This window comes from Phodopus roborovskii, unplaced genomic scaffold (assembly GCF_943737965.1).
Source record: "Phodopus roborovskii unplaced genomic scaffold, PHOROB, whole genome shotgun sequence".
Classification (NCBI taxonomy): Eukaryota; Metazoa; Chordata; class Mammalia; order Rodentia; family Cricetidae; genus Phodopus; species Phodopus roborovskii.
This window is the reverse complement of record NW_026125059.1, coordinates 22,449,067-22,506,123: the sequence shown is the minus strand read 5'-3', so window position 1 is coordinate 22,506,123 and position 57,057 is coordinate 22,449,067. Positions and strand designations below refer to the sequence as shown.

At 46.1% G+C, this 57,057-nt stretch overlaps 1 protein-coding gene across 1 annotated transcript; it reads left to right on the top strand.

Annotated features, from left to right (window-relative positions):
- Window positions 1-27,890: 27,890 nt before the first annotated feature.
- LOC127225112 (iroquois-class homeodomain protein IRX-2-like) lies at window positions 27,891-33,305 on the top strand. Its single transcript, XM_051188375.1, is given in 6 exon segments — window positions 27,891-28,278; window positions 29,528-29,933; window positions 30,227-30,408; window positions 30,410-30,941; window positions 31,587-31,662; window positions 32,361-33,305. Coding segments are annotated over 5 exon segments (1,425 nt in total). The 5' UTR covers window positions 27,891-28,026; the 3' UTR covers window positions 31,640-31,662; window positions 32,361-33,305.
- The last annotated feature ends 23,752 nt before the right edge of the window (window positions 33,306-57,057 follow it).

Sequence of the window (57,057 nt, the reverse complement as noted above, 5' to 3'; positions counted from 1 at the left end):
CTCCTTGCTATATTAGAGTCTCCCCTCATGAGACCCGTTCCATCTGGTCTCTCTTGGAGCAGATTGACAGTTTAATGAACAGTGGCGTGTTGGTTATTTTTTTTCACGGTTGCATCACTCCCTTCTCTTTTCAGGCTCAGATGGTGAAATGTGGCCCTTGATCTGTCATGAGAACCTTGCTGAGGCACTGCAAAGCACTTAAGAAATCCCAGGAACCTACAAAGGAGAAGGAAGTAAGTCAGACAGTGGCTAGACCCCCATCACTGCCAGTGTCAGACAATGGCTAGATCCCCATCTTTGCCTGGGTACTGGCACTTTATGTTCCAACCCAGCTCCCTCTCTAACATATAAAGATTTGCACTATCAGTTTTCTTTGTTTTGTTCTCACAGGGCTGCACATTAGATCTGGGGCCTCGTGCAGTTCAGGTACCACTGAGCCATATACCTGGTCCTTTTTAAATGTTCTTTTAGGCCTGGGTGCATGCAAGACCCTTTTCACTCATGGGTGAATCCTCATCTTGGTCCCCATACCTGTGATTAATGTCCATGTGGATCTTGATAATCAGTTGGTGATTCCATGGCTTTTCCAGATAGAATGTCACACCCTGAGTGCAAGGGACAGAGCACACAGAACCCCAGAGTTTGGGCTGGCTGGCAGGAAATGCCGCCCCAGGAGGGCAAGAGTCTCCCTGGTGTTTATGGTTCTGCATACGTCTGGTTAGCCTTGCACAGTATCATGTATTTCTAGGCACATGTATTTCTGGGGTAACATAACTTTGAAACATAATGCAAAACTCTCTCCCAGAAGCCTAACTGATGTTCTCTTCAGAAAGGCTTGAGAAGTCCAGCTAGATCTCTTGGCATCAGAATCATTACCTTGGCCACAGTGAGGTCATTTTGTTCTCTGAACATGACTTTTCTCTGTGGAAATGGCTATCTCAGTTCGTGGCATTTGGTTAATTCACAGTGCAAAGTATCAACAAAGAAAGAGCTGGAGTGTTTGTCCTCAGAACCTACCCTCTTTGGCAGGAACTTGATGGGAAATGTCCTTTTGTATATGTGTCTCTCATATTGGTCGATGAATAAAACACTGATTGGCCAATGCCAGGCAGGAAGGATAAGGGGGGCTACCAGACCAGGGGGAAGGCTGGAGAGAAGGAGGGGAGAGAAGCCGAGATGCCATGTAGAGACCTGGGAGCTAGGATGTGCCAGGCATTCTCTGGTAAGATAAGGTCATGTAGAAATACATAGATTAGTAGTTATGGGTTAATAATTAAGAGAGAGGTAGCCAGTAAGAAGCCCTAGCCATTGGCCAATCATTTTATAATTAATGTAATGTCCGTGTGTTTATTTAGGACAAATAGGCTGAGGGACCATGAGGGACAGAAGCCTCCATCTTGGGGACCTTCATCAGTCCACTTAGCAGTTGGAACAAGACTTTTTATAAAAAGTTGTGGAGAAGTTCTTCCTCCTGATAGAAATCTTCACTTCCTGAACAACATGGAAGGTAGAACATGCATCTCAAAGCTGTGACAAGGTGTCACCATCCCCAGCTGAGGCCATCCATCAGATAAGAGCACGTCACCATGCCCCCTAGAGTATGGCCCTGAAACCCTGCCTGTTAGGAAATGGTCACTCAGCAACACCTTCCTTGTTGTCCATCCAGAAAGTGAACTTCTTACATTTCTCTGGTTGCTAAGAGATTGTACTTTAGGTTGGAAAAACTTCATCTTTACCAGATGTATTTTTTCTATGATAGCCAAGACCCATACCTGCCAATGGTACAAAAATATGACTTACAAGGAGAAATCTTACAGTGACCCTGTATGTATCCATTTTCTTTCCTGGGAACAATTCTGCCCAAATCTAGTCTTGTGAGCCTCAAACAGAGTGTGTGAAGGCACAGTTAGTGCCCCTTGCCAGTGACAATTATCCACTTGTATTTAGTAATTGAATAGTGAATTATACTTAACTGTGGAGTAGACAGAATCTTTCACTTATGTATTATTGGCTGCAACATAATACACATTGAAATTTCAGATCCTGGAAGATTATTGAACTAAAGCTTCATCTTAATCTTCCCATAACTTTAATGAGACTGGTCTTCAATCTAATGACACTTTAGATTGTGGGATGTGCAGGCTCCCTGTGCACAGTTCAAATCCCCTTGAGCTCTCTGCCTTCCGATGTGCGGATGTGGGGTTGGGGGGAGCACTAATGGCTGATGTGTGAATGTGCTCACAGGCACATTACAGACACAGAAGCTAGCCTTCCCACAGGAGTAGAGGACAGAGAACAGTGTTTGGCACCTCCTTGTGCTTGGCCTGTTTCTGATGTGGAGTTCTCCAAGAATCAGCATCAATAATAGTAGTAGTAGTAGTAGTAGTAGTAGTAGTAGTAGTAGTAGTAGTAACAATAAACCCTTTCTATTGGGCTGAGTTGTTTCTCAACCTGGACTTGGAGATTTGATTGAAACAGACAGTTTTCAGAAACAATGAGCAGTCTACTACCCAAACCAAGAAGCAATAACACATAGGACAGAATCAACCCAGGGTCTATATCATGGCTGCCACTGTGACCACTGGGCTTGGTGTATGCTCCTGGGAGACTTGAGGGAGCTGCATGCAGCAGTCCCAGCATGTCCATTCGAAGGGAGACTTGGGAGCACATACTCTGGCAATGGGGTGTTGATGAACATTGTTCTGACAGCCTTAGACCTTCCCTCTGGGCAGTAGGAGGCAGATACAACCTGGTGCTGCCTAACATGAGGATCTGTTCTTAGAAACGCGTCCATGAGTGTGCAGACTCTCCTTACATTGACCTAGATTCCACAGCCTGATGTGACTTCGGCTACATAATACATACATGTACAACAGCTTGTTTCCTCTGGGGGAAAACAGAGGGCAGAGAATGTTCCAACCCAAGACCTAGTCCATCTGGGAAGTGAGAGACTATTGTCAAAGCAGAGAGGCATGCTGTTACAGGAGGCTTTTCAGTTTTGTTTTGTTTTAAGTAGAAGTGTGAAACTTGACTTCAGCACTTTTATTTTTGTTGCTGGCTGTCACACCCAGGGCTTCGAGAGTACCATTTTGTGCTCCACCACAGAGCTACATCCCTAGCACAGAGAGGAAGAACATGCTCCAGAATAATGATAAACAGTGTCCAGTACGAGATACAAACCAGGAGTACAGTTTTGCTGTCCTAGCCAGGCATGATGTACCTAGGAGAACTATACACACTGCACTGCTCATAGGACTGGAAATGAATCATTTTACAAACACAAGCACAGGAAGAATGCATTGCAGTGGGATGCTAGGGAACAGTAACACACAAGGCCACAGTGCTTGGGGCTCCATTATAATTTTATAGGAGAACTGTTATGGCTCTAGCCTGTCCTTGGCCAAAAGTGACCCACTCTCTCATTTTTAAATGCTTTTCGATTTCCATTCTGGTCCAAGGGGCTTCAGGAGTCATAGATTTCTGCTGACTTGGCCAAGTCCCAAGTCCCAGGGCAAACATGACTAGTGTTGAAAATGTCACAGAAAAAGCATCAAGAAACATGGGTTACAAAAAGATGACTTTCTAAGAGGGCCAACCCCACATTCCTGAGGAACACATGCTTTGACAAGACTCAAAAAGAAGGGCCTGAAGAAGATTCAGCCAAATGATACAAAGGCCAGGGGTTCATACCAAGATGGATAAGGACCCCAACCATGGCTCTGATGACCTCCCTCATCACCCATTCCAAGCTTGGGAAGCAGATTCCGACTATACAGCCAAGAGTTGCAGACTCTGCCAACCAAAGGCCAAGGCTCAAACCAAAGCGGAGGCTGCAACTCCTGCCTGGCTCCAACTCCATCCCAGGCCCCTTACGAGGGTCTTGCGGTAAAAAGCATCTATTTACCCATGTGAAGACAGATGGACTGGTGTGATCACCCCTGCACACATGGCTAATGTGACTCTCCCATCCTGCTTGCACATGGCTGGTGTCCTCTCTTATTCCCACAGTAATAAACTTGATTCTGTTAACACACACACACACACACACACACACACACACACACACACACACACCTATATCTCATTACATACAATCGCCACTCAACCTAGAATCCAGATCATAATGTCATACTCCGTTGTCAAACTCAGTTTTCTGTGTTGAACTTCTCCCACTCAATGTTTAGTAAAGATCTACCTGAGAACCAACCAGAGCTTCTAGAGGCAAATGTGTCAGCATTTGAAATGGCCGCTCACTGCCCTGTGTGGACTTAGACTCCATGCCGGAGGGAAGAGTGCTGGGGGCAGGGGAGTGGGGTCCAGAGAGAACAAGTCAAGCAAGACCACACAGCCCAGATGACACTGGCTAAAGTGCAAAAGTGTGGGCAGCACTCTGGGAATTTCACACCTGAGCTCAAGTAGAGATGCTGTCAGTGGAGCGTTTGAAAACCCCGCTGGAAACGATATTTAAATTAAGGAGCACAAACACCTGTTGACCTGAAGGTTCCAGACTCCAGCAGGTAGAAATAAAATGAAGGAAGAGATGTGTGGCAGCTGGCGGGAAATGATATAGTGCCTCTAATCAGGGAAAATGGAGGAATAATTTTTCTCTGGCTTAGTTTCATTCTTCAGAATATAAAGCTACCATAGAAATTTAACAAAGGGAACCGTATGCTGCGGATGGACAGGCCAGGGACCTGCACTCCTCTCTCTCTCTCTCTCTCTCTCTCTCTCTCTCTCTCTCTCTCTCTCTCTCTCACACACACACACACACACACACACACACACACACACGTTTGTAACAACAATGAAAATAAGAAACCATAAATTTGAAAGAAAAAAAGGAGGGATAGATGAGGGATTAGAGGGAGGAAAGGGAAGTAATTTTAATCCATAAAAATTATTTTTAAATGCTTAAGTTTTTTCTTCAATTAGATGCCGAACTATGAGTACACAAATGAAAATAATCACCAAAGCTCCGCCATCAGCCCCCAGACACCTCCAGAGCAGCCAGGGTGGGTGGAAACGCCCCACACAGGAGCCAAAGATCACAGAGACTACAGACATCTTATAAGAAACATGAAAGCCAAAACAGTAAGAAAAATCTATAAAGTGCTGCAAGCGAGAAAGGCAGCCTGTAACTCTAGATCCAGGCAAATATTCTTTAAATAAGACAAAATAAAGATTTCCCCCCCAGGTATATAGTCTTAGTGAATCTGTTGCCAGTGGACAATACCACAAGAAAAGCTAGTAACAAAAGCCTTCCTACTGAAACAGAGTGACATCAGAGGGGAGCCTGGATCTACCAAAAAGAAACAAAGAGTTCCAGGGAGGGAAGCTGAGCATGTAAATAACACAGGCATTTTTGTCACATAAACTCTTAGGAGAGCAAGTGGCCATGGAAAGCAGAGCTGGCACAGCATACTGTGAGGCTTGTGTTCCTGCTCTACACCAAGGCAAGGGAGATGGAAATCACCATCTTAAACACATCCCAAGATGTGTTGTGCCTGTCGAGGTAAAAACATCCCAAGATGGATCCTATCAAGTTTAAGCCCAACTTCTAGGGATCCTAAAATAGTTTAGAGGATTTTTAACAAATATACTAATAATGGAGACAAATGGAATAGTAATAATTTTCACTTAGGGATTGGCCAGTAAATCTGAACATTATTAGTATGATTACTGACTACTTGTATTTATCCTCTGCTTATTTCATTAGCCCACTTATTGATTGAGTTGTTTGATTTCTTGTTGTTTATTGGGTTGTTGTTTGTTGTTGTTGTTGTGCATTCCAGATATGAATCCTCTGTCAGATATAAACTTTATAGGTTCCTTATTCCTGCCTCTTGTTTCATTTATTGTACAGAGGATTTATTTTCTAATTCCACGATTTCATTTGTTAATAATTGGCCTTATTTCCTAAATAAACTGGGCCCATGGGGGTTTCAAACTTAGTTTTCATTAACTTGACACAAACTAAAACATATTTGGAAAGAGAGAATCTCAACTGAGAAATCTCCTCTATCAGGCCTGGGGCCATGTCTATGGAGCATTTTCTTAACTGCTAATTGATATGGGAGAGTAAAGCCCACTGTGGGTGATGCCACCATTGGACAGGTGGGCTCAAAGAGTATGAGGAAGCAGGCTGAGAAGCCCATGGAGATCAAGACACTAAGCAATGCTCCTCCATGGTCCTTACTCAAGTTCCTGCTTGAGTACCTACTCAGGCTTCCCTCAGAAATAAACTGTGATCCAGGGAAAAACAAACAAAAACAAAAATCCTCCCCTCCCTCAAGTTGTTCTTGTCAGTGTTTTATCACACCAACAGAAGGCAAATCAAGAAAGAGATTGAGGGGGAAGATGTATAAACTTTGAAATATACTTACATTGAAACTTAATGAACCTTAATGGATGTAAGAATTTTAAATCTCAGTTTCTAAAGGGCACAAGAAAATAGGACAAGGGAAAGAAAATATTGAACAAATATCAATACAGTTGATTTAAACCAAGTGAATAAAATAGTTGCACTAAGTGTAAATGAGCTAAAAATCCCCAATTAAAATGGCAAAAGTTACTATATTTGGTAGAAAAACAGGAAGATACTATATCCTCTTCATAAAAATACACTTCGTATGCACATATGTATAGGTTAAAATAAGATGACACATGTAAGAGTCATGTCAGAATGTGGACAAAAGGATGACTTAAGGTGAAAAATGCCTTGGGGAGCTGTGAGAGTGGCTCCAGGAAAAATAAAGGCTGAGCGCCCTCCTCAGTGCACCCTGAATCTGTATATGGCCATCTCCCTTGCTTTGTGCTTTCTCAGATATAACCTAGTACATACCAGGCAATTATGTTTAAACTGGTCTGACTGGAGAAGATTCTTAGAAAGAGCTCTTCTGTTCATATCTAGTATGTGCTTGCTGGTGTTTATTTACATCTTTTACCAATCAGGTTTTTCCAAACTCAAACATCTTGGGTCATTGTGTTCTTTGTTACATTCATGTTATAAGATATTTGACCACCGGTGTAAAGATGCCTCACTGTGATTGGTTTGATAAAAAGCTAAATGGCCAATAGCTGGACAGGAGGCTTAGGTGGAACTTCTGAATATCATGAACTCTGCAAAGAAGACAGAGAGGAAGCAAGGTGGGGAGTTCACAGTAAAGGTAACCAAGCTGCATTTAAAAAATGTAGATTTAAAAATATGGGTTAATTCAAGTTATAAAAACTAGTTAAGAACAAGCCTAAACCAAGATTAAGCTTGTACAATTAATAGTAAGTCTCTGTGGGTTTTTTTTTTTTTTTTTTTTTTTTTTTTTTTTTTTTGTGAGCAAGTGGCCCAAAGAAAACTCTCCTTACAGTTTTGTGTATACAAGCACACCAACACTGAGGTAAAGTTGCCTGCAGCATTAGCCTGTAGATTGCCCCATTTTCTAAGTTCTTAACATGCCAGGTCTCACAAGCAGATCTGCAGAGGTTGACAAAAGTCAACAGGATCACAACACTTAAACTAACCATAAGAAAGAAGGGGTGACTGCCTCGGGATCAGAGTGACATTGTAGAGTCATGTCTGGATAAGAATGCTTGGAGAACCATGTGTATAAACACAATGTGAGAGAGGTGTGACCACTGAGAAGGTGTGACCAATCCAACACAGATGTTCACAGGGCAGGATGAAGCTGGGAACACAGCATCAGGAAGAAATGCACACAGGGGTGTGTGTGTGTGTGTGTGTGTGTGCTGAAACATATGCCTATGATCTACAAAGTCATTCACGTATGCTTCTGACCCTTGTGGGTCTAGAAGGTAGGCACAAGTGTGTAAGAATGTTCTACATGTCTATATGTGCATGAATATGTATGAAAAATACTTAGAATAAGTCTTAGACAATGTACAAGGGATGTGAGGAGGGGCAACAAGATCTACTTAGTGGTCCCTAATGGGTTGAAGATGTGTCACACTAGGAAATGTCCATGTCTAGTGCTAGTTAGATGGCTCAGCAAGGAAAAGCACTTACCTCACAAGCATAAAGCATAAAGACTTGAGTTCAAATCCCAAGAACCCATGTGCAAATCCAGACATAATTGTACATGATTACAAGTCTACAACTTGGGAGAGAGAGACAGAGAGACAGAGAGAGGAATGGGAGGGATTTGTGGAGCCCAGCTCCAGGCTCAGTAAGTCAGCAAGAGCCCCTGTCTCAAGGGAATAACATGGGTAATAATAGAGCAGAGCCCCTGAAGTTATCATCTGGCCTCCCAGAACTCATGGGCTATTGCACCTGCACACCACTTGCACATACACCACAGTCATATAAATAAAAAATATTAGAAGGAATGTCCGTGTCCTAAGCCTCAGAGCTGTGCATGACTTGGGGGTGTAACTGAGTTGACCATTTTGAGCTAAAGTCACCCTTGATTACCCGCATGGGCTGACAGTTAACTTCCCTCACAAAAGACAGAGGAGGAATCCAACCCAGAACACCAAGAAGTGGGAAGTGAGGGTTGAGCTCACAAAGCCAGCAGCAGAGGAGCTAAAGGCCCTGGGAGATGGGGAGGATTCTCCCTAGGTCCTCTAGAGGGCGCCAGACCCATCTGCACCCTGACCTGGCCTCCGTGCCAGAAAGAGGGTAGTTGGTTGCCTTGAGCCACAAGTTTGCGGTAAATTCTTACAAAAGCCGGGGGAATCTTAACTTGATCAATAATCTCGAAGTCATTTATGGGAACAGTATAATTATGTGTAATTTATGTAAACGAGTGTTTGATTCCTATCGCCAGCAACAACCCTGGTGAAAGGCCTTGTCCTATGGCCTCAATGCTCCCTCCTTCCCCCCCCCCTCCTGCTTCTTCCCTCTCCTCTCCTTTTCTCCCCTCACCTCTCCTTCTTCTTTATCTTTCTTCCTCCTTTCTCTCCTCTTCTCCTCCTCTCTTGCAGTCTGGAAAGCCCCCCCTTTTCTGAGTGAATGGGTCTCCATGTCAAGGATCCCTGGTTGCTTTGTCTCGAAGCGTCCTGGTGCCCAGCATGTGTCCACTGCCTTTGTGTCCTTTCTGCTTCAGGACTGTAGTCTCACACTCTTTTACCAAGCAGCTGTGTTCATTTTTGCTGATGTCCTCGAGTTCCCAAATTGCGTATTTCAGATTTGCTTCCTTATTTATTTCATGCTATAATAACCTCACTTATTTCTTGAAATTTTGGAATTCAGAAGTAATTTTGTAAGCTAAATAAGTATTGTCATTGTCTATAGTTTCCAGTGTACCTTATAAACAATTTCCTTATGAAAACACACACACACACACACACACACACACACACACACAGGGCCCAAGACACACTTGTACAGAACAGCTATCTTGGTCAGCACAAAACCTTTTTTAAAAAGATTTCATTCATACTACCTTTAACTATGTATATGCCTGTACGGAAGGGGTGCATATGTGTGCTGGTGCCAGCAGGGAACAGAGGGTGTTGGATCTTCCTGGCTCTGGAGCTATGGGTAACTGTGAGCCACTGATGTTGGTGGTAGGAACAAAGCAATGGCCTTATGGCCTTGTCAGAGCAGAAAATGTTCTTAATTGCCGACCCATCTCCACAGCGCACATATATATATATATGCATGCATGCACAGGGTCTCACCATGTAAACTAGGTTGATGTGAATTGACAAAGACCCACCTGTCTCTGCCTCCCAAGTGCTGGGATTAAAGGCCTGTGCCTTTTGTTCTCAAACCCTTCATTTTAAAAGAATTTAAGACTGGCAATTGAGGTGTTGGCACATATGTCTTCATTAAGACCTTGGTCTGTGATTGCCCTGCTCTTCGTAATTGGGGGAAATCTAGTTTTCTTCTTTCGATAGGAAGGAAAAAGCTAACTAGGGAGCCCCTCTGACAAGAGCAAAGCACTGTGGGAACATGACTGAAGGAAAGCAATGTGAAATACTTAATATGAAGGCTCTTTTTACCTTGGAGCAAGCCCCACCCACCCATCTTCCTGTACCTTCCACAAGTCAGCAAAGCTCAAGGGATCTCAGATAAGAACCACATAGCAGTTGGATAGAGAGCCAAACCAAAACCTCTGGGAACCAGATGCTCTCTACCTCCACCACCTGTCCACCTCTGCCCTGGACCTTGAGGCTTAAGGACTTAGGAATGGACACCAGTTCCACTAGGGTTGATCTCCGGGTGAGAAACAGGTTGGACTAGTTGTATTCATCTGCACCTCTCACCTGCCTCTGAGGTGTGGGGACAGCACCAGAGGGCACATTCCAGGAGTGTGGAGGCAGGGACAGGGTGAGCTGAGAGCAGCCAGGCCTTGCACAACAGGCTGAGGCAACCAAGCAGGCACATAAGCTCCAGCACCCTGGAAGACCTGGGCTAGCCTGGGCTAGTATGAAGGGAGATTTCTACAGATTGACACATACCCCTATAACCCTATGGAAGCCCTAACCTCACCCCCAAGGATGTGAGGATGCCAGATGCAGTCCTTAGGGACAATCCTAACTTAGGAGCTCTCCACATCTTCATAAAAGGAGACAGAGTTCATATTATCTTATGAGGTCACTGGAAACCAAGAGGCAGACTAAAGTCACCCTTCAGCCTCAGGAGACTCCAAACCAGCTAATACCCCAGCCTTGGTCCTACAGCTTCCACAGCTGATGTGAAAAAAAATACCCAGCCAGCCCTGAAGTCATCCAGTATGGGGCTGCTCTGGCATCCTTGACTGATCTGGCAGCCTTGATTGAGGCAGTATCAGCAATGTACTGTTAGACTGGACTAAAACTGGGTATTCTTTCTCCCCTTTCAGATAAGACCCTTGCTCTGGGACTAGTGAATGTGAGGGAAGATACAGAGACAAGTTTTTATCCAAGGCATAGGGAAGGGAGAAGGGGAGGGGGTGAGGCTGGAATTGGGTAACCCCTGAAAACCATAAGGATGAAAAGAGAACAGACTCCCCAGATGTCAGAAAAGGGACAGAAAAATGGGAGAAGCAAAAATGGCCTGCTGTGGCCATCTAGGCTAGAATCAAGACACCCTACTCCCAGGGGTCTCGCTAATCTGTTTATTGATGGCAGTGGCATCTTGCCTATCATGCATCCTGCTCCTCTTGGGTCCCTGAGTCTCCTGCTTGGGGTCAGCACCTAACGGCATATGCTAGCTGCATTCCTCCTAGAATATGGCTTTCAACTCTGGAGACTGAATCGTGCCTCCCAAAGTGACTAAACTGGTAGGGGGTTCCCCAAGAATCTGGCAATTTGTGAGCTGGGAGATGTAGGAAAGACCATGCCTTCAGGCCTCCAAACTTGGCTCTGTGGACACCTTCATTGTGGACTCCTGCTCTCTAAGACTGTATGTAGCTCAAATTCTTACGGTCTTAGTAAAAACCCCGAGTCAGATATTAGGAGATGAAAGCTAAATGATCAGAGAAGCAGAGCCTCTAAAGTTCTTACCTCCTACAAAATCCTCAGACCCGAAAGAGGGCTAAGCTCCTGTCTCCAGGAATCCTCAGACTGAATGGGTGAGAGATCCTGTCTCCACCAGCCTTGCGTTCCTATCTCCACCTCCCTAGTGCTGGGATCAAAGGCATGAGATCCCAAATGCTGGTATGAAAGCTATGAGCCACCACCACCCTGCTCTGTTTCTCTTTTAGACTCGTTTTATATCATGTAGCCCAGAGTGGCCTTGAACTCCTGATCTTTCTGCTTCCTCCTCCATGTTCTGTGATAAAGGAGTTTGCCACCCACTAACTAGCCTCTGTGGTTAACTAGTGGTTAGCTCCACCCTCTGATCTTCAGACAATTTTATGTGTTACAGCACAACTGTGGAAGATAAATTTTGCTATACTAAGCCAGCCATGTATGGCCATTTTACATCAGCCACAGAAGCTAACACCCCCTGACTTCTGTCCTGCAATTGGTTCCTCTTACCCCTGATCCCTTGCTTCCTGGGGAAACAATATAGGCAGGCACACAAACTAGGAAATCAGAGACCAGAGACCTTGCTCTGGACTCACAAACTAGGGTCCAAGTGGTACCCTGCAGACTCTCCATGGAGATGTTCAGTACAAAAGCATCCTGTTGAGTGATCTCAATCCAGTTGGGATGCTGCTGATCCTCCTTGGTCCTTATCTAATTACACTCACTCCTTCCTCAAGACCACACCTCATGGACTTAAGGCTTGCCATTAATCCCAGTCCACAGCACAAGCTTCAACACATAGTCTGGTCAAGAAGACAAGCCACAATTCTTTGATAAAACGTCATTACAGTAAACGGCCTGGAATGATACTAGTAAAAACAGAGGCCCACTTCCTTCCCCCAGAGGAAATAGATGTCATCCAAGGGATGTACTAGAAGAGATATAATGCCATTTCTAATAGTGGGAACCTGGAACACGCTACACGCCAGGAAGCAGGAAGGTAGGGTCCCTCGGTGAACACCGGCAACCAAGAGCAAGAACCAAGGTGAACTATGGCCAATAGGAAGCAGATGACAACTGAGCTTCTGTCTGGTGTTTTTATGAAGTTTATAGTCACTACAACAAAATTATATGAATATGACAGGAAGGTACCAAACATAAAATTTGGCAGGGTGGCATGCCTTTAATCCCAGAACTAGTGAAGCAGAAGCAGGAGTGGGGGGAAGTCTCTTATACATTCAAAGCCAGTCTGGTCTACACAGTGAGTTCCAGGCTACATGTATGTCACCATCCAGAGCTACACAGAGAGACCCTGCCCCAAAACAAACCAATCAAAACAAATAAAAACCCAAGAAAACAAAATGAAAAGCCTTTTAACTGATACTGAACACAAAATGTGAGGAAAGGTTTCAAATTCTAACTTTGGATTAGGATGGTCTTGCCTGGAAAAGACAGGGGAAGGGAATGGGTAACTGAACGTGTTCCCACAGAAGCATAGCAGCCAGTGGTCCCCACACAGGCATGATGACAGAGAACTGGGTTTGTAGCTCTGTACTGCAAGGCCCAGTGAGAAGCAAGGTCAGGGTAAGCACAAAGAAAATACATGCAGACATCACAGCTGATGACACCCAATGTGACAGCGTAGCAAATAAAGGGTGAAATGGTGACGCCCACCCCCCACCCACACCAGAGCTATTAGAGTCTGAACAGTACATTAGGAAGGCTAAGCACATCATAACCTAAAGTAACTGTTTGGACAGGAGCCTGGGGTAATCTAAATAGATAGATTTGGATTGTGAGTCCATATCCTGCCTAGAAGGAGGGACTTGTCAACCTTGGCCACATGTAACAGACATGGTGACATAAGAACCAAGCATCAGGGAAGCTGGAGAGGGTGCTTGAAGCTCAGCATGATCTCTGCCATTTTCTGTAAATCTGAAATTATTTCCAAATTTAAAGGTCTTTTTTTCCCCCTCAAACTCATGAGCATAATTGGAAAAAGAGAAAAAGAAAAAAGTAAGATTATAAGATTATAAATACTTGGGGATATTTAATATGCAGCAGTTTGATTTCAAGCAAGTAACTAAATGAAGTGAACAGGGATTTGGAGAAACTTGATTTCTGTTTAATAAATATTACCTCGTGTGACTGAAAGTTTAAATTTAAGATAAACAAAAATAGTAATTGGAAGACCCAATAGAGTAAAAAAAAAAAAAAAAAAAAAAAAACAAAGCACAGATGTTTTTAAGTTTTAAGTTTAAGTACTTGGAAAGAATTGTTTCTAGTCAAACAAAAAGTCATAGCCCATTTGGGGAAAAAAAAAAAATCAAGATTTCAAAAATCAAAAGTTCAAAGACCTTTTTATAAGATTATAATTTAATTATAACATTTTCCTTTCCCTTTCCTTATGCTAATTCCTTCCATATATCCCTCCCTGTTCATCTTCAATTCGATGGCCTCTTTTTTTTCTCTAATTGATATTTCATGTATATATTTTTTTCATGTGATGTATATTCCTAAATATTACCCATTTGGTGCATATAATGTATGTTTTCAGGGACAACTGGCACTGAACAACTAATTGATGTGTTCTTCCTAGGGAAGACTACCTCTCCTTCACACATTACTCAGTCACTTATAGTTCTCGACGTTTTAATGAAAGATAAAAATCCAAGAGGAGCATAGTTTTAGCTATGGATATCAAAGGTATAATAATATCAACTATGAAGGAGCTCTTCACGAAGACAGAAAGACAAAAACAGCAATGGCAAAATAGCAAAGGTCGTACCTTAGAGTTCCATTCAGACTTTGCTAAATGGAACACCACGACCAAAAAGTAAGTTGAGGAGGAGAGGGTTTATGTCAATTTACACTTTCAGAAGATAACCGTCCTTCACTGAGAGAAGTCGGTACAGAAACTCAAGCAGGGCAGGAACCTGGAGGCAGGAGCTGATGCAGAGGCCATGGAGGGGTTATATTTACTGGCTTGCTCAGCCTGCTTTCTTATAGAACCCAGTACCACCAGTCCAGCGATGGCACAACTCACAATGGGCTCGACTCTCCCACATTGGTTACTAATTAATAAAATGCTCTACAATGGATCTTATGGAGGCATTTTCTCAATTGAGGTTCCCTCCTTTCAGATAACTCCAGCTTGTATCAAGTTGACATAAAACTAGCCAGCACAGGCACCAAGGATTTCTTGTGAATGGAAAGAGGATAAATGTAAAATGATGCCCAGAACCTAGTATAATAAGAACGCAAGGGCTGGGGAAGTGGCTGAATGGTCAAGAGTAGTTGCTGCTCTTCCAGAGGTCCCAATTTCATTTCAACTGCCTTTCCAACTGCCTGAGATGCCAGCTCCAGGAAATCCAGTGACTTCTTCTGGCTCCCACAAGTACCTGCAGTTATGTGACATACACACAAACACATGCACACACACATACACACACACACCAGATACATACACACAGATGCATGCTCAGACATGTACATAGACATACTCACACACAGATACACACAGATATACACCCATATTGAGGCACACAAACATACACACAGAGAGACACACAGATACATACATACACAGAGACACAGATATGCATGGCATGCCCTCTCAAAGACACACTCACATACAGAGGAGACACATGTGCACACATGGACACAGACACACACTGATAAACTCACACACACAGAGACACAGGCACACTGAAATACACACACAGATACATATACACACAGAGACCAACATATTGGGGGATATTTGATCTCACTGTGTAATGATGTATGCTTGGTCTAATACAAAGTTAAATGGCCAATAACTAGGCAGGAGGTATGGGTGTGACTTCTGGACAAAGAGAGCTCTGGGAAGAAAAAGGTGGGGATGCCAGCCATCTGATACAGAGGAAGCAGGACATGCAGGAGGAGAGGCAAAAGCCAGGAGCCATGTGGCAGCACGTTGATAAACAGAAATGGGTTAGTTCAGTTATAAAAGTTAGTTAGGAACACATGCCTAAGCTAAGGCCGTGCTTCCATAATTAATAAGAAGTCTCCATGTTGTAATTTGGAAGCTGGCTGGTGGGACAGAGAAAGACTTATTACAGAGACACATCATAAACATATACTTAAAGGAAAACAAAAAAAAATTGATCCAAAAAAGTAGTTAGGCTAAAACCAGAATATTCCCCATCTATCATCAGATAAGCATTACTCAGAACAACTGCTTTGGCAAGAGTTTTAGACTCTGCCATGCAAATATGAATTCTTCATTCTTCGGTGAGTATTCAAATATTAATTCATCATTTCAGTAAAAACATAAGCAGTCTGCTTTGTTAATGGAGATGAAATTTAAACGTCATGTAAATCACAAACACTAAGTTTAATTTTTTTTAATGTTGTGACGCTGATTCTTATAAAATCCCTCCTTCATTTCCACCACCCCAGACTTCACATGACCTTCGTAACCCTGGACACTGCCTGTTGTGAAGCAAAGATACACAGGGAGGGACTCACACCACGCACATCCTTGTATCTGCCACTCACCCACTGCTTCCGAATTCATCTGCGCCGCTTACCATTCACACATCTCCAAACCTGCATGTCTGAATAGACCAAAATTCAGTGGTCCATTCATCTGCTGACACTCAGGGTGTCCAGGCTGAGGCTGAGGTTGCCACGAGCATGGGTCAAAAGGTATCTTTGGTGTGTGTTGGGGTGAACATCAGGAGCAGAACTTCTTAAATGATTGGTTAGTGAATTCTCCATGTTGTATTACGTGTCACAGTTACATGCACAGATAGGGCCTTGCCTTCACAGCTACCAATGGCACTCCACTGCCTCAATATCCCTTTCTCATTCACTTTCAATACTGGTATTTTAAATTTAGCCATTCTAGTGGCTTGTCATGTGCAAGTCAACAAGGTTCCGTTGTGGCTGCCGATGTTAAACATTTTCAAAATAATTAATAGCAAGTTTTATATCTTCTTTGAGAAGTATCCATTTGAGACATGAAATTTTTTATCTGATTATTTTACTGTGGTAGATGCATTTACAACTACAAATACCTCACTAAAGAATATACTATAATAATAATTAATAATGACATCTAATTTATACAAGGATTGGCTGTGATTTGCCTTTTCATTTTAAAATTCACTTATTTTATAGTCATATGCGGGTATGTGCATGTGAATGCAGGTGCCTGGAGAAGCCAGATAACAGCATCAGATCCCCTGCAGCTGGAGCTGAACCCCCTGGTGTGGATGGTAAGACCTAAACTCAAGTCCTCTGCAAGAGCAATATGAATTCTCAACCATTGAGCCACCTCTCCAGCCCTAGGTTGACTGTATTTTCCACTCAAAACAACTTTTCAACCAGAGTATGCTTTTTTTTTTTTTTTTTTTTTTTTTTTTTTGCTACAATAAACAACTTTGGTTGGATAGTAAGAAAAACTTCTTGAAGACCTATAACTTGTGAGATTTCAATCCCTCTTTTTTTCGCAAGATGTTTTGTACTTTGTTCCATGAGCAATTTCTAAATAATTCTGTAATGCCATGAGGTGAGAGGCATGGTTAATCTGCTTCTTTCACTGGGTGTATGCTTGTTCTAATGACAGAGCATCCATCTCAGAGTTAACAGGCCAGACCTGTGGAGCCTGCTGCTGTTCCTGTGTTTCCTGACAGCAAGGCAGGAAATGAAGTCACTAGCTCTTAGGCTGGTCCTCCTGTCTCACTTCAACATTATAAACTTCCATGATTCCATACCAACTTGAACATCAACGTTCCCATTGCAGAACAATGGATACTGGGACTTTGACTGACATTTCACTAACTCTGCACCCCACTCCAAGAAGAAGGAGTTTCTCATCAATGAGGCATCTCAAGCCATAGCTTTTGAATCTCATTGTATTTTAGTGCCTTGACTGACTTTCCATACTGTGCTGTGATTTTAAGTGTTGTGTTTGACTTCATTTATCCCTGCTGTTTTAATATTTTGATAATACCATGAGTGACATGTAAAAAAAGTAAACATACTTACTGGTTTTTACTATAATTCAGAAATATAAATACATATTTTGGGGGGGGAACCAAGAATTTTGTACTAGTTATTTTTATTGCTGTGATAAAATACCATGACCAAAAAGCACTTGTAGAAGAAAAGTTTATTTTTGTTTCTGGTTTCAGAGTGATGAAAGGCCACAATGGCAGAATGGCATGCCAGCAGGCAGTCAAAATAGCCAGCCTGGGCAGACAGCTGAGAGACCACATTTCAGTGCCCACATACCAAAAGCAGTATGAACTAGAAATGAGGCAAGACTATAAACTCTCAAACTCCTCTCCCATCTTTCTGACATACTTCCTCCACCCAAAGTTCCAAGCCTCCCCAAACAGTGCTACCAAGGGGACTGAGTGTTCGGAGACATAAGCCCTGTGGGGGATAGTACTCATTCCAGTCACTGAGTTTTTAATCCTGTGGCCTCTTTAAACTCTCATGTGGAGATAAGGAACATTATGAAGACAGCTGAGGGGGGGGTTGTAGACACTTTCCAAGTGTGTCTCTTTTCTGTCTATGTGTATGTATGACTGCCTTATCAAACTGAGGTCCGTAGTACAATGATGAGTAGAAAGGGGATACACCTTTCTTTCTCCTCAGCTTCAGCACACTTGTGTTTCTCACCCACAATAGATCGCTTTAATGTCAATTCAGCAGGGTAAAGACTCTGTCTCACCTGCATTCTCCTGGATGATCTTGATTCAGGAGCTGCTTTTGTTGCTGTTGCTGTTTGGGGTTTTGTTGTTTGATTATTTTGCAGTTCTGGGGATGGTACTACAGTTTTGACCATGCCGGGGAAGCACTCCACAGCAGAGCTACAACCTCAAAACCAAGAAGCTGTAAATGTTGAAATAGTCTGTAGCTGGTGTTTCTTATCCCACCATGTCTACAGCTGATTTGCCCCAAATAAACACTCAGATGCTATATTAACTATAAAACTGTTGGCCAATGACTAGGGCTTCTTATTGGCTAGTTCTGTCTTAATTATTAACCCATTCCTATTAATCTATGTATTTCCACATAGTCTTGACTTACCAGAGAATGCCTGGACCTGTTACTCCTTTGTGGTCTATATGGAGTCTCTCTTAGCCTCTCTCTGCCCTCTCCTGCCTTCTCCTGGTCTGGCAGCTCCACCTATCCTTCCCGCATGGTTATAGGCCAAACACTGTTTTATTCATCAACCAATAAGATAAACATATATACAGAAAGACATCCCCCACCAATAGTTCCGTGTGGTTTTCCCTAATATATTAAGTTCCTGCAGAGAAGATGTCTGTGCTGCCCATTGGTATGAAGCTTTGTTCTCGAACATGCTTGATGATTTGGGTTCCTATGCTCATGAGAGACTTGGCCTGTAAAATGGTCAAGTCCAGTGGGTGGGCCTCAATAATGCAATCTGAGTTCAACTTTTGAAAATCAAGTAGTGAAACACATATTGATAGATTGAAATGGAATTCTTTTTTTTCATTAATATGGAAAAGTAGTTCCAGAAAGTTCAACTGCTATTCACAAAAGCCCTTATTTGGCTTAAGGGTGACAGAAAACCAAAGTCACAGCCAAATCTGCTGCTGAATGAAGTGCCAAGAAGCTGACCTCTCCCAGGACAAGGATGAGGCAGGGCTTCCTCCAGACTACCCACCCAATACTAGGGTAGCCAAAACAAAAGAGGTCATTGGTGAAAATAAACTTTGGGCATGGACATAATGAGGCCTTAGTCAAGCCATAAAGGGAGAACAAAATCATGTCATTCACAGGAAAGTAGATGGGACTCAGGATTATCCTTCATGTTAAGTATAATAAGCTAGATTCGGACAAAAAATATCGCATTTGCTCTCACATGAGGAATCTACAGGTAATGATGAGAGTAGAAGGGAGGCCTTCACAGAGTAGAAGAGGATTAGGGGAGAAGAGGTGGGTCAGAGGTAGGAACAGGTGTTGTGGGATACTTTGATCCCACTCTCTCACTCCCCAGACTGTTTACCTTGAATCAAGGGGGAGCTAGCTACTAGCTGACCAGAAGTAGTCATAGAGGTTTTGGAGGACCCAGGACATATAAAGAGACACAGGAAGTAGTAGGTAAGCACTTAGAAAGATATCTGGGCCCCCTTTTAAATTGAGGAAGGAAGGAGAGAAGAGGTCACTGGTTGCTTCTCAGCTGCTCTTTTTCAATCAGGTTTTTACTTCAATGACTGACTCCTGAATTTCACTCAATAATGGAACAATATAAGTAATCACTTTACAAGAGGAAGTAGGCATGATCAGAGTACTTTATATACAGGTATGAAAATGCCATAATGAAGCCCACAGTATTTCATACAATTAATATTGTATAACTAATGAAAAAGAAGGCAAGTAAATCAGAAAGAAAGACATAAAATTTTGGTGGACATCCAACAGAGAATGTTTTTTAATTTACAAAAAGCTAATGTAATTAACTGCCAGGTGCTAGGAAGGTTGAAAAACATAAAGTCAGTATACAAAACTCACTTTTATGTCTCTAAAATTGTCATTAAATTTTTTTGCATTTTACATTTGCTTTTCAATAGCAAATAAATAAAACATTGTGGAATATTGTTACATAAGTACAGTCAAAGTTTGCATGCTAAAAGCCATATAGCAATCCCAAGAAAACAATTTAGGAGTCTTACTAAGGGGAAAAATTGTAATATTTGCACATTGAGTGAGGCAATACGCTTTTAAGAAAGCAATCTCCACAGATTGATCTCCTTTGCCAATTGAAACCCAGTCAAAACTCAGCAGGCTCTTTGTAGACATTGCAAAGCTAATTCAGAATTTCGTGGGAGTCCCCAAGAAGACCTTTATCAACGCAGAAGTAACTGGTGTTGCAGCAGGGTGGAGGGACACAAATCTGAGACTTTGCTATTGTTTGCCTGCAATGTGCCAAAGTGAAGCAGACTGGAGCTACAAGTGCAAGTGAGGTTCTTCTGACTTCAGATTAGACAAACACAGGCTCATCTAAAAGCCTCCAGGTGGGGCTGGGAGTGAACGCCTCAAAGAAATGCCTACACCATGTTTTCCTCCACATCCAACCCGACCGATCCTAATGCCTTCCAGAAATGACCAGCTAAGAGCCAGGTATTTGTTGCTTGTGTATGTATTCATTTCATTGATCCTTATCTAGTTTGTACACTGGATAGCATAGAGATGGGTATGAAATAGAGAGGCATGAAGCAAGCAGCTATGTTGACTAAAACATTACCCCTGGAAACTCTTGTAAAATGGAAGGCTTTACTGGGGGAAAGTGGCCAGAAGAAGAACCCCTGCTGTGGACAGGAGGGACAAACAGAAGAGGCAGTATCTATCCCAAGGCTGCATTCTTATCAGGTTCAAACCACAGAACAAAGGAAAAGAAAGCCTTGGAAATATATTGCCCTCCTCTCTGCCTCTGTAGCAGGTAAATACAGGAAGACCTTCCGTGTTAAAGAACTTCTCCCCCTGAGACTTAGGTTTGCAAATACCCATACCTCTAGATGCAGCAAGGACAAGGGGCCTTCAAGAAAGGCCCAGGTAGCCTGAGAGATGCAAGGGCGGTGGCAGTGCCTAACACTCCTTCTTCTCTGTCTCCTTCTCTTTGCCTTTCAGGTTTTATGCTCTTTTCCCAGGCTCTTCCCATCCCCTGGCATCCCCTCTCTAATTGTTATTTGAATTCTCTAAAAGACCTTCACTGTTCACTGTGGTATAATGAGAATTCTATGCAGGCAGGAGTCAAGCACTTCCCACAAAGGCATACAGGTGACCTGCCTGCATTATACCTCTTCTAGTAGGATCTATGCCTACCAGACTTCCCCTGTATACAGTCCAGAACAGAGCAGGTCCACATCCCAGATTTCCTGTGAGAAAAACACCCTGCCCAAGTCCCTGCCAAAAGTCAAACAGCACCCCCAAGCACACACACACAGACACAGAGAGAGAGAGATACTATTTGTTTTAAAGGTTAAACTGCAAACTCATACATCTTTTATTTATTTATTATGAAGAGAGAAGAGAGATGCAGAATAAAAATGTTTAAGTGATGTTTTAAAAATCAAACATTTCGCACAAGAAGCACATTGCATTTCCATGCCTAGGATGCTCCTTTGTAAGGCTAGTGCCTTTCAGAAACATAAATAACCCACATACAGTCACAAAAAGTGCACAGCAATATAGCCCCATGCAACTGTTCTTCCTGGTTAAGAATTGTTAGTGCCCTGAGTTGTTTACCTACCTCATCTCAGGAGTGTCTTTCAGGACAGAACCTTATTGACAGAGATGAGAGCCAGCCAGCCCGCCCCACATGAGTATCCATCCAGTGCCTGAAACAGAGTGCAGACTTTACTGCAAGATCCCCCCTCACTCTGTCTACAGGCACAAAATGCTGCCACTTGCTTTTAAATTCCATCTTCGGCAAAGTCCCTCTCTGCCCTCTCCCCTTCTTCCCCAGTCTCCTATTGACAGGACTGGGTCCACTCACCTCCACGATGGGCAACATTTGTGTACCAGGGAATATACCATGACCCCATCACCAGGATTGCCACTGGAGAGTCTGAAGCCTGACATTCTGTACCACAGTCTCAGCACCCATGTAATATTTCTTGTGCTCTCTAAGTGGACAGCAGCTCTTACCGCTGGATTTTCTGGTGTCACCAACTGGACCCCCCCACACACACACACATTTCTTTGAAGTAATTTGAACTGTCACAGCCAAGATAGTTGGGGTGCCTTCTACTCTGGGTCGTGGATGAAGTGAATCTCTTTGTCTGGAGGCCTCCCCAACACAGTGGATCCAGCCATCTTCAGGTTCTTGTAGATGAGAAATCTGCCCCTGTCTCCCTCTGTTTCTCCAGAATCTGAGTCTACATACCTTCTTACCCGTACCTGCACCTGAGCCAATGCCATTCTCTCAGTTGATGTGCCTTACTTTTGATGCAGACTTACCCATTTTTAAAAACCTACATTCCCTGTCTTGTCTCTCTCCATCCCTCCCGACGTCCACTTTTTCTTTCTTAAAAAAAAGTATAATGCTCCTTACACTATGTCCCTGAGTGTGTAACAGCATTCTGAGTGAGAGTGTGTTCGAGGTTAAATGCCGCCCAGACTCTGCCCACCCCCCACCCCCACACACACACACACTCTACAGGGTCTGGCTTTCCTGGAGAAAGAAATGTATGAAGACTTAGGGTTTGGTGGCTTTCTTGCTGCGCTTTCCTTCCTGCAAAGACACCTCCTGGGTTCAGGCTGATTTGCAGTTTCTCCTGAGGCCTGGCTCAGGCACCAGGTGCACACTATGTCTGCAAACCTGACTGTAGAACCCTGAGCAGCTACCCCTGAGGGTAGGGGGACGTGTCTCCCAAGACTGCAACTCCTAGGAACCCCGAGGCCAGCTTGTGTAGGTCGGGGACCCGCATCTGCAGTGTGGGCTACAGGCACACGTGGGTGCCCGGCTCAGGGGAGCCCGCTGTTGAAGTTGCTCTAGCCGCTCTCCGACTAGTGGCTCTCCGACGTTTCTGGAATGGAACAGGCTCTCATTTAACTCCCTCACGGGTTCCTGGACTGCAAACTAGCGCCTTCTCCGAAACGTCTCTCAGTCTGCTCGCGCTGCGCTCCTCCTGGCGGCACCGCGGACTCCCGGAGCTCCGGCCGGCCAGCGCAGCCCCAGTCCGGCGGGGTGCAGGGATCTGGGCCCACTCGGGGACGCCTTGCTGTGAACACCGCAGGATCGCATCTGAGAGACCTGAGAGGGGAGAAGGAGCGAGCGAAGCACGACACCAGCAGACAGGGCAAGGACAGCGACTGGAAGATGTGGAGAAGTTAAGGCTTGTGCCGACTCAGCTCAGGAGAGAAACTTCATGAAGCCTGTGCTAAGCTGGGCGTCAACCAGAGAACGGGAACTCACGCTGCCCACTTAACGAAAACCAGGAGATAACAACTGGCCGAGTAGGATCTGGGGCGAGCCAGGAGTGTTAAGGAGGGAGCACTGGTATTGGAATTCTCTATCTTCGGAAGGGGAAAGGGGGGGAGTGCGTGCTTTTTAAATTTTATTTTATCTATTTTTAGGGAGCTCCCTGCTCCGCAGAGACAGGCGTCTCGGATGCCCACCAAGGAGGTCAGGCCTCACAAGACAGTTTGAGAACCCCAGATGAGGCCCAGATTTCTCCTTCCAGGATGCCGGTGTCAAAGACCACTCACCTTCAGTGGGCTTTCCCGCATGAGCGTATTTTAGGAAAGTGCATTGGCTGTAGAAACTAGAAATACCGATGCAGCCCCAATACAACCGAAGCCCGAGGGGAGATTGCCTTTGCATGTGGAATTAAAGTTGGTGCAATGAAAATCTTTAAAAGAAAACAAAACAAAAACGAAACTAAAAAAAAAAAAACAAAACAAAACAAAAGCGCTTTCTCTCTCTCTCTTTCTCTTCTCTCTCTCTCTCTCTCCTCTCTTTCTTAATGAGCGCCACGAACATGCCAAAACGTCCTGGCTGCGAATGTAATAGAATATGATTTAATACACTGAAAACTACTTACATTTTAAATGTCCCTCATTAAAGTAAACCCACTTAAAAAGGCGTTTTTTTTTTTATGAAAAAAAAATCTGCACACACCAAAGTGGCATCTATTTTGGGTCCCAGACTTAAATAGTTCACGAACCCTAGAATTGAAGCAGAATGAGTTAGAGCCTCTGGCTTTATTGAAATGCCCTGGTATTGTTTTCCTTCTTTCCTGAATAAAACAGGCATGGAAAGAGGCAGTTTCGGCCACTGGCTGGGCGTCAGTTACGCGTCGGTGGCGCGGTGGCAGCGCCAGGTTTTCGCAGCTGGGCCAAAGCCGGCAGGCGCGAGCCACAGCGCCCCCTCGCCGCCTGCCGGGAGACTCTGGCCGGCATCGCCTCCAGAAAGCCACAGGATAGATAGGACAGCGTCGAGCGACCACCTGGGTCTTCGAAACCAGTTTTGAAGGTGCGGTAAAGCCCTGACCATGTTAACAGTAATAGTTTTTTATTCTGCTACAAAACCGAGAGAATCCACAGGAAGTACCCACAACCTAGGTAACTGTTACAGGCGGTCGCTTTCGCTTTCCTCAGTGTCGCACATTGTTCACCCCATTTAAGTATCTGGGAAAACAGGACCAGGTTTCCTAAGAGACTGTTACACCTGAACACCCTTCCTACCCTGGACCACATCACCCATGACTTTTGTTCTGTTGTTGTTTTGTTTTTGTTTTGTTTTTTTTTGTTGTTGTTGTTGTTTTGATAGGGAAGTTGTTGGATAAGAGTCTTAGCAGTGAGTCTTCAGAGCAGTTTGAGCTAACCCCGTGTATGACCTGAGAAGCCTCAGTGAGGACTGTCTCCCAGGCTCCACACTTGGAAGTGATGAATTTTACTCATTGATTTTGTTGATGGTGGTTTTTAAAGATCAAGCCAGCTTTAACCCAAGAAAAGAAAAATTGGCTTTTTCAGACTTAGGGAGCATCAATGTGAAAGGGAGTTTAAAAAAGCCAACAATAGGGAACTCACTCGTTAATGTACCTGTATGGTCATTTTAATTCGCCATACTTGATACCAATAAAATCAGCATGTAGTCAGAGTTGATTGTTTAATTGCACAAAGCCAATAAAATCAGCATGTAGTCAGAGTTGACTGTTTAATTGCACAAAGTAGCCAGTTTTTTTAAAACAGGCAGCAGTATGGAAATTTTATATTTTGGTAGAGGATCATTGCTAGAAGAAATACAGGGGATTTGATCTAAATAGGTTGCACCCAACAAGAGGGCTGTATTTCTAGGATGTTTTGCACAGAGACCCTCCAAAGTCAAGCATGCTTGTCTAGTTATGTAGCTAACTGATGTCCAAATCAGCTGCATCTAGGCATAAGGACCTGCTACTGGCTTTTTATAACTGGCTATTTTCTCTTCCATCCTTGGCAAAGGTTAGAGGGTAAAGCCACCCCCACTGAAACTGTGGCAGTAAACTAGTCTTTACAAATGAAAAAGATCAAGATTCTTACAATCACACCCCCCCCGTAAAATGTAGAGACTTCATATAAAAAACTTAAACCAATCTAATTGGTAGTTAATTGAATGCCTGAGTCAAACCTGTGATTGTTATACAGTATGTGGGATCTCATTGAAGGCCTCTTCCCAGAGGAATTCCTTCCCAGGAAAACATAAATAGCTGAATATGCAGATTTGGCTCCACCCAGTTGCCCTGCACTGAGATGCTGGGTTGGTAGGTATTTCTGTCTCCTCTCACTCTCTCACCCTCTGTCCTCCTCCTCATCTCTCTCTCTCTCTCTCTCTCTCTCTCTCTCTCTCTCTCTCTCTCTCTCTCTCTCTCTCTCTCCCTTCCTCCCTTCCCCCTTCCTTTCCCTTTCTTTCTCTCCCCTGAACTAGGTAGACCCTAGTGTCGTGGTCCCAGTAGATGCTTTGCAACATATCATGGCCTAGTTCTGGGTCTTTGGGAAGTGAACTCTGCAGATGCACCAAGACTCTGAGGGTGCTACTGGCTAAAGGCTCTTGAAAGTTTTGTAGGGGAGAGTGAGAAGAGCCCTGAGAAGGGAGGATGTATTGGTATAGTAACACCAGTGTTTGTAGAGTGCATGGGAAGTACATACCAAAAGAGATAGACACTCTTGCCTGCCTGAATGCCTGCCTGCCTGCCTGCCTGCCAGCCAGCCTGAGGAAAAAAGAAAAAAAAAAAAACAATACTCAATCCATCACTGCAATTGACTCCTGGTTTCTTGAAACTGGGAAAAACAAAACGCAAGCTGGCTGCCTACTGCGTTCATTGGGTGCCTTGGATCTGGAACCGGGGAGCTGGAGTGCCACTGCCCAGGCCCACGCAGAAGCTGGGCACTCGCGCTGGAGACCTCTGCCGCCCTCTACTAGCTTCAGAGCCCACCAAGGATGAAATGGCAACTGATCTGAGCTCAGGCTCGCACCACAACCCGAAGCATCGTCCTCGTGCACCACCTAGCCGGCTTCAAGGAAGAGACACCTGTTGGGTGGGCGCCCCCCTCCCGGGCCAGCTCACACCTGACCCCTGTGAGTCTCTGAGCGCCCCCCATTGGCAGTCCTTCAAGTCCAGTGGACTGGACCGGTGATCCCTCTGGCCACCTATCTCCTCACATAGGGGAAAGGGTGCAGGTATGGGCGGGAAAGTTTAGGGGCGGGGTCCCAAGGGTTTTCGCTAACCACTTAGCCCGAGGGACCTGCCAGTCACCTCCTGAACCTCAGGTTACCTTAGCTACTTGTGAAGCGATGTGCCACCTCACTGGCTGGCCTCTGTCCCTTCAAGAAGTGGCGGTGAGACTCTAGCAAAGTCAGAAGCAACTCTTCTGTCGGGAGCCTTCCCCAAATTCGAAGATGCGTTCAACTTAACAAAGAAAACAAAACCCTTTTTAGGGCCAGGGTGACTGGGGTCTTGTTAGTTACTTAGTTTGTTTTTTTGAGGCGAATCACTCGCTGACGCGTTCCAGACGTTAATAGGCACGAAGTTCCCTAACACGTAGTCTGACATCTTCTCTCTGTACTTGGGACAGAAGCCGCGTCATCTAGGGGCCTCCTGGGAACAGCTCCAAACCAAAAAACGCTCCGGTTCCGGGTCGATGCTTCGCAGCACGGGCGCCAGGAGCAGGCAACCAGAAGCGAAGCCACGCGGGCAGCCTGGGCGGTGAGGCTAGGCAGACAGAGGACCGTAGAAGTGAGACCGCCCAGCAACTCTGCAGGTGTCTCCAAACTGCCCTGGAGCTCTCTGCGGCATCTGCACTGGACACGGGATGGAACCTCGGCTGGTATATTTAAGGGGACGAGGGGTGCCTGCCTGATCCGTACGTCCCCCAGGTGAATCGGACCGGCCTGACTGTGGAAGGCCTTTTGCAGATCAGTGCGAGGCGAGCCAGAACGCCGGTGGTGGTTGAATGGGGCCCGGGAAATGAGGAAGGTGGCTGGGCCGAGGCTGGAGTCGGCGGCATCGGAGTGCGCGGACGTGGCTGGAGGACATGCCAGTGGGAGGGGGTGAGAGCTACGCCCAGTTTGGCCGGGCCTGACTTCTCCGCGGCGGGCCGCGGGCTTGGGCAGGAGCTGCGAGAGGAGGCTGCGCGACAAAAGCCTGCGCGTCCCTCCCTCCTGCCGATCGCTGCCACTCCTCCGCCTTCCCCTCACTCCCCTCCCATCCGCTTTCTGCCCCTCCCCCGGCCTGGGCCAGGGCCTCGTCAGCGGGCGGAGCAGGGGAGGGGCGAGCACCAGAATATGCAAATGAGAGTGTGACGGACAGCTCCGCGTTCCAATGTCCCTCGGAAACTCTAGCGCTCCTTCCTCAACTCCTCACTCCCGACTGCAGACTCCCCCAAACCCCGACCGCCGGCCTGGCGCGCGGCTGCGCCCACCGGCTTCGCGCTGCTGCCGCCGCCGCCGCCGCCCCGCAGATCCGCCTGCCCGCGGGCCTCCCAGGCTAGTGCCTAGCCCAGCCTGGCCCGGCCCGAAGCCCCGGTGCGCCCCGGCCGGGCGTGGATGGAGGGCGCCGCGCGCGCTGCCCGCTGCTCTGCGTGACGCGGGCCTCGCGCCCCGCGCCCACCATGTCCTACCCGCAGGGCTACCTGTACCAAGCGCCCGGCTCGCTGGCGCTCTACTCGTGCCCCGCGTACGGCGCGTCCGCGCTGGCGGCGCCGCGCAGCGAGGAGCTGGCGCGCTCGGCGTCCGGCTCCGCGTTCAGTCCGTACCCGGGCTCGGCGGCCTTCACAGCGCAGGCGGCAACCGGCTTCGGCAGCCCGTTGCAGTACTCCGCAGACGCCGCCGCGGCAGCTGCCGCGGGCTTCCCGTCCTACATGGTAACCGCTTTTGGGTGGGGGCGGGGAGACCCCCATCCCTGGCTTGGGTTGGAGCGGGGGTACTGAGAACACGGCGCGGGCGGAGGCTCCGGAGTCACCCGCTGCCGCGCGAAACAAGGGACCGGGCTGACACGCAGCGGTTGTGCGATGATTTCCCCTAAGCCTGTGCGAGGTGCTACTCCACCCGGGCCGGGACCATGAGTTGTCTCTAATCCGCGCCTTCGGATTGCTGGGGCTGCGGAGTCGGCTCGCTGCCCTCCCGCATGGTTCCAGGCCGAGGGCCGCCGCTCTCCGAGCCTCTGGGGCCACTGCCGCACGGTTCGGGTTTCTTGGCCACGCTAGTGGCGGGGTCACCGAGTTAGGTGAGACACCGAGCCTCTGGCTGCCGCCCCTACATCCAAGCCCAAGCTTTCTAGTCTTGGCCTTTAAATGTCTCTCAGATCTGACTTTCAAAAAAATATGTTGACCGCTTTGGGACCCGCTAAGTGCTGCCAGAGTTCGTGTGCGGCCTATGGGCACCAGCTCCAGAAACTGAACATCTCTGGGTTCTGAGAACGGGCCCCTCCGGAGTGGGTCGTAGCAGTTTGGGGGGCGTGGGAGGACATGGGGTGGCGGGGCGGTTAATACCTAGGTGGAAACCAGGCCTTGGGAGAAGGTTACAAGCATCTCCTATTTAAACGTTAAAAGATGAATTAAAATGCTAATTACTACGTAGTTGAAGAATTGAAAAAGCTGACCGGCTTCTGAGTTGCAAATTGGATTTACTCTGCTTTAGAGGGTGAATAGCAGAGTAGGATTCCAAGTATTTTTTTCTTTTTCTTTTTTCTTTTCTTTTCTTTTCTTTTTTTTTCTTTTTTTTTTTTTTAACTATATAAAGGACGGAAGGGGGTGAGAGAGTAGCGCGGGAAGCATCCGATGAAATTTAGATATCAAGAAACTACCTGCAGAACTGCGGGGCTATCCAGAGATTGTGTTTGCAGACACTGTTCCAGCTACTCGGGAACTTAGGTAGTTTGGGGAGGGGGAGTGAGATAGTTAAAAATAAAATTCTCAAATCAAAAGCCAGGAGTTTTGTTTCCAACAGCTGGCCTTGTATTTCTCCTTGTGTACTCTCTCTGCAGAAAGGTTCACAGCCCAGAGAAGCCAAACAAGAAAGGCAGTGGGGGGGGGCGATAGGGTCGCCTTTGGGGGGGGGGCTACGCCTGAGGGGCCCATTCACCCTCCACTCACAGGCTGTTGTGGCTTCCAGGGCTCGCCATACGACACGCACACCACCGGCATGACTGGCGCCATCAGCTACCACCCATATGGCAGCGCGGCCTACCCATACCAGCTCAACGACCCAGCATACCGCAAGAACGCCACGCGGGATGCCACTGCCACACTGAAAGCCTGGCTCAACGAGCACCGCAAGAACCCGTACCCCACCAAGGGAGAGAAGATCATGCTGGCCATCATCACCAAGATGACCCTCACACAGGTCTCCACCTGGTTCGCCAATGCGCGCCGGCGCCTCAAGAAGGAGAACAAAATGACCTGGGCCCCGAGGAACAAAAGCGAGGACGAGGACGAGGACGACGGAGATGCTGCAAGGAACAAGGAGGAGAGTCCCGACAAGGCTCAGGACGGCACAGAGACCTCCGCCGAGGATGAAGGTGAGCGGGGCCGAGGTCGTGCGAAGGCTCAAGGAGCCTTTCTTCCCAGGCGGGCTGTGGTTGGGGCTGAAGCTACGCACCTGCCACGCAGGGCCAGGGCCTACAAAAGCGGCCAAACGGCTTCGTTCTGGCCCCCCTGGGATTTGGTTTGGAGTTCTCAAGGCTTAACGCTGCCTTGGGGCGAGGTGCAGGGTCATGGGGAAGCCCAATGCAGGACATTTGGGTTGGGCGGATGGGACTGTGGGTATCCGCTCTGGCCCAACTTTGCGCCCATCGTGTCTGCGCCCCCGCAGGGATTAGTCTGCACGTCGACTCGCTCACGGACCACTCGTGCTCGGCGGAGTCAGATGGGGAGAAATTGCCCTGCCGCCCCGGGGATCCCTTGTGCGAATCGGGCTCAGAGTGTAAGGACAAGTTTGAGGACCTGGAGGATGAGGAGGATGAGGAAGACGAGTGTGAGCCGGACCTGGCGCCTCCCCAAGCCTGTGACCTCCTCGCCACTCACGGGCGTGGAGGCACCCCTGCTGAGCCCGACGCCTGAAGTCGCGCCACGCAGTGGCAGCGGTGGCAAGACGCCCCTAGGCAGCCGGACGTCGCCTGGAGCGCCGCCGCCCACCAACAAGCCCAAGCTGTGGTCGCTGGCAGAGATCGCCACTTCGGACCTCAAGCAACCAAGCTTGGGCCAGGGTTGCGGACCTCCGGGGCTGCCAACTGCCGCTGCGCCCGCCTCATCTGGGGCCCCTCCGGGAGGCTCACCCTACTCTGCTTCTCCGCTGCTGGGCCGCCACCTCTACTATACGTCGCCTTTCTATGGCAATTACACAAACTATGGGAACTTGAATGCAGCCCTACAGGGCCAGGGCCTTCTGCGGTACAACGCAGCAGCCTCCGCACCAGGCGAGACGCTACACGCCATGCCCAAGGCGGCTAGCGATGCGGGCAAAACGGGCTCGCACCCGCTGGAGTCCCACTACAGGCCTCCGGGCGGCGGCTACGAGCCCAAGAAAGGTAGGCTGCCCGAGGCCGGTGGGGAGGGATCCTGGTGAGTCAGAACTAGCTAGAAACCTAGAAAAGGGCTCCTGGAGTGGGAGACCTTTGGACAGACCGAGAATTAGGGAAGCCAACTTGAGGAGGAGGATTGTAGGTGAAAGCAAAGAGGACTAGCCAGCCCTCTTTTTAGATCTACCCTGTTTTATTTACTCTTTATTTAATTTACTGTTAATACTATCATCATCGTTAAGTATTCTGTTTTGGCAAACTTACTGCCAGGCCAAAAAAAAAAAAAAAAAAAAAAAAAAAAATACTGAGCTTGCCTCTCTGCTGGGTGTAGTCTTCCCTCTGTGGTGTTGGTTAAATGGATTTTAGCTGAATCTTTCTGTTTTGGGCTCGATGAAAATACAGGTCGGGAACTCTCAGAGGCCCAATTTTCTTACACTGCCTACATTGTTCCTAATTTGGTATCCCGAATGGGGTACTGATGGGGGCTCAAGAGAGGAAAGAAAAGGAAGGAGCAGGTGGGGGGGGGAGCGGCGCATAAATAAACTGGATCTTAGATTCCCTGGGAGTGTGTGTTTCTTGCAGAGATAAAAGCTGATAGGTACTTAGCTGCCAGGGTTTGCAGCCTGTCCTCACTAACTGCCCCTCCCCTGACAGATGCCAGTGAGGGCTGTGCGGTTGTTGGAGCAGGAGTCCAGCCCTACCTATAGAAGGGCCAAGCTCAGCAGTTCAAGTAAGTGGGTTCCCTCTGTGTCCTACCGTCCTACAGCCCCAAGCCTATGCCCTGTGTGGTGTGGTTTTGTTTGTCAAGGGTTGGAGAATAGAGTCTGGCTTCCCTTCTGCCTCTTTGCCTTCTGTTTTATAGATCCCCCCCTTCTCCCCCTGCTCAAGTTGTGCTTTGGAGAATCACTTCTTGAATCTGAACACACACACACACACACACACACACATCACAACCATACACACACATCCTCAAACATGTAACATATACCCCCACCTCTACTCCCATTGGTCCATGATGGTTTAAAGGTCAGGGCATCTCCTTGTCATTGAGAATTGTTTTAGATACATAAAGGACACCTTGCTTGATGAGTGAGTTCTTCAGAAACGGGCATTAAAATCTGTAACGGATGTTGTTTTCAGAATAAGATTGAAGGGATATTGGCAGGGGCTGGTCTTTCATGAGAACACACTACTAGACTCTATAGTTCTCCTAGCCCAGAGCTGTTATCAAAATTTACTTTCCTACAAGGCAGCATTACTGTTCCCAGACCCTAAAGATGGCAAAGAGGCAGAGCTAGTAAACACAAGCTTGTGGGGTTTTTTGTTGTTGTTGTTGTTTATACTTTGGTTTGGTTTGGTTTTTTTGGTAACGTGTTGGTGTGAAACTGAACAATCTGGCATGATTTGGTTTTTTTCCTTGGTCCACAGGTAGGTGTCACAATTGCTTTGGAAAAAAAAAAAATAACAGTCAGGAGGCCATTCTCCTTCCCCAAGCTCATAAATACACAGATACAAACCCCAGATGTGGAAATCCGGACCACATCTTGTGCCACTGTAAAAGAGGATGCATACTGCACTCCAACCCACAGACATTAAAGACTGGACACACATTGTTGGGCATATGTGAATCTGTTGGCATAGTATAGATTCCCCATGTTTGTGTTTGGAAACAATCTGTTTTTTTCTCAGGATATCTTGATCACTTCATGCCACGGTATATATTCTATAGGTGTAATAGGACTTGCTGTAAAATTTATTTGTAAAAAAAAAATGTACACGGTAGAACTAATGTGATTGAAGAACTTGAGTCCTTCAGAAGCGGAAACAAATTTGATATTTATTTTTATAATGATATAAAGCTTCTAGTAATTTATGCAAGTTGTATTGCAATGATATCTAAAACTTTTGTAAATAAATTCTGCCTGGTTTTTATTTGAACATTGCTGGTTATACAATCTCTGTTGGTTGTCTAACATGAATTCTCTACTAATTTATATCTAAAACTGTAAATAAAAACAAACTAGCCTACAAGAAAATGGTGTTCAGGGCTCATTTTTACTGGAGACTGATTTGGGTAGGAGGCCTAGTAGCCCGTGGTTCCCCCTCAGCCCTCCCCCACTGCCAGGTGATCCTACCTCGTTTTTTTAAATAAAGAGCCTAGGCAGTGAAATAAACTCCTTCTTGAGCTTATTTGAAAATTAGAGACAGGAGCAAGACATAAATGTTCAACAGGGAGATGCCTGCGGTTCCAGCTGATTCCCATACAGATGTGTTGCAAAAAAAATAATTCAGATGTTCTTGTTCTCAGAATATGCAAATCCCTACTTAGTGTACATTTCTAAAATGTGGAAAAATAAAAGGATATGCCACCTCTCTCGGTATTTTATCTTCTTTTGTGGTACTGGAGAAGGATCTTCCCATTAATGCTGGAGAGGACCCTCGCACAAGAAATTGCTGATGGGAAGAGTTGTTTTCCCCTGAGCCTGAAATGTCTCAATCGACATAAGATCCTGAACATTTATTGAAGGGCTCTTTCCCTTTCCTTTCAGTTTAGTTCCCATTACCAGGAGAGGGGCGGGGAAGTAGATTCTTTACTGTGGTGCTCTGCTACCCTTACCCTCAGGGAAAAGAAAAGTTTAAACATCCTCAGACATTGTCTCTTTATTGTCTCCTCACCTCGTAATTACAGGACCAGCCTGGAATTTGCAGCCAAGTAACCCAGCCCCTTTGATTAGTATCATAAAAGCAGCCACTCTGTCACTTCAGCTTTTCTCAAATTATGTAGATACCCATATAATAAAATTTCTGAGAAGTGAACAATCATTTATTTCCTCTGCAGAGATAAATTGAGTGAATATAACTTACGTTTATAAAGCAAGAATAATGGTTCTTTAGATTGCCCTTTAATCAATCATACGCTTATTTTCCAAGAGGCTCACCTATTTCATCCCATGATTAATAACAGTACGGCAGGGGAGCGTTATTGGAGCCCAGCGGGGGGAGGTCTCTGGTGCTTTGGGCTGCTCTGGAATGGTCAGTTGGGGTTCATTATGGGCTGAGATTGAACGATTTATAAAATCTTGTCTAAACATCTGCCAGCTCCGATAGGCTGATGTGGCCGAGGATGGGAAATTGCTAGGCCAGTTGATATTGACAAAAGGATCTCTCTCCAGTGGCTTTTTGTGCCATAGAAATTAGTGGCCTCTTGCTGGGGTCTTGTTAGAAAGGGTATTGGAAAGTCATCTTATGTACTTGAAGCAAAGCCCCCAGCAGGCCAGCCTGGGGAGGAACTGAGTCGGTATCTCTAGAGGGGGAAATGAAGGCTACTTGGGCTTAGGGGATTGGGTTGAAATGCATGGGCATTTAGAACTTGGATCTAAAGTCCTGGGTTTCTGGATAAGAGATACTTTCCTCTCCTCCCTGCCTGGGGGGGGGGTTGCCTTGAGCTGGGGGAGGGGGGCAAAAGAAAGTATTTATTTTTTAAACAAGGACCCTTGCTACTCTGGAGAGATTCCAGGGATGGCCGGGGAGTCAGAGGGTACTTTGGTTGTCTGTCTGTGTGTCTGTCTGTTTGGGTTTCTTAGGATTTCCAGAGATGCCCATCTCTCATCCCAGATGCATTTTACACTGCACTACAGCAGTAACACCGCCCTGCTTTACTGAAGTCAGCCATGATTCATAAATATCAGGGAACTGAAAGGGCTGGGTGTCAGTATCTCTATCACGTGTAATGCTGTAAGTTGAATATTTTGAAATTTTTAGGGGAACGTATGAAAGTTAACAATATTTAACAAACCGACAGCTCGAGATAACTGTAACGAAGATGCATCATTTAAGGCAGAAGTGTGGCCACTTCGTGGCAGGGAAAAATATCTCAAACCCAAAATATCCTTCCTGCATGTAATCAGAATTAGAAATCTGATTAAGTGGCTAAAGTGGCCCCTCTCCTAGGGCAGAAAAGATTTTCTTACCTGGGCATACAATCAGGGTTCCTTTTGCAGCTCAGGCCTCCGCACCCCCACCCCCTCCCAGAGGACTGGCATGCTTCTCTGGGTGACAATTCAGAGGCCTCAGGAGATTAGCCAAAGCTAATGAAGCTGCTTTGATGTTTATATGCCCAACAAATTATCAGAGATTTCCACAGCTTATCCACCTCCCTCCAGACCTGAATATATATCTTACTGGGAACTTGGTTTTCAAATAAGCACTAAGAACATAAAATTGCAGGTGTTTAGAGGGACCTTTTTAGAAATGTAGAGTGATTTATGAGGGGGTGGGGAAGAATCACTGTTTAGGGAAGTGACCGCCTAGGAGAAATCAGCCTTGTGGAGCTGGGTCAGGGCAGCCATACTGCCTGCAAGCCCCATTGCGCCAGTGGCTGCTGGGCCCTGCCACTGTACTGTCAGGCCTCCGCAGCCTTTCTGCCCTCCACAGCTCGGGCTGCTTTAGAGCTGATTTATCAGAATTCGTGCTTTAATCTCAGGTGGGACCCGGGGGCCGGGCACTGCTGAGAGCAGAGCACCCGGGGCGCTAGCCGGGCGGCGGGCCGGTGGGGTGCTGCCTCCTGCGCTCGTCAAATGTCAACATTTGTTCCCAATAAAAGAGTTATTGTCTCAGCAAAGCTGCCCAGCAACTGCCTTTGAAACTTGAAAAGAACTTCATCCACCTTTGTCTGCGTGTCAGGAGGGGCAGGGAACGGGGGGGGGCAGGGGCAGCCAGCAGCCTGCTAGGATTTGGGGTGAGTCTTCCAATGCACCCCCTTGCGGGCTGCACCCGGTGTTCATTCTGAAAGCAGGAGAAAAGCAAGGACTGCATAGTGCCAGAGGTCTGCAGAGTTTTGTGGCTCGGAAAGCTCCGCGAATTTCCAATTGGTCCAGGTGCACTGGATGGCACCAAAGCCCCATGCTTTCTAGGGTCAAGAACAGACTTTGAAATAATTATGGAGGAGGCTAAAAGGTAATGAGCGCCCTTTTGAAACCCACCTAAACTAACATTATGAGATAGTAGTTTCACAGACATCAATTTGGAAAAAAAAAGTCATTTCAAATCAATACAGGGAGTTGGAGAAACCTTTCTAAAATTTAAATGTACTTCGAATTGTTATAAAGTTCACTCTAACTAGCTTTATACTTATAATGATTGCCACCATTTAATTCTTTTAGTTAACCAGTCCATCAAGATCTCAAGAAAACATCCACTTAGACCCCAAATAAAATCTATTGCTACATTAAATATGCTTTAAAATCGCTTTTATGACAATAGCATTTCAAGTGTTTTAAGGATGTTAATCCAAGTGGATATTGGAAACAATACACAGCTGTCTGCCGCGAGTGAATGTTATGTTAACGTCATTTAAATTTCTACAGATTGGGAGGGGGATGTAGCCCTTTGATGTAGTCTCAAAACTTCATGCAAGTGACAAATCCCTACCAATATTTTAAAGGTTTATTTTGAAGAGAATTAATCTATGACAATATAATTTCCCCCATCCTGGTGGGGGAATGCTCACAGCCTGCCTCGGACCTCAGCCACAGCTTAATGAGGGAGAAAAACCCAGCTAACCCCACATTCCTAGGTTTTCCTAGGAGTCTTTACCAGAACTCTCTGCAGTCTCTCAGGGCACCTCCATCCCCTCCAAACACTTAGCCGAGTCCTGACTCTCGTCCCCTGGAGTGGGTACAGAGTGCTGTCTTTTCTAAGAAAAATGAACATTGAAGACATTATTTAGGAAGACAATACTGATAATACAGTTAAAACAGTTATGAAACACCCTGTCTGTTCTCTTGCAATCCTAGGTAGAAGGGGGAAGAAGAAAGCTTGTTTGTTTAAATTTGGCCCCAAGCTGTTAGGGGAAAAGCTTTCAAAAAAAAAAAAAAAAAAAAAAAAAAAAAACCAACACTATTTGTATCTATTTGATCTATTTGGAGCTGAAAAGAAGTTAAATCTAATATTCTTCAAGGACTGACTGTGAGGATCCAGGCAGCCTGTATAAGCGGACTGGATCTTCCTAGGACATGCCCAGGGGAGGAAACTGAGCTACACTAGCAAACATTTTTTTTGGGGAAATAAATTGACAATTTATTGTGTGTAACTCCCTGATCAATTATTAATCGTTAGTGTCAACAACAGGGTTATAATTACCTTCGGTGATTTTAAAAATTATTTGCCTTTTCGTGGCTCTGATCTGGTGATTAGTTAATGCTCTCCCGTAATGAGTTCCAGGAAGCACTGATCAGACCCTCCTCCCCCTTCCTTCTCCTCTCCCCTCCCCTCTCCCCTCCCCCCCCCTTGCCTCCCTTTTGATGACCTTTAAAAGGAAACACATTCACTCTCTTGTTTCTCAGAAATTTACTCCTTGCCTCCCGGTTGTTTCCAGGGAGCACCTTTTATTTTTCTGCCATAAATAATGATTCCGGAGGAAAGGGGGAAAATGACAGACAAATAGGGCGCAGCTGGAATGAATAAGGCCGATCAAAGGGTGTGGGGCTGGGCTGCCAAGGCAGCACAGGTCTGAGCGACCAGCGTGCCCGCCGCGCTAGTCTCAGCCCGCAAGATCAAGGGCAGGGGGTAACCCGAACGCGTCTGGAGGAGATGGTCTGGACTGAGGACCCTTCTTCTGACACCTTGTCCATTCTGGAACACTGGCCTGTGGTGCTGCATTTTCGCCCAGCGAGGGGTGCAAGTTCCCGTTCCCCAGTCGATCAGAGAGAATGGAGAGATAGTTGGCAGGGGTTGCGGAACAGGACTGATCAAAAGTCAGTTATCAGATTAGGGGAGAACATGAATGTAGCCCCCAGACCAAGAGTTAGGAACACAGCCTTTGCTCTCGGCTTTAGCTGAGCAGCAGTGGCGCACGCTGAAGGATATCCGGGCATTGTGTCCCTGATGTAATCCACCACCCCAGAGCCTGCCCTGTGCTGACCACACTGTCCCAGACCAGAGGCCTGAGCTGAAGGCATCTGAGGCACCACTTACTGTGCCCTGAGGGGGGCTGCCCTGACCCCGTTTGTCCGTGGGATCCTCGTTTATGGGTGCCGTGTGTGTGTGTGTGTGTGTGTGTGTGTGTGTGTGTATGTGTGTGTGCGCGCGCGCCATTATGAAGTACATTCATGCCCTGAGAATGACACCAAGGTCTGCTCCAAGCACACGTTTTGCTAGTCTATTACAATCCTTGTATTTCAAGGACTTGTCCTGTGCAAAGCTCTCGCTCCATCCATCCATCCCCATCCCTAGAACCATCTGAGCCCAGAAGCCCTTCAGCTGATTCCTTCAGGCCCCTTCCTGTTCTTCTGTCCACCAGAACAGAGCCTTGCCCACGTGTGCTCTTAATTATCACATCGAGGTCGTATAAGGCCAGCAGGCAACCCGGAGCAGAAGCTGATGTGACTGAGAGTAAGAGAGCCGCCTCCCTGCAGGCTTTCCAGGCCTCACCGAGTTTTTTTTTTTGGGGGGGAGGGGGGAGGGAATGGGGCAGAGCACCTGGATGTGGAGGACAGGGAGGGAGAAATGTCTCATCGGATTCTTAGAATTAGCATGCTCACGATGTGGAATTGGGTCAGGTTCCCTAGGCCTGGGCGACCCAACCCGCCCTGGTGTCAGGACACATCTCCTGGGGAGACAGACTCCATAGAGGACGCCACAGCCACCGGAGCCCTTGGGCTCTGGGTTTCTCATTCCCTGCTTCCGATGCGCAGAAAGGCACCCATTCCAGAGCTACCCATGCTCGGTCCACAGGAGGACTAGCCCTTGGTCTCCTGCCGGGATCTGAGCCCCAATTCCCTCCTTCTCTGGCAGTAGCCAGCCAGCCTAGCGTGGCAGGATCGGGCTGGATGGACCAGAGCTCCCTGAATCCGGAGCTTAAGGATGCGGCGCTATAGAGCGCTGGGCAAAATCGAAAGCGACTTCTGGTTCAGGGCGATCGAGTTCCCCAGCCACAGGGAAGAGGCAAGTGTTCAGCATCCCCCAGCTCGCAGCTACATCCTCGCCAGCTGGAACCGCTCCCAGCCAACCCTTTCCCCTCTCTGTTGGCTTTTATTGGGTTCCCTTCCTTGCACACGTCTCTGTCACACAGAACTGGATGTTCCCCAGACTCTAAGAAGACCTAGAACTGCTCAATCAGCGCCAGTAGAGCAGCCGGGAGGGAGTTGGAGACCAAGGCTGGGAGAGAATCCACGGAGCTCCACGTGAGCTTCTGGCCCTCAGTTCACACCCTCCAGGGTCGTAAAGGGGGCAGGTGTGCGTGTGCGAGGCTGGTGATCTGCTCCATTGCCTGTAGGCACGGGTCTGTGGAATTTCTGCGGAGCTTATGCATAGAAATAGAGGTGCCACTGGCCCCATAACTAACAGCACCCTTCTCCAGCCCCTTCTTAGGAACACAGTAGGAGGCCTCTCTGCAAATGCTGTTGGTCAAGATAGGGGGCGCCAGAGAGCACTTCAGGTCACCAGGTGCTTTCTTGATAGTGTCATGGGGAGTCCCGAACCCCTATATTTACTATACATTTGTAGTAACCTTTCTTTGGGACCTCATTCAGAAACCTTGCATCAGCTTCCCTGGAAATGATGAGAAGATCTTCAGGGCTTACTGGAATTACAGGAAAATGCAGCCCCCCCCCACACACACACACTCCATGCTAGAAGGCGGTGGTACCTGCACCAGACACACAGGTGGAGGTCAGATCCAAACCTGCAGAAAGCTGTACTTTGTAGTCTTTCCTAGTCAAGCTCTGTGGAAGGTGGGGGGGGGGGGAACAGTGATGGCACCTACCACGGGGGACCTCCCCCTTAATTTTCCTCACCATGGAGTATCTTGGGGAACTGAACCCTGAAATCCTCACATCCATAGCGGGGGACAGTGGTCTGCCCTGCTGCTGCCCACCCCCACATCCCAATGAGGGGGGTCAAGCCTGACAGCTTAGCCAAAGCCACAGTGGAGGAGGGTAGCAGAGCAGGCTCCTTTGGCCCTTAGAGTGACATTAGTTTGTTTAAATAGGAGTGGGTGGCAGATCCAGGTTCCTTCCCCTTGGCTATCACACAGTGGAAAACCGATTTGTTTTATAATGATTATATGATACTCACCCTCTCCACTAACAAAAACACCTTCCCTGATAATGGACCCAGACATAAACAGGAGGATCCAACGCCCAACCAACTCCTTGAGGGTGGCTCTAAGGCAGAGAAGTGGATGGAGAGAGGAAGGGAGGGAGAGAGGAAGGAAGGAGGGAGAGAGGGAGAAAGACAGGAAGGAGACAGGCCTGTGGCAGAGGAGGGTTGACATTTCTTGTTATTTCTCTGTGACTAGATGTGAAGGAAGAAGTTGGGTAAGGTAACACTGTGGGGACATAGCAGATGCTACCCTCTGATGAGCTACATTTAATCAACTCTGTCTTCCCTTTCATATACTGATGCATTAGTTGCACAGCCCTGCTCTTTTCCGACTAGGCAGTACTCCAGTATCTGGCAGGCCTGGGACTACAAGTTGGTAGGAGCACTATGCCTAGCCTGTCACCCTTAGTCTGGCTGTTCACTGAGGCTGGGAAGCCTATAGGGAGAACCTTCCAGGGTAGGGAAGTATAGTGGCCCTAAATTCCCCTGGGTATTGAGGGCACCTTGGCTTCTTCTTGAAGAGCTAGCAACAAATACTGGCTCCTAGAATCAGTTTCCTAGAGTATGTTTGACATGAGATAGAGCCTCAATATCTCTTTGTACCAAGAGGGCATCTTATGTGCAGTCCATGTCCCTGTGTTTGGATACTGCCTTACAGAACTAGAAGATAATTCCTCCAAATTTGGGGCGCTACTAAACAGGGGGTATTTATGAGAACTTCAGGACCTTGGAAGGGAGGGTGCACTCAAGACATCCTACTATGCCCCATCTTGTACCCGCCCAGCTCCTGCAGCTATGTTAGTCTACTGAGTCACTACATTAGGGCATTTCTCGTGCTTACTTATCTGCTTCTCTTCCTCATAGGATTCAAGCTGACCAGGGATACAGCTCAGTAGGGTGCTTACCTTGCATGCATGAAGCCATGATCCCCAGCACTGAATAAACAGAGCATGGTGGTGCATTCCTGTAATCCCTGGACTCTGGAGGTGGATGCAATAGGATCAAAAGTTCAATGTCATCCTCTGCTACATAGTGAGTTCAAGGCACCCTTGAGCTTCATGAGACCTTATCTTAAAAACAAAACAAAATGAAGGAGCAGTCACCAGGCCCCATACTGGAAGGAAGCTCTCAGGTGTTACAGAGAGTTTATCAGAGCAGATTGACCAGTTCATAGTGAGCTATCTAATTACCTAACCTGGTCCATGGATGCCTATAAGAGTGTCCAACAGCCATTGATGCTCATAAGACAGGAGAAATAAAACCCACACTGATGTGGGAATGTCCTTCTATATGCTGTGAATATGAGGTGATTGTGTTTGCACTTGACCAAAGAAAGCAGAATTCCTAACTTACATGGCCACATTCATCTAGTGTACTCTTCCTTTTCCTTTATTGGGGGCAGGGATGAAAGGGGGTCCCACTATGTATAGCCCATCACTAGCTGGAAGCTCCCTATGTAGAACAGGTCTTGAATGTATTGAGATCCGCATGCCTCTGACTCCTAAGTGCTAGTATTAAAGACATGTGCTACCTTGCCTGGTCTGCTTTTGCTTTCTTTTACAATGGACTCACACTTTCTAACCTTGCAATAATCAGCATCTTTTTACAAAATTTATGTTTTATTGGCAAGAATGATCTGAAAAATATGTAATCATATTCAAGATATACTCAAATACAATTTTCCATGTAACAGGGCTGACAAGAAGGCTCAGCAGGTAAAATCCACTTGGTACAAGTCTGGTAACCTGAGCTCCATCCCCAGGACCCACAAGAAGCTGAATTCTATAGATTCCATCTGTGATCCCCAGACTATGTGAAATGACAGACAGACATAGAATGACTCAGAAGCTCTGAGGCCAGCACAGCATAAACAAGAGAGGGAAAGGAAAGAATAGATGGACCCCCATACACTCTCTGAGGCATTTACACACACACACACACACACACACACACACACACACTAAAATTATAAATAAAATAAAAAAATTAAATTAAATTATTTTTAAATGACATAGTTCACCAAAATGAAAAAAAAATAAAACAACATCACAGTTTTTTTTTTAATGTATCTTCTAAAATATTCCAAGTTATTCATGAAGAGTTAAGGACAAATTCCTGTCGTAATTTATAAGCATCAAATGGTTATATACAAAGCAAAAGATACATTTGAATTGTTTTCATTTTAAAGTTGAATCCCTGAGACGGAATGACTCTTTAAAAGTTCCAACAGAGGGGTGAAAGAGTAGAGAAAGGGTATATGTTTAGGATACTCGGGTTCAAATCTCAGCCAGGAGAACCTTGACTGCAGCCTCCAGAGAGAAGTTGAAGTGGCATGTTGGGGCCTTGTTCTTATAGCAGCTTCTGAAAGAGGTTTGGGAAGATTAAACAATAGGCCATTGTGTAGGCTCTAGGGGACTAAGGATAAGGATTTCACTAAACCAGGACCTAAAAATCATTGGGCATGGCCGTGAATGTGTGGCAGGGCAGTTTAGGTGTAGGACACAAGTTGTGTTTTGGATCTGAGGCATCTCCCCAAGGTTCATCTGTTAAAACCTTGTTCCCAAGCTGATATGATTGGGAGGTAGTAAATCCTCAGTACAGTGCCCTTGAGTGGCTCCTTCTTCCTCTGGATGTATGTGCGTGGCCACAGCGGGACAGTTTTCTCCATCATGTGTTCTCTGCTATAACCCATGTTCAAAGTAATGGGGTTACCAAACCTCCAAAATTATGAGTCAAGATAGCCCTTTCCTCATTATCAGTTGAGGGATCCAGGTATTTTGTCATAATCCGAAAACTGACTAACATAGGGGCTGAGAAGCAGAAAAAAACAAAGTAATGGTCCATTGGAACATGGGTGGCATCAGGGCGGGATCCAGGTCAGGGATCAGGGGTGCTGTCAGGGTCACAATCAGAGTCTGGGTGAGGGTTTGACTGAAGGAGGGGGCTTTGTTCTACTTTGCTTCCTGTTGCTGTGAAAAACACCATGACCAAGAATTACCTGGGGGAGGAAAGGATTTATTTTATCTTACAGGTTACTGTTCATCATTGAGAGAAGTCAGGGTCAGAGCTTCAAGAAGAAACCATGGAGGAAAGCTGTTTATAGGATATACTCCTCTCTCCCCCCACCTCTCTCTCTCTCTCTCTCTCTCTCTCTCTCTCTCTCTCTCTCTCATCACTCTCTCACTCTCTAGCTTGCTCAGCTAGTCTTCTTAAGCAGCCCAGGATCACCTGCCTAGGGATGACACAGCTTGCAGTGGGCTGGGTCCACCAACATTAATTAGCAACCAAGAAAATGTCCCATAGACAAGGCCACAGGGCAGTCTTATGGAGGTGATTCTTCAATTCCTCTTCTCTCTTCCAAGGTGACTCTAGGTTTTTGTCAGGTTATCTAAAATGACAGACATAGAGGAATTTCTTTTCCTTAAAGGCCAGTAGTTTTTTGTTTGTTTGTTTTTGTTGTTGTTTTCTTATTTTACTATCAATCTCAGTTCCCTCTCCCTCCCTCCTATGCTCCCTGACCCCCTCCCACCTCATCCCTCCCCCATTCCACAGGTAGGGTGTTGCCTTCCAGGAGGAATCATCAAAATCTGTCAAGTCAGTTGGAGTAGGGACTAGGCCCTCCCTCCTGCCTCTAGGCTAAGAGAGTATCCCTCCATGGGGAACGTGCTCCCAAAGTCCTTTCGTGCACCAGGGATACATCCTGGTTTCACTGTCAGAGGTCCCTTAGACTGCCCAGGTCTTCTAACTGAGACCCATGTTCAGGGGGCCTGAGTCAATCTAATGCTAGTTTCCCAACTATCAGTCTGGGGCCCATGAGCTCCCCCTTGTTCAGGTCAGCTGTCTCTGTGGGATTCTGTAGCCTGGTCTTGTCTCCATTTTCTTATCACTCCTCCCTCTCTGCATTTGGATTCTAGTTTGACTGTTTAGCTGTGGATGTCTGCCTCTGTTTCCATCAGCTACTAGATGAGGGCTCTATGATGGTCTGCAAGTTAGTTATCAATCTCATTATCAGGGAAGGGCATTTAAGGTAGAAAGGCCAGTAGTAGTTTGTTAGGGGAATCTGTCTCAAAGCCTACAGCTATGCAGTGTTATGTTACCTCCTTCTGTCCTGCATTGCTCTGTGCTGCCCTGAGCTCTCTTCACTGTTTCTAATTGTAGTGTTCTTGCTGTGATATCCAGCCTCACGAGCAAGCTATGTTGTACTCAGCCCCCAAATATCATCCCAAGCTCAGCCACATGTCACATACCTGCCTCACCCAGGATCTGCCAGGTGACTGTGCCACCTCCTGGTGGACTTCATTCACCATTCAGTATCTGTCTCCTTCCTTCCTTAATGCCCTTACCACACCTACTTACATCTAAGGGTCCTGAAGTACACCCTTGTGTCAGGGCTCTATATAGATCAAGAACCCCAGGAATCCATGAGAATCACCACCCACAGCCTTGTGGAGAAGGGAGAGTTGGGAAGGCTGTTTAGACAGAGCTGCTCCTGCCTCAGGGATCCTGGACCTCTTGCCTTGTAAGTGGAGTTCAGAGAAACAGCAGTAAGTCAGGCTGAGGTCAGAGCACCAACAGCCTATGCATTAGGAAGCTTTGGCTTCTTCTGCCACATCCCACCCCCCTTACCTCCAGCTCTCTCTGTCTCTTCTGTCTCCTCTCTCTCCATCTCTCTCTGTCTCTCCCCCGCTTCTCTGTCCAGCCTGGATCGATCTCTCTTTCTCTCTCTCTGTACTCTCTCTGGCTCTCTCTCTCTCTCTCTCTCTCTCTCTCTCTCTCTCTCTCTCTCTCTCTCTCTCTCTCCCCCCGCATGCCCTTGCTTGCTCAATCTCTCTCTCTCCCTCTCTCAATGGGCCTCTCTCTCATCTCTTCCCTGCACAGGCCTCTCACTATGGCTGGTGCCTGTTCCCAAGAATGGGTCCATGTGCTTCTTCAGATATTCCAAGGCAGATACAGATAATTAGAGTTTATCATAACCATGTGTTCTTACTGCACCCTCATTAAACAACCCCAAGGCTTAGAAGGGTCATAGTTGGATAAACCATTTGTACAGTGAGGAGGACATCTTTGGAGAGCAGGGTGAGAGGAGGCAGCGGGGTCCAGTCCGTCCTTGTCCACTGTCTGTTCTCACAGCTAATTAACTTGATGAAGTCACCTTTCTCCTCTGCAGAGGGGGGCAGCCAAGCCTGCTTTCTCAGCAGAGATGGCTTCCGGGAGGAACTTATATATGAAGAACAGTCCTCATGAGGTGAGGTTTACGTGCTGGGGAAGTGCGGGTAATTATTGCTTCCCTGAACTTGCAGCCTCTTTGCTGCCTAGAGGGGAGAGCATGGCTTTCAGCAAAGGTATCAATTAAGTTCACAATTCAACTTACAGATCCATGCTGTGTGTGTTGCAACCAAAGATAGAACGTTGCAGCTCAACAGTGTGTGCACCTGTGTGCATATATACATGCAGGTGCATGTGTTATCAAGGACAGCAAAGAGTTCCTCCAGACCTCTCCACTGTCAAGGCCCTCTTCCAAGCTCCCAAGCCTCAACGCATGACATTTTGATGAAGTAGGAAGCCCAAAGGTGAAAAGAAACATGAAATTCAAACCCATTTTTATTAACACCAACTGCTATTAATTTTAATGAGTGTCCTCGACAAGAGACATTAACAAGGCAAACACATAGGAAATGTTGCTCCCCACCCAATAGTGTATTTCTGTAATTAGTGACTTCGGAGAGCATTTGTATCAAAACACAGCAAATTGTTGTTACAGAAACCCACAGAAGGAATAGGGCACACCTGGTCCTTTCCAGGGAGGGGTGTGTGGCGGGGGTGGGGTGGGGCGGGGCTGTGCTGAGGGTGAGGGGGGCCAGGTGATAAACGAAAGAGCATAACTAATGTGGAGTCTGGTCCTCACCGGTGTGCCTGGCTGCTCCTAGGCCCTTTGACTTGGAGTGTGAGTGATAGTCTCCCATGCTGTGGGTGGTGACGGTGGTAAGACTTATGTGTCTCTGGTTCATGTGGATGCTGGACACCCAGGTGGTCCCTCTGAAGTCACACTTTCAGGGGCCAGAAGAACTCCACCCAATACCGCTGTGTTTCTGTGGCCAGAGTGGAGCAGAAAATTCCATCACTCTTAGGGAAATGAGGTGTGCAGCATTTTGGAAGAGAAACTGGGGTGCCATGTGCTGTTTGTTTCCTTGGGAAGGGAGGGCCCTTGAGGAGAAGGCCCACTGGTCTTGGTATAGGATTCCCTCAGGGCCAGCAGCAAGTCCCTCCCCTGAACCTCAGTGGTAATCTTATGTAAAATGTCACAGGGACCCCCTCAGGTGGCTGTGGGTTGGCCATTCACATACACACAGGAGGGTGCGATGCTAAGTGGTGGTGTAAGGACTCTATTGCAGGCATTTGTGCAATGTACCTAATGCTGATTGACCTGATGTCTTTTCTTGGTGCTACAGAACAGCAGAGGGTGACATTCCTGAGTAACTCACCGGTTTCAACCCGGTGAGAGTTAGCCCTGTATTAACTTCCGGAAAGAATTAGCCCCCTTGTTTCCTGTAACCGACCTCCTCCTGAATTGCCCCAAAGCCTCTTCCAGGCTAGCATTTCCTATCGTATTACCTGCCTTCAATATCTCACTCTCCCCAGCCTCGCTCTGCTCAAACAACCCCCTGGTGAGTAAAGAGAGTAGAACAAGGCCCCCATGACTGTGGGTTCCTGTTTTCCAGCCAGGCAGCAACATCAGATGGTCAGAGCTGACACTCAAACTGTATGATAACATTATGATAACTGTGTGATAATGCTTCTGTTCATAATCTGGCAAGGCTGAGGCTGTTTTTACTAGCTGCGGCTACTGTGTGCTAATTTTCTAAATTAAGCTGAGAGAAAGTCACACAAAACATGCATTTTTGTATCTGAAAAACACAAACCTTATCTCTGAACCCCATGCCATGGTGTTGTGATGCTGTGGTAGGAGCTTCCCACCTCAGTGCCCAGGCCTGGTCACATGGATTCATATGATGTTGGAGACACAAGAGACATCATGGACTCCTGCCTTCATGCCTATACAACACACACACACACACACACACACACACACACACACACACACTCACACACACACACACATGAGATAGCACACATATGAGTTGCAGTGTGCCCAGCTCAGCAAACCATTCACACAGTGTGCCCAACTCAGTATATTTAAGCCCCACATCTGAAGCCAAAGGGCCAGTCCTAGGTTTCTTTTCTGCGACTTCATGTTCTTGGTTGTTAACACATCTATGTTTATTTATATATACATACATACAATACATACATATATATATATATATATATATATATATCCCTATGTCTGCATTCTCTCCATTTCTACATCATTCTCTCCCTCTACTTTCTTTCTATGGAAAACATGTATTTTATATGTATCTATTTCTACATTTGCATCTCTTATTGATGTGTATCCTTATCTCACAGAGTTTAAACTTAGTAGGAGAGCATAGAAGGGAGACTAAAGGCACGTGGCTCCCAGAGGCCTTGCGCTGGCTTCTGGCTTTCCTCCTCTTCAGGCAGGTAGGCTATCAGGGTGGAAGGGCCCTGATATTATGGGGACTACTACAAGCACATAACGTTCTCTGCACTTTTGCCAAGCTTAATATTAACCCTAACCCTAACCTAACCTTTACCCTAACATTAACACTAACCTAACCCTAACTCTAATTCTAACCTTCTAACCATAACCATATTAAAAAGTCTAACCCTTCCTTGCCCTATCTTTTCTGGGATTTCTCAGATTGAACATTAGATTTATTTTAAACTATTTAAACTTTAATAATATGAATCTTTGTACATTTTTTAGTTCTCTTTCTCAGCACTCATTGATACAATCCAAGAACACACACATATGGGGGACACACTGTACACACACACACACACACACACACATACACACACACACACAATCCAATTCCTCACTCTCTGGAGATCAGTCTCTCTAACTACTTCATGCACATACCTTCAGCTTCCGCTAACCTGCACGTCCTTTTAGAGCCAGAAGCTGTGTCTATACTACTTAATCAGGGTTTACATCCCACAAAGGAAGGCAAAAAAAAAAAGTTGTCCGAGCATCTTAGAGAGTTTGGGGCTTGTCAGTCATTGCCAATCAATGTCCTGGTGCCATTTCTCCCATAGCAGTTGTGCGGAGGTGGTATTCTATGCACAACTTACCACTCTCCTGTTCCCTCAGAAGACATCTCTCTAGTGTATGATGGGTTGAGCAAGGGCTTTTCTGGCTCAACAGATGCACACTACCAGTCACTGAGTGTAAACAAGCATTTAAAAATTCTACCATATGCTGAGAGTTCCGGAAACAAATGTTTCTGGCAAAAGGATGTGAGGCCCAAGAATCTTTCCCTCTCCTCCTCTCCTTCTTTTTATTTATTTATTTTTATTTTTATTTTTTGGTTGCATGTGTATCTACCTATGTGAGAGTGTGTCAGATTCCAGTTCCTGGAAGTAGAGTTACAAATAGTTGTGAGCTGTCATCTGGGTGCTGGAAAATGGAAACCAGGTCCTCTAGAAGAACAGCCAGTGCTTTTAACCAATGAGCCAGCTCTTCAGCCCCGATTCCAGTCCTCTTCTTGATATGCAGTCTGTGGGTCTGGTCTGGTGGTACAAGCATCAGTACAAAGTTGGACTCCTCAGTGGGGTCCCTGGGCCTCCAGAGAGTCCTTGTGGTTACTGCTGATCACACAGTGGAGTACTTCTGCAAGTATGTCAGGTGGAATTGTCTGGGACAGAGCTACCTTTGCTTAGCTGTATGGCTCCTCTTCTTAAACTTCCTGGGTGTATTATCAGAGAAATTGTATTGGGCAATGGTAGCACACACCTTTAATCCCAATGCTAGGGAGGGAGAGGCAGGTGGGTCTTTGTGAGTTTGAAGCCAGCCTGCTTTATGGATCAAGTTCCAGGACATCCAGAGTACACACACAGAAACCTTTCTGTGAAAAAAAATAAGAACGTCAAGAGAAATTTCCAGACTTAGTTTTTCAGATGTGCATCCTAACATATACTTATATATATACACCATGTAGCCTGAGAGGAGGAAGGAAGACGTTGGGCATCTGTACCCAGCTTCCTCTGAAGGACTGAGCCTCCAGCAGCCCTGGTCTTTGCTGCCTCACATGTATTGGTGAGCAGCACCCAAATTATTTTCTAAGTCTGTACACACAGACCCTGGGGCTCAGTTCCCAGTGTCGGGCCAGACCACTAGGTGCCTTCAATCTTTTGAATTATCTGAAATAGTGATCGATGATTATCTAGAAGGTGAGTTAAGTTTTGCAGTAGACTTTTATAGCTTCAGACGACAGTGGAAGTAACAAAGTTCAGACTATTTCTTGAGGCTGCAGTTAGAACACATACACAGCGCACAGAAATAGGATGCTTTCAAGATGCTATCAAAAGCTATTAAGTCTATCAGCTAAATCATCTAATGTCAATGACTCTACTACACTTTGCAAAGGACTTAGAATAGGTGTCAATAAGAGGTCTGTGTATTATTCATAAAGATAACTCAAACCTACCAAGAAATTTCAGTGAAAGAGTATGAATGGCCTTTCGACAGCTGAAAGGGAGAGGCATGGGGAATGGTTCTACCAGGGAAACTACAAGTGTGGTGCCGTGGACCCAGGGCTTCTGTTGGTGGCTGCAAAGATACACTGTGCTCAGTTAGCTGTCGCCCAGGAGAGATATCCTGAGGTCCTCCGAGTGTCATGTACTCAGCCAGGACTGAGCAGGCATGTGGTCGCTCACAGGATGTTGCTCCATTAGTTGAATTTGTATTTGCATGTCATTCTTTATGCATTTCCAGAATGAGAGAAAGATAGCCCACTTCTTCAAGCCAGAGATCCTGGTCCATGTAGCACAGACTCCTTCAGCTACACATAAATTGTCTACGCCCTGGCAGTGGTGTGAGGCGGAGTGGGATGAAACAGGAGCCATGTGCTCCAGAAAGAGTCCCAGGGATTACAAGATAGATGGAGCCTGTCTTACCTAGGAGTGTGTCACCCTGATAGCAATCCCCCACCCTGTCTGTCACACTGGAATCCCACTGGATATGGGCTGAGCCCACACTGGGCTTTGCTTCCTTTAGGAGAACAATCATTTCTCTTCAGCATTTCCGCAGTGTGGTTGTGAGAGAACAAATGGATGGTGATTAGGGCACACGTGATAGGCACACTGTGACTACAGGACTTGTCCTCTGTGGCTCTGGAAGTGATAAAAGTATCGACAATGTTCAAAAATACCTTTCGGTGAGATGGGAAGAATTCAGTGCGCTTCGAGTGAATGTTCTTTGCTGGAAAGACAACAGCAAGCCCTCATTACCCCCTCACTTCCAGGAGTCATAAGCGCTTAGATCCCACCCTTCTGTTTGAACAGGACAGCTCACGTCTTCTATTCATAATTCTTCCCAAACAGAATGATGACTAAAATGGTCATGCATGTTACAGATGAAGAACTTCCTACCATATGTTAATGAATGATGAGACCTGAAGGGTGTATAGGCCCCTCCCAGACAATTTTCATTCCCAAGTCTTAGCTCAACTTCCCTGGAGCTGTTTCTGGCAAATGCATTTGTACAACATCCTTCCAGTGTGTCTTTATTTCCAATCCAACCCCATCAGACCCGGAGCTTAGGAAGACTTGTTATGTGGGCTGGTCTTCCCCCATGGGCGTGCAGAAGACTAGTGACTTTCTGAAACCGGGGACCCACATGTTGTGTTGATGCAGAGGTCTGCAGATGAGGCTAGAATCTGCAGATGGGTGTGCATGACAGTGGTACTGTCGACCTTCCTGCAAAGGTTCCAGGAATACCAACTCTGATGATGTGAGCAGAGCTGCCAGCCACTATGCACTGGAGGAAGAGTCCCCACACACTTTGACTTTAAATCCCATTTCTTGACCTTCTAGGCTAGGAGGATGGATGAGTGATTTTACCCAGTGATTCCCAGGGTAAAATTCTTTTTTAAAAAATAATTTTTATTTAAATTAAAAATCGACCTTATTTTACATACCAATTCCAGTTCCCTCTCCCTTCTGTCCTCCCATCCTGTCCTCCATCCACTCCCTAGGAAGGATGAGGCCTCCCATGAGGGATCATCAAGTCTGACATGTCATTTGGGGCAGGACCTAGGCCCTCTCCCATGTATCTAGTCTGAGAGAATATTCTTCCATAGGGAATGGGCCCCAGCCCATTTGTACACTAGGGATAAATACTGGTTCTACTGCCAGAGGGCCCCATAGACTGCCCAGGCCTCACAACTGACACCCAATTCAGGGGCCTGGTTCGGTCCTGTGCTGGTTTCCCAACTGTCAGTCTGGGGTCTGTGAACTTGCACTTGCTCAGGTCAGCTGTTTCTGTGGGTTTCCCTAACATGGTCTTGACCCCTTTGCTCATCATTCCTCTCCACTCTATAACTGGATTCCAGGAGTTTGGCTCAGTGCTTGACTGTGAATCTCTGTTTCTGCTTCCATTGGTTACTGGATGAAGGTTCTAGGTGGCATCTAAGGTAGTCATCAATCTCATTATTGGGGAAGGACATTTAAGGTAGCCTCTAAATTGGGATCTCCCAGGGCAAATTTTTTTTAGGAAATCCAGTAGGGAATGTTATTCTGACACCATTTGAATCACCAGATCTGATCAATGCACAGGGCTCTTCAGTATAGCACTTAGAAATTCTCACCGGCTCTCTCCTGCCACTTGGAGTGAAGAGAAGGTGGTGAAAGGCAGTGCCGCAATGTTTGGATCTCAGTCCCGATGTGCTTTGAGGTTCAAATGCATAATTATACTGCCATAGTGCTTTTCCTAAACCCGAACCTGAACCTAAGAGCTTACATGCTTGACTTTTGACATGCTCTGCTGTGTTTTACTCACAGTGGGTATTCTGGAAATCATGGAAGCTCCATAAGCCAGGTCTTTGTTCTGTCAGCCAGACTTACACTTTAAAGCCCAAGGGACTTGACTGAGCAACACAGTCATGGGCATGGTTGACCAGGTGGGTTGTCTCAGCGCCACAAGCACAGTGTCTAGAAGTCACTTGCATCTCTTGCTCACAAGTTGGTTTGTTTGCTTGTTTTGAAGTACTAGGCATCAACTTCAGGATCCCATATATGTTAGGAATGTTCTACCTCCAAGCCATATCCCGTTCTAAGTATCTAGGACTAGAACTTAGGATTCTCCTGAATTAAGTTCAGAGTTCTGGATATCAGGTAGTGTAACAACACCCCTGGCTGTAACTATGTCCTTCTAATTCATCTTGCAGATGAAGACTTCTCAGGAATTCAACATCATATTTCGTTGTTGTTCTGTGACTACATACAATCCCAACATCCAGTTTCCCAGGTTACTTAGGAATATGATGCACAGCAAGTCCCTATTTAAATCAACAGAACCATTTGCTATTAGAACCAAGCTTGGCATCCCTGGTATTATTGTGGACCCAGAGGTGCCTGGCTGCATAAGAGGGCTCACAACCCATGGGGACTATGTTACAGGTAACTCTCCACAGGTAAAGCCCCAATTCATCCCCCTTCATCCAGACAGGGGCCACTGTGAAGAACGAGAAAGAGGGGGAGCTGGACCTCTGGCAGTGGGTTTCCCTATCATACAGTACTCCAGCAATAAGTTAGTGCCCCATAGGCTGTTCTGCCCTACAGCCTGATAGTTCCTCCCAGCAGGAGGACTCCATATGATTAAAGTGAGAGGACTCTCCTAGGAATAGTCCTCAGGGCCCCCAGAGCATGGGGTGAGAGTCTCCAGTCGGGACAAACGGTAGTTGTGAGCCCCCGGTTTGTCTTTCTGTTTCGATCCCCTAAAATCTTACAATAAATATAGACACTCCAAGCTTCCCACTGCTGCCAGAGATGACTCTAATTGGCCAGGGAGATCCCTAGTGGGGTCTTGCCCTGTGGGGTTTGGGGCAGAGACACATTCAAGAGCAAACAGGACACACTCAGAGTACAGGTAGGAGGCCCCTCTAGGGTTCTGTTCCAGCCTGTCTTCTGGAACCTTGACTGCTATGTAGATGACCATGTAGGTGACAACCCAGGCTAGCTTCCTGTCCCTGGGGTTGAGGTCCATTACCACCCAGTTCTTGGACCTTTTTGTTGTTAAACATTTTATTTATTTATTTATTTATTTATTTATTTATTTATTTATTTATTATGTATGCTTGCATACCAGAAGAGGGCACCCAATCCATTACAGATGGTTGTGAGCCACCATGTGGTTGCTGGGAATTGAACTCAGGACCTCTGGAAGAGCAGCCAGGGCTCTTAACCTCTGAGCCATCTCTACAGCACCCCCACCCCTTTGCACCTTTCTTTTATATACTTGCACCTATCACTGGAGGAGGGGGATTGTATTTATCATCTTCCCTCAGCTCAAGAGTTTTCCCTACCCAGTGTCACTTCTAAATGTCCGGAGAGAGTTCTGTGGGGATCCACAGAGGAAGATGTAAAACAAAACAAAACAAACAAAACAAAAAAACACACCATCATCCGGCTTGGAAATGGGCCAGCATGGGTAATGACTGATTCCAGTATCACTGTGGCCATCGAGAGACTGTATTGGATTAGACTCAGTCCTTCTCCCTATCTTAATCTCTGAATTGGCTCTTGGATCTACGATGGCCCCATGGATGGTCAACCCAGGCCATTTGAATGTCAATCCCAAAGAAAATGAGGGATGATAGGACCCTTGTTCTGGGTGAAGAGGGGTTATCCCATCTGCAACATGGGTATTCTAGAGCATGGCTGGATCTAAGGGACAGAGTTCGGGTGGGTATTAAGGTCAAAAAGTTGCAAAACCAGTTGTGATCCACCTCATCTAAATTATCATTCCAGACTTCCTCCCTCTGTTGGTAGGAACAACATCACTATGCTAGGTGCTCAGCCCACTAGCATACTCTTTCCATCCTGTGGCATTGCAAGGGTAACATTGTGGCTCAGGAAAGTTCATTGTTCTTGTTGTGAGATGTTTGTCTTCCAATTCTAGCTGGTAAGCTTAAAGTCCCAGCTAAGCAATGACTTCCCCAACGATTGGTGCCTAGAGTCTAGGGAGGGAGTAAGCCACAGACCAGTTGAGGACCAACTAACAGGAATTAGATATTTATTAGACTATTGACAAACCATTAAGTAACATTGCAGACTATGAGATCTTTATAAGGTAAATATTCGAGAGGGACAATGGGCTAGAAAACTTCAATAATTCTGGAAACTAAGTTTGAAGAAAGCTCTTTTTTCTGAATTCTATGGCCGTCTGAGACCAACCAGAGCAGCCAAAGGTGGTTGCCTTTTCTTTAGATCAATATTCTATCCATCCACTCATCCATCTATCTATTCATCCATACACCACCCACTCACCCACCTACTTTTCCATCCACTCATCCATCCATTCATATACCCATCCACTCATCCATCCATTCACATACCCATCCACTCATCCATCCATTCACATACCCATCTACTCATCCATCCATCCATCTGCTCACCCACCCATCTACTCATCCATACACCCATCCTTCCATCTGTACATCCACCCTTCCATCCATCCACCCATTCTGCCTGTCCATCCATCTTTCTATGTAATTCAACTTCTTTGTTTCTTCATTTATTTCTTCTATCATCAGTTTATCTATCATCTATCGTCATCATCTATTATCCATCTATCTGTCTGTCATCTATTATCTATATATCTAGCATCTATCTATAGTCAGTGATGAACACCAGTATATTTTCTCTCTAATGACCTTTTATATATCCTGGCTGTATCCTTATATGAAGCTGATAGACTCTCATACCAAGGCCTCCCTGGGCAGGGAAGGCTTATTGATTCTTGAGAAGCCATTCCAAAGACTAGTTAACTAATTAACGGAGTCTTTTGTCCACTTGGTTAAGAATTTACTGCTCTAACACAACCACAGGGGAATTCCTATAATAGACCCTTTCTTTCTCCCCACCAAAGATTTCAAGTGGAAAAAAAAAACAGGCTAAAATATTACTGAATACCAACACGTTTAAAACCTTTAAAGTTACTAATTGTCCATTCCAAAATCAGGAGGTATTTGAGAGTGGGATAAGGATAGATTTCATAGCATGAAATAATGAGTAAAGCAGAAAGAAGCCTGGATAATGTTTTCAGAGTTCATGACTTAAAGCCTCTCTTAAAATCACTTTTAAAAGATAAAAATTTCCCTTATGGAAATCATAAGCCATGTAACTGCAGACCCCGTTCATCCTACTGCATTAGGAAGCTTGGCACCGTTTCCACAAGGTAGGAAATAAAGTTTACTGCTATTGAGTCATTCTAAAATATTCATCTGTCAGTACTTTGTCAACCATGGTTTTGATGGCATTTAAATTGAATTTAATATAAATCTGAAGGCACTCCATTAGATGTAATGACTAGTGTGGAGCCACCACCGGCTACAATTTTCATACCTTGAATGCAGCAGGTTCAGGCTTCCTTATGCATTTAGAATTGGAAGTTACTCATTAGAATATATATGGATAAAAAAAAGAAAGAAAGAAAACACTAAGTTTGCAAATAACATTGAAGCTAGAAGTGGGATCCTTAATTTCAGTATCATGCCCTCAAAGTTGGTTCTGGGAACTCCCTTCCCAGACCTTCCTGTCTTCCATGGGCTTTCGTTTTATTTAATGTGTGTGTGTGTGTGTGTGTGTGTGTGTGTGTGTGTGTGGTGTGATGTACATATGTTGGTGCCCATTTGTGTGCATATGTATGTGTAAAACTATGCGTATATGAATATATGAATGTATTGTGAAGTCACATATTGACAGTGAATGTCTTCCTCAATAGCTCTCTCCACTTCACTGGTTTATTTAAAGGTTCTCACTGTGTTGCCCTGGTTAGTCTGTAACTCTTCATGAAAGCCTAGCCTGGGCTCTGGCTCAGAGGAATCCTCCTGCCTCTGCTTCCCTAGTGAACTCTACTATATTTATTAAGACAAGGACTTTCACTAGCACTGATTGGTCTAGTCTAGACAGCCAGTTTGTTCAGAGGGATCCCTGTGTCTACCTACTGAGTATTGGGATTTCAGCTGGGACCAGGCACACCTCCAAGAATTTACCCTAGTGCTGAAGTCCAACGCAGGTCCTCAGTGCTTGTATATCAGTGGTTTTGCCTATCAAGCCATCTCTGGTGGTTTTAACATATTCACTGCAGCGTGGGTGAGGGATGGCTGCCTGAGTGTTCTGGAAATGTTCATTCTAAATCTGACAGCACTAGCTTGACTGAGCCATTCTCTAAGGGTTTAATTCACTGCTCCATGGGTATTTTTCTCTCCCATAAAGTTTCAGAGGCATTACTGAGACTTGAGGATCATGAGGCTGCAGAGCAGGACATGTGGGTGATCTCAGGTGGGTGCCACTAGACAACTGCGAATGATTGGAGGCAAACAGGCTGGTGACATATGGAAGGAGCATTTGAGGGGGCGATTGAAGATCCTTTGAAGGGTACAAGGAAGCAAGCAGATAACAAAGTCCTAGGACAGGACTGTGGGGTCCCTGGTGGCAGATTCAAGGGCCACGGAACATCTCTGCTTGAGGTACCTGTGGGTACGGATAGCTGTGTAGCACCAGTTCTAATAGGTCTTAATAGTAAGAGCCCGGAGTCAGATTATGGTATAAATGCTAAAACATTCAGAGAAACAAAGGAGCAAGCCACAGCCAGACCTTACCCAAACTTCCCAGCACAAAAAGAGAGCAAGCTCCTATCTCCTCTCATCTCATATCCCTCTCTTAGAGCCTAGCCTTATTCCCCTGCCTATCTGTACAGACCTCCAGACCTCTATGGTTAACTAGTGGCTAACTCTGTTCTTCAGATAGCTTTATTTGTTAGAGTACAAACAAGATATCAAGACATAGCTCGTCAGGTGACTTGCTAATTTGTAGCTCAGTAGATGTCAGCTAGGTAGCATATCCTACAGAGTTTCCAGGGCGTGCAGGAAGTAGA